Below are 72,089 nucleotides of genomic sequence, written 5' to 3'. Positions count from 1 at the left end.
AGCATGTTGTCTCCATGATAATGGAGTTACAAACCACTTTAGAATATTTAGCAATTTTTCAAGAGACATCAAAGGTGAAGCATTAGGAATCTGTATTTGCAGGTTGGAGCTGTCCCGGAAGCTTATTGCCTTCATATATATTGTGGTGAGAAATTGTTGTCTTCAGTTCTGAATATTTATTAATCTTGAGATCATACTCTTTTACTCTGTTTCTCAATCAAATGTTACATTTTTCTCTTTCTGCACTTTGGATGGCATTTAGAACACCAATTGTGCATAATGGGTAGACTAGCATACCAGATCCTCTACTTTCCTTTTTGTTTCCCATCCATGGTTTTTTCCATCACACCAGGTTTCTTTGCCTCACCCCACTTCTGACTCACTGTCTGATTGCAAACAAATCACTTAATCTTTTGGCAGATCAATTTCTCTGTTTATGAACAAAGATGATGTTCATACCTTCTGCTGAATTTGAATGAATGCTGTGAGAATTAATGGAATGAAGCAATGAAAAAACGTTAGAATCCTTAAGGGAGAGGAATCCTAGAAGTATAATCCATTTGTCCTCATTATTATGTTTTGGTTTGATTGTAAAATAAGCCAGAATTCATGCTTACACAACCAGATGGCCAAGCACAAAGGCGGGAACTTGATCATTTTGAAAGTGCATATGTTTGAAATGTAGTTTATCTTTTTCTGCAGACAAAAAAAATTATAGTTCCAAAAAATGTCTTTATGAGTATTTGCTTCTTTTATAGAGTTCCTAAATGTGTTCATGAACTGTGTTTTTGAAGCTATTTCTCTATACTTTGTTGAAATGATGGAGAGGCTATTTTACAATTATGTTAGATTTTCAGGTCGTAGTGTTAAGCAAATCAATACCAACCAACATCGATCTTTCTACTCTAAGATGAGAAAAAATGTCATGTACAACTAAAGTTTGGGGGAGCAGTTCTGAATCTAGGCTGTTGGTGTGGTTTTGGCATAATGTGTAAATCAAATAACATTTTTGACATTTCTGATTACTGCCTTCCTAAAGAAAGAATAGAAAACCGTTTTGGGTTTTCATAAGACACTTCATAGAGCTTCCCTGGTGGCTCAGATGGTAAAGAATCTGCCCACAATGCGGGAGACCTGCATTCAATCCCTAGGTTGGGAAGATCTCCTGGAGAATGGCACGGCAACCCACTCTAGCATTGTTGCCTGGAGAACGCCCATGGACAGATGAGCCTGGCAGGCTATAGTCCATGGGGTCGCAAAGAGTCAAACATGATGTCTCTTCATAAATCTCAGTAGAGAAATAGATCAAAAGAAAAATAAAAAGAGATTAGTAGAACCATGGATACAGAAGGGCAGATTTAGAATTTGTAAAAAGTTGTTTTAATTGTGAAAGTCTTAATAACAGATTCTCTCATTTAAAATTATTTACTAAATGCTTATTGTGTGTCACCATCTAAACCTTCTGTGCTTATTTAAATGAATTTTGTATAGGATCATTGCTATTCCAGCACCTAGCACCGATTTGCTTGGACTATTGAAAGACTGTATGAGTGTCAATCTAATTTAAATTGCTAATGAGCATAAACAGACTGTGCAATAGAAGACATCTAGCTCAATTTCCATGTTTTAGATCTGTTTTATTTGGAAACAGAAGAAAGGAAGCAAAGGCTGTTAAATGTTAAAATGAAATTAAATGACGGTAAGAAATATATATTGGTACATGCAAATCACAACAACTCTATCACTTTCTATAGGCGATACACTGGTATTGACAAGCCAGAATATGTTTGTCAAGAAATCACAGCTGGAAACACATTTCCATTAAGAGCACTTCTGAACTTTTGAATTTGCTGCCATTCTGCTGCTAACTTTGCATAATATTTTGCTCCCAGAATACTGCCTACAAAATATTTTTAGGCATATAAGATTTAAAACATTTTTTTAAAATTAAATTTATTGAACACACGAAAGAGCTTTCTGACAAACAAATGAGCAACACCACGAAGAGGTGGCATTTACACAACACCTTGGTTTGCCTTCATGGTTTCCATGACAATAGTATGGATACCCCACTCCAGTATTCTTGCCTGGAGAATTCCACGGACAGAGGAGCCTGGCAGGCCACAGTCCACGGGGTCATAAAGAGTTGGACACAACTGAAGCCACTAACACATACACACACACCCTTAAGTGTAATCATGGAGTTATCATGTTTGCCTTCAAATCATTTCTTTATTCTCAAGAGGGCAGCTCTGATTTAAAGCAAGTGTCCTCTTTACTTGTCATTAAGCACGCCAATAATTATTAGTCTGGTTTATACTTTTACAATTCCACATATCTTCATATAACGTTGTGAATGAAAGTTAAGAATGAGAGAAAGTTGAGTGATCATGATTCCTCTTTGGGAATGTCAATCTCTGCATGTGACTTAGAAAACATATTTTAAGATATTTCTCTAAAGCAGGGGTCCGCAAACTCCGAGATCTAATGCTTGATGATCTGAGATGGAGTAATGTAACAATAATAGAAATAAAGTGCAATAAATGTAATCTGAAAGACTAGAGATATCTTCAAGAAAATTAGAGATACCAGGGTAACATTTAATGCAAAGACGGGCACAATAAAGGACATAAATGGTATAGACCTAATAGAAGCAGAAAATATTAAGAGGTGGCAACAATATACAGAACTAGATAAAAAAGAACTTCATGACCCAGATAACCACGATGGTGTGATCACTCACCTAGAGCCAGATATTCTGGAATGTGAAGTCAAGTGGGCATTAGGAAGCATCACTACAAACAAAGCTAGTGGATGTGATGGAATTCCAGTTGAGCTATTTCGAGTTCTAAAAGGTGGTGCTGTGAAAGTGCTGCACTCATTATGCCAGCAAATGTGGAAAACTGAGCAGTGGCCACGGGACTGGAAAAGGTCAGTTTTCATTCCAATCCCAAAGAAAGGCAATGGCAAAGAATATTCAAACTACCACACAATTGCACTCATCTCACACGCTAGAAAAGTAATGCTCAAAACTCACCAAGTCAGGCTTCAACAGTATGTGAAATGAGAAATTCCAGATGTTCAAACTGGATTTAGAAAAGGCAGAGGAACCAGAGATGAAATTGCCAACATTCAATGGATCATCAAAAAAGAAAGAGAGCTTCAGATAAACATCTACTTCTGTTTTATTGACTACACCAAAACCTTTGACTGTGTGGATCACAACAAACTGGAAAATTCTTCAAGAGATGGAAATACCAGACCACCTTACCTGCCTCCTGAGAAATCTGTATGCTGGTCAAGAAGCAACAGTTAGAATGGGACATGTAACAACAGACTGGTTCCAAATAGGAAAAGGAGTACGTCAAGGTTGCATATTGTCACCCTGCTTATTTAACTTATATGCAGACTACCTTATGCGAAATGCTGGGCTGGATGAAGCACAAGCTGGAATCAAAATTGCCTGGAGAAATATCAATAACCTCAGATATCCGGATGACTCCACCCTTATGACAAAAGCGAAGAAGAACTAAAGAGCCTCTTGATGAAAATGAAAGTAGAGAGTGAAAAACCTGGCTTAAAACTCAGCATTCAGAAAACTAAGATCATTGCATCCAGTCCCATCACTTCATGGCAAATAGATGAGGAAACAATGGAAACATTGAGAGACTTTATCTTCTTGGGCTGCAAAATCACTGCAGATAGTGACTGAAGCCATGAAATTAAAAGACGCTTGCTCCTTGGAAGAAAAGCTATGATCAACATAGAGAGCATACTAAAAAGCAGAGACATTACTTTGCCAACAAATTTCTGTCTAGTCAAAACTATGGTTTTTTCAGTAGTCATGTATGGATGTGAGAGTTGGACTATAAAGAAAGCTGAGCACCGAAGAATTGGTGCTTTTAAACTGTGGTGTTGGAAAAGACTCTTAAATGTCCCTTGGGCAGCAAGGAGATTCAACCAGTCCATCTAAAAGGAAATCAGTCCTGAATATTCATTGGAAGGACTGATGCTGAAGCTGAAGCTCCAACACTTTCCCCACCTGATGGGAAGAACTGACTCATTTGAAAAGATCCTGATGCTGGGAAAGATTGAAGGCGGAGGAAAAGGGGACGACAGAGGATGAGATGCTTGGATGGTATCACCAACTCAATGGACATGAGTTTGAGTAAGCTCCAGAAGTTGGTGATGGACAGGGAAGCCTGGTGTCCTGCAGTCCATGGGGTCACAAAGAGTGGTACATGACTGAGCAACTGAAATGAAATGAAATGAAATGTTGTGTGCTTGAATCTTCTTAAAACCATCCCACCCCCACCCAGGTTCATGGAAAACATTGTCTTCCATGAAACCAGTCCCTGATGCTGAAAAGATTGGGGATCACTTCTCTAAAGAATCCCCTCCTTTGGGGGGATCTAATTTTTATTTCTTCTTACATAGGCATAGAGTTTAGCAGGAGATAATTGTGTCATTTTCCATTTTCCCAAATTCATCTTATCCAAATGCTTTATTTCCTGTAGCTATTTTGTAGTTTGAATTGCCTTCATCTATAATTAGCTTTCACATATCCTGTCTTTCTAATCAGGTTCTTTAGGGCCCTGAAACACAGCTGGTATCCCCTAAGGGCTGGTAGAGGCAATGAGATCATTAAAAAGTTGAAAAGGGAATAACTGGATAAATATAACTTTCTGACCATATTAAGTGCGATTGGATTTCAAAAACATGGATCATTATTTCCCTTATAATAATAAATATAGGAAAGCAGTAATTAAGACTTTTCTTGAAAGTTCTTATGTAAGAATTTCTTGTAGATTTTTAGTGGTGTTCTGATTACTCAACTCTTACAGTAACTTATTAAGCTGTGATCTAAAGATTCATTTGATATTTTGTCCCTCATTTAATACTTATTTTGGAATTTTCATAGGGGTGACTGCTTTCCTATTTGTATTGGGTTATTGACAGAAACATGGCATTAACTGACTGGCTCATATGTAATGCAGTTTAAAATAGAAAAATGGGACATCTGTTAAGGTTCATCAATATGTGAAACAGGTATTGGACATGACTGAGCAAAACACACATACACACACACACACACACACACACACACACACATAGATCAAACGAGAATCAATTTGAAGTCTGAAGTTCCTGTATGCCTTGACAGAATCATATACTATGAATTTGGTTTTTTCTGTTCATCTTTATATGAAGGAATCATAGAGGTATGTTACTTGGTGATACTTTCAGTAAAGTTTCTGATTATTGTCTATGCCATTAATGTCCCAGTGGTCAAAACAAATGTATAATGTGCTTATTTAAATGACACAGCAGGTGTTTTATTGGTCCTGACAGATGGAGTCTATCTGGTACACAAAATACCAATTTCTATACCCATATATTTCTAATAATTTGTTTAGTAATAAAAGTTGCCTACAAGGCAACTTTTTCCCCTTTGTAGCCAAAAGGACTGAGACATGATGACTTGGCAGCATTATGTCACAAGAGGGTAGAGACCACCCGATTCACTCCATTTGCTTCTGTAATTCCATTAAATGTTACATTTCTTATGCAAATTAGCTTCCAAAAATTTTTAAAATTAGCCTTAATAAATATTAAAGACAGTCATTTAAGAATAGTAATATCTTTGGAAGTGAGCATTGTCAATATTTCAGCTAAGTCTTAGGTATAATTTTGATCAATCATGTCTCTTCAAGTATGACAAATACCGGAGAGTATCAGAAGGCAAGTGGCCATTTCAGCAAAGTTTTGATTGATCAATTATGTATTAAAGACCTTAAAAAAGGTGTTAAGATTAATTAAGTCTTCAAAACAATCCTTTCAAATCCTATCTCTGAGACGAGCATGAGCGAAGAGATATAAGAATTAAGCTTTTATGAAGAAAAGTTCTTGAGACATGTATTTTAACAACCATTTACTTTTTCTAGTAATTCTGGAACTCACAACTTCCTCTTCAGAATTTCCAATTTCTGAAAATAGTAAAAGCAAATTAATAACCTGCATGCTATTGAACTTGCTCTTCAACTGAAGTTCTACCTAGAGAAAAGGACATAGGAGAGGTTAGAGAAAAAAAAGAAAAGAAAATGACATGGGGGAGGTTAGTACTAAATGCTCCACTCAGAAATACGAAGTCCTGCGGATGCCAAACCACCTGAATACAGAGGAATAAATGCAATGCTTCTATCTCTTCTTGCCTGAGTTTCTACAAAAGACAAGAGTTTCAACCTCCACTGGGACTAGCTCAAAGCATATGAACACTTTTGGAGGAGATTCTCTTAGTCTCAAGGAGGGAGAGACTGGAAGTCAGAGATTCTTAAGAAGCAAGTTTCTTCAGACCTCATGTCTGCCCAATTGTCTGCCTGAAGTGGCTTCCAGCGAGTAATGACCTCTCAGTCTCTTCTGCTTTCCAAAACTTATATTTCTGGCATTAATAAATTTTAAACAGAAACAAATGGAAAGGGACTTCTGGGAAATGTGGTTCCCAGCTCCTCCTTTGTATGGCATAGTAGACTTCATGAGGGTGGTAGATTCAGAATTAAAAATAAACAATACACCACACCTACTGAGACACAGGTAATAATGATTTTTTTTTCTTTCCGCATAAGAGACAGCTGTGATAATAGTCAGCAAGGTTCAAAATAAGAGGATAGGGATGTCTGGGAGCAGAGAGATCACCATCATGAAACAATGTGGCCACTCGAGGGGCATCATTCAGTTAAGTGAGGAATGGATCCTTGTGCTCCTTATTACCAAAAAAGATTCCTTTTGTCGTTGGTGACTTCCTAGTACTCTATCATGCCAAGGTGTATTTAACTTAGGATACAGAGGCAACTTTGAGTAACAGAAAAGACTTAAGGTCAAGAAAAAAAATGAAAGAAGGCAGTAAACCCAAAGTTTTAGAAGAAATCCTATATGCCTGGGTGAGGTTTCTACGTCCTTTTTATCTCAACCAACAAATTGTAAACAGAAGAGAAATGTAGTTGTTCTGTTAGGTTGAAAAAGATTTTCCCTGCTCAAGGGTTTGACTTTCTAAGATTAGAATTGAAAGCATTCATTCTATTTTTCTTCTCATTCATAAACTAAAAGCAACCCGTTGACTTGTTGAGAGGAGCAGGTTTTCATTAATTGGCTCCACTCTTTCTGGAGTAAGTCTCTTCCCTTTAAACACACAGAGAATAAAAGTAATGTTGTTGACAGGGAAATGGTTCGGAGAATGTGTATAACAGTTGTTGAGACTAAACGGAAATGTTTTGGTTTCTCTATACTCCAGCTGGCAATTCCAGGGTATCTCCCCAAATGTTGATGTTAGCACTATTTAGAAATTGTATTGCTACAATATAACATTTGGAAAAATTAACTAATTTGTTTTCTAACTTTCTAGAATGTTCTTTTACTTTGAGGTTCTCTCCATTTCAAATAAGAACTTGACATTCATTGACTTGGGACATAAAGGCTATGGAAGAAGTGCAGGGGGGAAAATCAATTTAAAATCTATTCTGGAACTAGTGGCAGAGAACTTTGTTAGAGAGGACTTTATTTTTGACTTCCAAAAGCCCAGACATTAAGTATCAGAAGTCAAAGCCATAAAAAATTGATTTGAAAGAATGCATAATGATACACAAGCAAATTCTCTTATACCAAAGGAAATAAAAGAGCCTCTGAACTAGAAGAGGATACAAAATATATGAAAGAGAAGCAAAATAATGAAACTCTATAGTACCTCTGAAAAATGATTCTGAAAATTCTTTTCCCCAAGAAAAAAACTGTGTCCTTGGGATAAGGAGAATAGAAATTGCAGATAGTTTCAGGGATCTGAGAGAAGAGAGTTTTGATGTTTTACACTACAGATGAAACCCAAGCAGGTCACAGACCTTCAAGAATTCTGTGATGTCACCATGCTTCAACAGCAGTACCTTAGAAATAGTGATATGGTGCGTTTAGGATTATTGTATTTGTATAGTTGCTAAGTCATATCCAACTATTTGTGACTTCATGGACTTCAGCACACCAGGCTCCTCTGCCTCTAGTATCTCTGGAGTTTGCTCAAATTCATGTCTTTCAAATTGGTGATGCTATGTAACCATCTCATTCTCTGTCACTCTCTTCTCCTTTTGCCTTCAATCTTTCCCAGCATTAGGGTCTTCTCCAATGAGTCAAATCTTCACATCAGGTGGCCAAAGTGTTGGCGCTTCAGCATCAGTCTTTCCAATGAATATTTAGGATTGATTTCCTTTAGGACTGACTGGTTTGATCTCCTTGCAGCCCAAAGAACTCTCAAGAGTCTTCTCCAACACCACAGTTCAAAAGCATTATTACTTCAGCCCTAAGCCTTCTTTTATGATCCAACTCTCACATCCATACATGACTACTGGAAAAACCATAGCTTTGATTATACAGACCTTTGTTGGCAAAGTGATGTCTCTGCTTGTTAATACACTGTCTGTCATAGCTTTTGTTTAGAACAGAAGGCCTGAAATTGTTCCAGTGATTTCCAGAAGCCCAAGAGAGGGATAGGAGACTATATACATATTTCTTATTCCCCATGAGTGGAGAGTGTGGTAGTAAAGGGATGAAAATCTAAAGCTGACATAATTAGGAGGATATAGTGTCAAGAATGGACAATTAACTGAATATTATATAGATGTCAACAGATGCTAGAAGGAATATTTGCCAAGAACCAAGAAACAGATACTCGTTTCCCAACGTGCCATGGCATTACATGAACTCTTGAAGCTTTCATTTAACACTGTGGAAAAATAAGGAGAAGACACAGCTTGACTGAATAAAGTTTGTATTCGCTGACTTTAATTTGAATCATGACATGAATTTGATCAAACTCTGGGAGATGGTGGACAGAGAAGCCTGGTATGTTGCAGTCCATAGGGTCGCAAAGAGTTGGACACAACTTAGCGACTAAACAACAATTTGAATCATCAGAGATGAAATGTTCAACCTAGGAGATAATGAGGCCTCAAGAAATAAATTATGTTTTAGGGAAAAAATCACCTTGCACATTTTAGTTTGTGTTTCATAAACTTTATACTGATAGTGTCATATTCTATTCTATGAACAGAAGGAATGTCTGACACACAAAATGTGAGAGAGCATCAAAATGATTTCATCTAAAACCATCAAGTATTATGGAATTAACAAAAATAGTATCAATGAGATCCAAGTAAACAGGAGAGAAATGAACTATATTTTCTATTTCAAAAGACAGAACTCATGTCACAATAATGAACATCTAATGGGCTCTTTTTTGCCCAATGTCTCAGAAATTAGGCTATAATATGATCTGAATAACCCTATTTCTCAGCATGGATTTTCTCTTTAAAACGTGGCAGAATGTGATTTAGAGTTTTTAAGACAATTTGCATGAATATTGACGATTTTAAATTAAAACTGAACCTTTTAGAATATTTCCCTGATACACCTATATGTGCTTATTATTTAATAAAATTTATATAGTTATATATCAGTTCATATATATATATGCTATATATATAGTCTTTGTCATTATAACTTGTACAACAACTTACATTTCCCACCATACTGGTCAATGGGCTTAAGAGCTCTTTTACAGGCACATCCAGAGACCAGGGAGTTACCCTGCTGAATCTAAGGAACAGGGGATATTAAGCTGTGAACTTTGGCCCAGGTTGGCCTAGGCACGTGGCTTCCCTGGTGGCTCAGGGGGTAAAGAATCTGTGTCTTGGAATGGAAATATTTTATTTCATCATATTTTCATACTATGTATAATTTTTAAGCTTTGAAAGTGATGATTTATGTGTGTGTCTGTGTGTCTATGCTGTGTGGTCTGCAGGATCCTAGTTTTCCAACCAGGGACTGAACTTGGGCCCCTGCAGTGAAAGTGCTGAGTCCCAACCACCGGACTGCTGGGGAATTCCCCAGTTAATTAATTTCTTACAAAACTTTGTGTATGTACACCAAGCCTTGGCTGTGCACATTGGTAAGAAGGGACATTTTATATTTTTGGTTGATATAGCAAGATATAAGCCTTTCTATCTGTAGATATCTCAAGAATTCTGAGATATTCATGCAATTCGCCAGGAGTCTCTTTTGCAAGAGTCCCCCATGTCCGCAGAAAGAAAATGCGATGGGCATTTTAGTAGTGTGTTTATCATGTCTCTGAACCTTCCAAATTAAGAATGTTGCACAAGAAAAAGTAGAAGGTTTCCAGAACCTTGAGCCACTCTATAGACATAGGTCTTCAAAATTCAGGGAATTACCTTCATTAAACACACACATACAACAAATAAAAACAACAGCAGTAGCAGCAACAAGAGAACTTCTGGGTACTACAATTTCAGGATTGGTTGAGAAAGGTCAGTGCTATTGCACAGTTTCTGGATTTGGCAGACAGTTTCAAACAGAGGGTACTGTAAACCTAAAATAGGAAGGTGAGCTACCAGGGTGCCAAAGAACTGTGGGCTCATAGAAACTACGTCCTCTATGGTTGACTGGAAAATTTCTTCTCCCTTGCACAGATAATGCCATGAATCTTGCTTTAGCAGTTTGGGTACGGTGGCCGACTCAGAAGCTGCTATATAACACAACTAAGGCTATAGCACCAGAAGGGAGAAATGGCCCCACTAGGATCCAGTTCATGTAGGATAACAGAAAACTATCTCCTTTCTGATCAATTTTCTGTTTTTAGAGGGAAGCAAAAGGTAGGAACCCAGAATAGAGAATTTTCCCAGTAAGAATATAAACAAACTTTAAAGAGGGTAGAATGCAGGACCAAAGAATTCTGTGACCATAATTCAAATCCTGACCTTTTTCAGTAACACACCCTTGGAAATCAGTCTGTATTTTTTAAAATAGTAAAAGTAATTAGTTTCATCATATGAAAAAGAATCTGTGCAAAGTGTATGCTTTGGACATGGTGAAAGTAGGATTGGAGACTGACAGCAATTTGTTCAGCAAGTTCTTTCATGTTCTCATAGTTTAAATCAATAAATAAAATGCAAATAAACCCATCACCAATGGAATATTTCATGCAAAGATGGGCTCGATAAAGGACAGAAATGATATGGACCTAACAGAAGCAGAAGATATTAAGAAGAGGTGGCAAGTATACACAGAAGAACTGTACAAGAAAGATCTTCACAACCAAGATAACCACGATGGTGTGATCACTCACCTGGAGCCAGACATCCTGGAATGTGAAGTCAAGTGGGCCTTAGGAAGAATCACTATGAACAAAGCTAGTGGAGGTGATGGAATTCCAGTTGAGCTATTTCAAATCCCGAAAGATGAAGCTGTGAAAGTGCTTCACTCAATATGCCAGTAAATTTGGAAAACTCAGCAGTGGCCACAGGACTGGAAAAGGTCCGTTTTCATTCCAATCCCAAAGAAAGGCAATGCCAAAGAATGCTCAAACTACTGCACACTTGCACTCATCTCACACGCTAGTAAAGTCATGCTCAAAATTCTCCAAGCCAGGCTTCAGCAATATGTGAACCGTGAACTCCCAGATGTTCAATCAGGTTTTAGAAAAGGCAGAGGAATCAGAGATCAAATTGCCAGCATCTGCTGGATCATGGAAAAAGCAAGAGCGTTCCAGAAAACCATCTATTTCTGCTTTATTGACTATGCCAAAGCCTTTGACTGTGTGGATCACAATAAACTGTGGAAAAGTCTGAAAGAGATGGAAATACCAGACCACCTGACCTGCCTCTTGAGAAACCTGTATGCAGGTCAGGAAGCAACAGTTAGAACTGGACATGGAATAACAGACTGGTTCCAAATAGGAAAAAGAGTACATCAAGGCTGTATATTGTCACCCTGCTTATTTAACTTATATGCAGAGTACATCATGAGGAACACTGGGCTGGAAGAAGCACAAGCTGGAATCAAGATTGCCGGGAGAAATATCAATAACCTCAGATATGCAGATGACACCACCCTTATGGCAGAAAGTGAAGAGGAACTAAAAAGCCTCTTGATGAAAGTGAAAGAGGAGAGTGAGAAAGTTGGCTTGAAGCTCAAGATTCAGAAAACTAAGATCATGGCATCTGGTCCCATCACTTCATGGGAAATAGTTGGAGAAACAGTGGAAACAGTGTCAGACTTTATGTTTTTGGGCTCCAAAATCACTGCAGATGCTGATTGCAGCCATGAAATTAAAAGACGCTTATTCCTTGGAAGGAAAGCTATGACCAACCTACATAGCATATTAAAGAGCAGAGACATTACTTTGCCAACCAAGGTCCGTCTAGTCAAGGCTATGGTTTTTCCAGTGGTCACGTATGGATGTGAGAGTTGGACTATGAAGAAAGCTGATCGCCGAAGAATCGTTGCTTTTGAACTGTGGTGTTGGAGAAGACTCTTGAGAGTCCCTTGGACTGCAAGGAGACCCAACCAGTCCATTCTAAAGGAGATCAGTCCTGGGTGTTCATTGGAAGGACTGATGCTAAAACTGAAACTCCAATACTTTGGCCACCTCATGTGATGAGTTGACTCACTGGAAAAGATTCTGATGCTGGGAGGGTTTGGGGGCGGGAGAAGAAGGGGACACAGAGAATGAGATGGCTGGATGGCATCACCGACTTGGTGGACATGAGTTTGAGTGAACTCCGGGAGTTGGTGATGGACAGGGAGGCCTGGCATGCTGTGATTCATGGGGTCGCATAGAGTCGGACACGACTGAGCGACTAAACTGAACTGATCATTTCCTCATTCAGTCAAGTACTGAGAAATTTTGGTGTATATGTATCATGCTATGTATCAGGAACACAAAAATAGATGCTTTTTCTGCTTCCTCTTTAAATCTAAATCTTTTTACTATTAAGTCTTACCCTTGTAGCCATTATCTTAAGTTTGATCTGTAGTTAAGACATAGGAAAAAAATATGCACACAAGAGTTTCGTAATTATTTGTATTTGCATTGTTAAGAGGTGGCAGACACCAAGGAAATCTTGCAACCAGAGACTTTTTCCGGTGCTTTAGAAAATTCTGTGTCAACATTAATGTACAATACCACAGAAAGTTTAGGGAATTTTTGTTAAAGATTCACACATGGCAAAAATGAACTTCAGCTTTTCAAGCTTACATATCCTCCCATCTTGATTACTGGTAATGAGTGAAATAGTTGTGCAAAGCAGATAACTGTATTTGTGTGTGTTTGAGGGCAGAGGTACCCTATTACTTGCCTGGCTACTAACAAATATTTATCTGGTAATGAGTAAAATTTTACTATTTGCAACGTATTCACCTCATGGGACAAAGTACAGTAGAAAAAATATTCTTCCAACATAAACACATAGTATGGAATAAGTTATTTAAAGAACATCGTTTTCAGACCTACTTTAAAACCCTATGTTAGGAGTAAAGGCTACAGAAGGAGACACAGAAGCCTGAAGAGAGGAGCTGAGCAGTGGACCACACAGAGACCTGAAGCCACTGTCTTCAGTTAGGAGACATTCCTGCCACTTGCATTGCATGTGAGATTGTTACCACTGACCCCACAGTAACATAATCCTGTGAAGGAACATTGAACAGTCATCAGCCCAGTCACCATTGCACCTAAACTTGGGAAAAATGGTTTTCTCTCCTGTTGGAAACATATTCAGCAGAGGCTTCAAGGACCCATGCATGTCAGGTGTGCAGGATGGAATTCACTTACCATTCCTCATTGTTTGTTATTGTTCAGTCATTAAGTCTTGTCAACTCTTTGTGGCCTCATGGACTGCAGCACACCAGGCTTCCCTGTCCATCACTATCTACCTGAGTTTGCTCAAACTCATATGCCTTGAGTCAGTGATGCCATCCAATCATTTCATCCTCTGTCGCCCTCTTCCCTTCTCGCCCTCAATCTTTCTACCATTCTTCCCTGTGTCTAATTCAGGCCACTCTGGCTGTACTTAAGTGTGTTCAATCCACATAGGGGTCTTCAGCAGGAATACCTAATCAAGGCCTTAAAAAAATAGTATTCATAAACAATTTTGAAGTTACTCTTTGGTATTCTTTTTTTTTTTTAGGTAAAATTTTCTCAATATATCCTTCCCCCTAAAATATATCTGTTGACTCTCAGGTCATTTCTACTTAGAGCAAGATTTCGTTAATTGTTTTTGTGCCAAGTTGGTGCAAGAGACAGAGTCCTGGAGGTTGGCTGTGACCCCAGCCTTCTATACAATCTTGAACAGAGCTGTTTTCTTCTCTGTCTTCATCAGTGTCCTCATTTATTACATGAAAGGGTTGTCTTAGATGATCTCCAGGATCTTCATAAGCCCCAGCATTTATATTCCACTCTATGAAATTTTTGACTGAACATATAACCTCTATCCAGAGCTCTGTGGGGTATCGTGAGGCCCACACATTTATAATATAAATGAATATTTATACCTTTTCTCTTTTGTTTCCTTGGTCCTTTTCCAAACCAAAAACTAGTATCTCATGGTGCTATGGAATCTGACCAAGTGGGAAGTGCAGAAAGCAGCAAGAAGCTATATGAGGACAGACACCCATTCTGCTGTGCTTGGAGATGGAGACCCATGGTCCACTACCTAATTCAGCATCAAGAAGGTACTCATAACAAGTTTTGTGAAAAAATAAATGAATGAGTAAGTGATATGACTCACTGAGAGAAAGGTCAGCCTGATTATAGAAAAGACTGAGCTGCCTGAAATGGACCTTGAAGGCCAGCCTGAAGACTCTCCTGGAGCCCACAGAACTCTAACAGCCTTGAACTGCCTTCTCTTCCTGGGGAGGTCTCCCAGCTTGACTGAAAGTTTCCTGAGGTGCAGGAAGTGGGGAAGAGAAGACTTGTTACTCCCTGAGACTGGCTATACACATCCACAGAATATTCTTCTAGAAAGACAGTTTTAATCTATTGCCAAATCAAGCCCTTTATTTTTCAATAAAAATCAGGGGTTGAACTAACACTACCAGAAATATGCAAATAAAGTTTTTCTGGTTCTGTTTTAGCAAGTAGATATTATTCACAGGCAGCACGTTGCATTAAAAAATAATAAAAGTTTGAACAATTAAAGAAAAAAAGCAAAAAGGCTAATTGGTAATGACATATCTCAAGTGATGGGCTAATTTTAGAGATAATTTCCAACCTGTACAACAAATCTGTGTTAATATTTTTAGGTATTTGTGTGAATGGAAATCAATAAACTGCTGATTGAATTGGAATGGTAATCTCCTCTCACCCTAATCCATTTTTAGAAAACTAACCTCAAGAATAACAAAAAGCACTCAGCCCTGTCCTTCTGATGTTTTAACTTCTAGAGAAATTGCAAGGGCATAAAACAAGAATGACAGAAAAATTTATAATAGATTTTCCTTATCGTTTTAACTTATACTTTTCTCAGTCTGCCAAATCTGTCCAAAAGGGGAATGCTCTGTAATCTGTCAGAGTTGATGAATCTCGATGAAGCTTGATGAATCTCTTATCCTACATGCAGTTGTATCTTGAGTAAAGACTCACCAGATAGATATCACGTCCCTCAAAAATTCCATGACCTTTGTGGAGAAAACGCTCACATAGTAACATAAGTGCAACATCTAGAAAGTAGTGAATCTAATGCAGAGTATTTTCATCTAATTTTTCAGTTCCTGTTTCATATACTGTTTCAGAATGTGTATAAACAACAAAGTAAGATGTGAATAAAAGGAAGCTCTAAGATAACTATCATATCTTTTAAAATCTTACCCTTTTGTTTCAATAGAGTCTTACAAGTGGCCAGATCAAAGATGGTGTGGCAGTGATTGAAATCAAACAAAGGCAGATTAGGGAAAGTTTGGAGATAGGCTGTTTGAAGTCCCCTTTGCTAGTCCTTCCCCCTCTTCCTGACCACTGAAGGTTGGAGTGTTATAGTGCTTAGTTCTGGCATCTCTATACTTTTTCTCTGGGAGCTCTCATTCAACCTTACAGCCACAAATCACTATATTCATCTCTGCCCTATCGTTACAATTTCCAGGTTTATATTCATTCTGCTTACTTGACATCTCTACTTGGATTTTTCGTGAAGATCACCTACATTTTCTGTTTCAGTCTTTCCCATGTTAGTAAATGCCAGTAAAATCTACTTGTTTTTCAAGTGAGAACTCTTAAGAGTCATGCTGGATATTTTCCTCTCCACTACTTCACATATATAACCCATTAGTAAGCACTATTAGTTATAATTTCTAAACATGTATCAAACATAGCCATTTTTCTTTATCTCTACTTCCACCAATATTATTTTGGCCACCATCATGTGTCTCAGAGGCCACTGCTAGAGTCTCCTAAATGGTCTTTGTTCTTCTCCTGACCCCTCTAATCATCACTGCATGTGAAAGCCAGAGAGGTCTATCAAAAAATGTAAATTGTATCATACTGCTTTGTTGATTAAACCCTTTCATGGTTTTTCTTCGCCCTTAGGATAAAATCCAAATTAAAACCCATGGCCAATAAGGCTTTAAATAGTCTCTACCTACCTTAACTCCTTATACAATGCAATGTGGGCCACTGTCCCCACCTTTCACTTCTCTGTTGCTATACAGTCCTCCTTTCAGGTCATTGAGAACAACAGGCTTTTCCCAACTTCAGAGCTTTCATACATGCTCATGTTCATCTTTCCTTCTAGAATATGCTTCCCTCTGTTGCTTGAGTGGGTCACTATCTCCTTCACCTTAAATGCTAACACCTCAGACCTATCTTCCTACATGTCATATCTAATGTAGGGTCCTCACTATACTCCACCACTTGTGTGGGTTGGCCAACTCAATAAATATTAATTTCCTTTATAGAACTTATCAGTTTTAATTATGCGATTACTTGATTTATTTTTTGTCTCTCTTACCAGAATATAAGCTCCATAAACTCAAGTGCCATGGGTGTTTTATTCATCAGTACATACTAATAACATAATAGACTCTCAATAGCTCAATAAATAAATAAATTAGAACCAGAATTTAATGCAGTATTCTTTGCAACTCATTATATACGTGTGTATGTGTGTGTGTGTATGTTTGTGTGCATGTGTGTGTGTAAATGCAATCTGGATCCACAACCTGGGCACTTCACACGATACTCTCCAAATGTAGATTTTATAATAGTTATAGAGCTTGGAGTTATTGTTATAGTCCAGAATACTCAAGGTTAATTTACTTGAAGTTTGGAGGTTCTCTATCTGGTCTACTTGTGATGAACCTCATTTCACTATGACTATAGAATATTAAAAAGCAGAGACATTACTTTGCCATCAAAGGTCTCTCTAGTCAAGGCTATGGTTTTTCCAGTGGTCATGTATAGATGTAAAAGTTGGACTGTGAAGAAAGCTGAGTGCCGAAGAATTGATGCTTTTGAACTGTGGTGCTGGAGAAGACTCTTGAGACTCCCTTGGACTGCAAGGAGATCCAACCAGTCCATTCTAAAGGAGATCAATCCTGGTTGTTCATTGGAAGGACTGATGCTAAAGCTGAAACTCCAATACTTTGGCCACCTGATGTGAAGAGGTGACTCACTGGAAAAGATTCTGATGCTGGGAGGGATTGGGGCAGGAGGAGAAGGGGATGACAGAGAATGAGATGGCTGGATGGCATCACCGACTCAATGGACATGAGTTTGAGTGAACTCCGGGAGTTGGTGATGGACAGGGAGACCTGGCATGCTGTGATTCATGGGGTCGCAAAAAGTCAGACACGACTGAGAGACTGAACTGACTGAAATGATGTCATATGTTTTAATGTTTCATTTGTCTTCCTCACTATAAATCTCTTGTTGGTAGGGAGCCATGGCTCTGTGCTCACATGCAAAATAAAATATGCTGCTGCTTCTGCTAAGTCGCTTCAGTCGTGTCCGACTCTGTGCGACCCCATAGACAGCAGCCGACCAGGCTCCACCGTCCCTGGGATTCTCCAGGCAAGAACACTGGAGTTTGTTGCCATTTCCTTCTCCAATGCGTGAAAGTGAAAAGTGAAAGTAAAGTCGCTCAGTTGTGTCTGACTAGTAGCAAGCCCATGGACTGCAGCCCACCAGGCTCCTCTGTCCATGCGATTTTCTAGGCAAGAGTACTGGAGTGGCTTGCCATTGCCTTCTCCAAAATAAAATATAGGTGTTCATTATTTTTATTCTGTGGAAGAGTGAAGTAAAGGCCCAATGAAACTTTCTTGATAACTAACATGACTGGTTACTGTCCCAACTGAGTTGCTTAATTGTCTTCTTTGAAGAGACAGATAGACGTTTTTATGGATATTAGAAGCAAGCATCAGTGCAGCACACTGACTCCAAGGAGCCTGAACATTTTTAAATGAGTATTTAATGGCTGACAGATAGAAGTGTTGAACTGGACAACTTATCACTGCTTACCAAACTCTTCTGTTAAGGAAGGGTAAGATGTCAAAATTATTATCATTCCTTCATTAGAAACAGATATGTTGGAGGACAAGGAGTTTAATGGATTTGGCAAAGGCCACAAGTAGAATGAAAATTAGAAACCAAGAAAGATATCACACAGTTTTCAGAAGACCTAAGCACAACTTCTAATTCGGTGGTATGTGTGGCCAGTTGTTGAATTAGACTGAAATACATTCAGAGGAGAATGAGAAAATTGTTGAGACAAAAATCTATAAAGATCTCAGAGCACCACAAGATAAAATCCACTTCATGTCAGTTTAAAAAACCTATCCAATATGACTGGGTTCAAAGAGTACCCAAGTGATCTGACGAAAACATGGGCTATACCATGACTTCTCACCTAAGTTCCACATCCAATTTCTCAAGACATTTTCAGTTAGTAGCTGCATAGGCAATTCACACCAAAAATATCTAATAACAAAGTCAATAGCTTTTATTACCTATTACTCCCAAATATGTTCCTCACCCTCTGTTTCCTGTACTGGAGTTTGGACAAATTTTTCAGTTTAAGTCTTGAAATGTCCTTTTTTTCCATACTGAAGATGTATCATAACCATTACATTCAATGAATCCTTGAGTTCTCCTCTCACTCTAAGATTCAGTCAATAAGTACCTCTGACTATACCTCCTTAATACCTATGTATTCCTTCCACTTATTTCCATCCCATTACCACTACAATAGCCACTTAACAATTCTGCTTATTGTCAATATCTTAACCATATGGAAGTCAAATAATCATTTTAAAATGAAAATATGATCCAGTCATTCTTCTGCTTAAAACCCATCAAAATTTCCTACTGCATTCATGGTAAAGTCTAAATTAGGAGGTTGGAATTAACATATGCACACTACTATAGATAAAATAGATAGATAACCAACAAGGACATATTGTAAAACACAGGGAACTATATTCAGTGCTCTATAAAGTAAGACAATCTGAAGAAGAATATACATATATATTTATATATATATATATTTACATATATAAGTGAATCACTTTCTGTACACTTGAAACTAACACAAGACTGCACATCAGCTATATTTCAATAGAAATTTGAAAAAACAATTTCTTGATATTTATTACAAGGGCCTATGTGATTTTTCTGTATCATCCATATTGAACTTCTCTCAGTTCTTTGAATTTACCATATGCTCTCTTCTCTCATGGCTGTTCTCTCTTTTTAAGAACACTGTTACTCCCATAAGATGCCTTCACACTCTGCCTGGCTCACTCTTACTCATTTTCCATATCTAATTTCAGAATAATACCTTCAATGAAACCCTCCTTGATTCCTCTGAGTGCTGGCAAGTTACCTCACTGATCACACTATATGATAACTGCCTCCACTACTTCAAAATATTTTCAAATCCGTACTTTCAGCTCATAGCAAAAGGCTTGACAAATAGTAAAATTAAAAACAATAGTAATAATAAATAACATCGATAATTTGAGTTGTAAATATGTTATATTCATGGTTTAACTCACAAAAATCACATGCAAGGGGTACTTCAACTATTTCAGTTTTCCAAATAAGGAAACAAAGACATAGAGTTGTTAAATTAAAAGTACCGCATGGTCAGTCTGCAAGAAGTGGAACAAATATCTGAAACAGGCAGTCTGGCTTTACAGCCTGGGCACTTGACTACCACACTACACTCTTTAAACCATAAAATAGATTTTTATAACAGTCCTTACCTGGGTGAGAGATCCTGAACTCCTCTCAAGTTTTAGACTCAATTTCCAGAACAAGGAAACCCCTATTGGTATGTATAGATAATTTCTATTAAATAACTAATGATCAAATGTATTAAATGATTAAATGTTAGATTTCCTTAGTTCCCAACAAATTGAAAAAGTGGGATGATTGGGTTTAGCCCACAGCCTGGAGCCAAAAAATTTCACAAGAGAAAGGAGGTATTGGTTTTACATTCCAGGATTACAACAGACAGTTGACCACTTCAATATGGGAAACATTCTCATGAGAATAAGTACCTCATTTTCTCATCACAGTGGTGTGACAGTATGTCAAGTTCTGGATTATAGTCAAAATCTGAGCTGAAGACGTAGCAGGTGAAGGAAAGGTGAAACATATAGAAAAGAAAGGAAAAACGCACAAGATATTATTGACTTTAGTTCACTTTGGTTTTTTTGAAGCTGTCAATTCAAAGAGCTGTCCAGCGTGTAGCCAGAATTTAGCATAATTTGTAGTAAGATTACATTTGAAAGTCTCAGGGTACTGTATTATGGGAAAACAATATAATAGACTTTCAGCTGATTGAAACCTCCTCTTTATATTACACCATTAGTTTCTCAATGATGTGCAACTACTTGCCCCGAAGAATAATAAACCAGGAGAATTGGTCCTAGTTAAGAACTCTGAATATTAGATCTTTCATTTTCCTTATTTCTGAGCTTGAGCAGAGTTTGGTACCTTTATAAACAGAAACTACAGGGCATGTTTGAAGAGAGAGAGAAACTATCTTTGAAGACTGGAGCTATTGTATGTAGGAAATCACTTTAGTTGAGAAGTTGTGAAATTCTTTATCCTTAAAATTCGAGAACTTGTATTATTTACCTGCAAGTATCAAACACTGTGATAGAGCTGGCACCCCATGGGGCTTAGCACAGAGCCCTTCAAAAAGAAAACACCTTAAAAAAATCAGTTCTAATGAGGTGGATAAAACTGGAGCCTATTATACAGAGTGAAGTAAGCCAGAAAGATAAACACCAATACAGTATACTAACGCATATATATGGAACTTAGAAAGATGATAACGATAACCCTGTATACGAGACAGCAAAAGAGACAGAGATGCATAGAACAGTCTTTTGGACTCTGTGGGAGAGGGCAAGGGTGGGATGATTTGGGAGAATGGCATTGAAACATGTATATTATCATATGTGAAATGAATTGCCAGTCCAGGTTCAATGCATGATATAGGATACTCAGGGCTGGTGGTACTGGGATGACCCAGAGGGATGGGATGGGGAGGGAGGTGGGAGGAGGGTTCAAGATGGGGAACACATGTACACCCGGGGGGTATTCATGTTAATGTATGGCAAAACCAATACAATAATGTAATTAGCCTCCAATTAAAATAAATAAATAAAATAAAAAATAAAATAAAATAGCAAGCATAAAAAAAAAAAAAAAACCCTCAACGTTCAAAAAGAAAATACCTAATAAATGTCAGCCAGGCTCAGCTTGCACCACTGTCTTCTTTCCATCTGAACTTTTGACAAAATCATGGCCCGTTCTTAGAAAAGTGTGAAGAGTTTTCAGTGCATTTATCTCACTTTCACACCCAAATTATGCAGCCCTATAGCTGCCTAATTGTAACCCTGAATTCCCTAACACAGTGCCTCATGCTCTACTCACTGTTTCATTTCTCTATACAACTTTACTTCACTGGTTATCTAAGCCTCTGGGACCTGCTATCAACTAATTAGACCACTGGGAAGTAATTTGACAAATTAATACTTTAAAAAAAGCAATGTTTTCTTAAACTCAGAACTTCTGGAGATACAAAGAAATAATTTTTTCTGATAGTGGCATTTCAGATATAATGGGAGAAACTGAGGTGGAATGATATTAGCAAGATAGCAAAATATTTTTCTATATTGAGTCCCCACAGAAAATCAATTTTAACAATCGCCCGTAGATGAGAGTGTCTTAGTGGGAGTCCCAGAACCCAATGCTGAGGTCTTAGCACACTGTTAAACAAAAAACCTGAGACTGGATACACTGAAGAGGGTAAGAGGAACAGTTTCATTTTGTTTGTGTCACCCTTAATCCAATATAGAAGATAAAGCACATACAATGGAATATTATTCATTCATAGAAAGAAGGATATCCTGCTGTTTAGGACAACATGAATGAAACTGAAAGACATTATACTAAGGGAAATAAGCCCGACAGAGAAAGATAAATACTGTATGAGCTCATTTACATGTGGAATCTTAAAAAAAAATAAATAATTGAACTCACAGAAACAGAGTAGAATGGTGGTTGCCAGGAGCTGAGGGAGTGGGAGAAATGGACACATGTTTGTGAAAGGGTACAAACTTTCATTTATAATAGGGATAAGTTCTGAGTATCCATGGTCACTATAGTTAATAATAGTGTAATACTTAGTTGAAATTGGCTAAAAGATGAGATCTTAAATGGTCTGACCATACACAAAAAAGGTAAGAATGTGAGGTGATAGATATGTTAATTAAGTTGACTGTGGTAATCATTTTATGAACATCTTTCAGATCATCATGTCATACAATTTAAATATATACAATTTTATTTTTCAATTGTACTGCAACAATGCTTGGGGGAAATAGGAAAGACTAATGAATGAGATATTGCAAGAAAACTTTTACTACAACTGGCCTGACACATAACATATTGCACTGAACACTATTTTTGAGTGTAAATGACTTTTCAACGTGTATTAACAGTAAAGCATTTAATTTATTTCCACTTGTGTAATAAGGTATGTATCTTTTCTGACTACTCCTGCCTATTCTGTGCTTTTAGAAGTCTAGAAGACCAGGTTTATGTCAGAACATATGTCTTATATTATCAAGAGAAAGGGCCATATAATTTCCTGTCATATTAGCAAGTTTATAACAGCATTATTCTATATTAAAATAATAAGACAAGTTTGGTATAGAGGAAGAAACACTGAGCTGGGACACAAACCACTCCCTTAATAGTTCCTCCTCTATAATGTGAAGGATTTGCATTGGGGAATCTTTAAAGCTTCTTCTGCATGCAATATGCCAGCAAATTTGGAAAACTCACCAGTGGCCACAGGACTGGAAAAGGTCAGTTTTCATTCCAATCCCAAAGAAAGGCAATGCCAAAGAATGTTCAAACTACAGCACAGCTGCACTCATCTCACTTGCTAGCAAAGTAATGATCAAAATTCACCAAGCCAGACTTCAACAGTATGTGAACCAAGAACTTCCAGAAGTTCAAGCTGGATTTAGAAAAGGCAGAGGAACCAGAGATCAAATTGTCAACATCCATTGGATCATAGAAAAAGCAAGAGAATTCCAGAAAAACATCTATTTCTGCTATATTGAATATGCTAAAGCCTTTGACTGTGTGGATCTCAGCAAACTATGGAAAATTGTTCAAGAGATGGGAATACCACACCATCTTACCATACTTCTGAGAAATATGTATGCAGGCAAGAAGCAACAGTTAGAACTGGACAGCGAACAATGGACTAGTTCAATTAGGAAAGGAGTATGTCAAGGCTGCATATTGTCACTCGGCTTATTTAACTTATATGCAGAGTACATCATGCAAAATGCCGGGCTGGATGAAGCACAAGCTGGAATCAAGATTGCTGGGAGAAATATCAATAACCTTAGATATGCAGATGACACCACCCTTATGGCAGAAAGCAAAGAGGAACTAAAGAGCCTCTTCATGAAAGTGAAAGAGTAGAGTAAAAATCTGGCTTAAAACTCAACATTCAAAAAACTAAGATCATGGTATTTGGTCCCTTCACTTCATGACAAATAGAGGGGGAAACAATGGGAAGAGTAAGAGACTTTACTTTCTTGGACTCCAAAATCACTGCACATGGTGACTGCAGCCATGAAATTAAAAGACGTTTGCTCTTTGGAAAAAACCCTATGACCAATCTCGACAGCATATTTAAAAGCAAAGACATTACTTTGCCAACAAAGGTTCGTCTAGTCAAAGCTATGGTTTTTCCAGTAGTCACGTATGGATGGACCATAAAGAAAGTTGAGCATCGAAGAATTGATGCCTTTCAACTGCGGTGTTGGAGAAGACTCTTGAGAGTCCCTTGGACAGCAAGGAAATCCAACCAGTCCATCCTAAAGGAAATCAGTACTGAATATTCATTGGAAGAAGTGATGCTGAAGCTGAAACTCCAGTACTTTGGCCAACTGATGTGAAGACCAGTCTCATTGGAAAAGACCTTGATGCTAGGAAAGATTGAAGACAGGAGGAGAAGGGGATAACAGAGGATAAGATGGCTGGATGGCATCATCAACTCAATCCACATAAGTTTGAGCAAGCTCTGGGAGTTGGTGATGGACAGGGAAGCCTGGCATACTACAGTCCATGAGGACACAGAGAGTTGGACATGACTGAGTGACTGAACTGACTGAAAGCTTCTTCTTGCTCCAATATTTTATTGAATGGCTAAGGCTTACACCAATATTTCATTGAACACATGTGCTCACATATATGGTTACATGAAGGTTTGAAAACAAGTTATAAAAGAGAGATGTTGGAGTTTAAGTTCCTCTAACCAGATGTTCAGTTCAGTTCAGTTCAGTCGCTCATTCGTGTCCGACTCTCCGCGACCCCATGAATCAGTAGCATCAGTCCTTCCAATGAACACCCAAGATCGACCTCCCTTAGAATGGACTGGTTGGATCTCCTTGCAGTCCAAGGGACTCTAAAGAGTCTTCTCCAACACCACAGTTCAAAAGCATCAATTCTTCGGCGATCAGCTTTCTTCACAGTCCAACTCTCACATCCAATCATGACCACAGGAAAAACTATAGCCTTGACTAGACGGACCTTTGTTGGCAAAGTAATGTCTCTGCTTTTTAATATATTATCAAGGTTGGTCATAACTTTCCTTCCAAGAAGTAAGTGTCTTTTAATTTCATGGCTGCAATAAGCATCTGCAGTGATTTTGGAGCCCGAAAAACCAGATGTATTTGTATTTAAATAAGAGAAACTAAAAGCCACTGTGTGGTCAAATTTGAGGGACTCTGTTTCTCCAGCATGTACACACACACATTTGTTACAATGTCTGTTCTAGAGACTCATTGGATACATTATAAATTAATAAGCAGAAGTGATGGCAGATCATAGTTCTTTCTATGAGGAAAAAATATGAGGTTTGAGCAAGAAAGAGAATACATGAACACAAGAAAGGGACATTTCTATAAGAGGTGTTTTTTAAAAAAAATCAATAGCAAATATTTTATTTTCATGTGCCTTTTCAAAGCATTGTTTGCAAAGTGGGATGAAAATGAAAAACTCTATAGCTACCTGAAATAAAACTATCCAAGAATATTATTATTGAAACTTTTACATGAATATGTAAACTGATAGAGAGAAGGACTGTTGAAATCTCTTTCCTTGGTCTCACCACCAAAACCTTAAAATAGAATTGGTACATTTAAGAAAAGATAATGCAGACATGAATTTCCTAGTAATCACTGTTGTCTATAGTATACTCTTCTTTTGTCATCAAGTACACGAGTAAATAGGAAGTCTTTTAATGAGTGAAGGAGGTGAAGAATCTCTTTGGTTAGTTAATTCATATTGTGGAAAGCCCAGAAAATGTCCCCTATTTCACTAAAAGGAACACTTTCTGTGGGCTTATGAAGAGAAAAATCACATCTGCTAAATATAGCCTCTCATGCCCCTGGATAAGACTGAATAGACACTAATTCAATCCACTCTGGAATTTCTTTTCCTAAGCTCCGCAAACAGCTCCACCCACAAAGTTTTACAACACTATCTAGCTTGATGGACATTTACATGTTACTCCTCTTAGTGAAACAGAGGGATAGTGTCTAAGATCAAGTTCTGGGAGAAACTAGTCAAAATAACATTTACAGTTCATCTGTTAGAGGACTTCTGCATATGACCAGTCTGATCTATTTCACATTGATCTCAATCACTGAAAGGTTTGAAAGATCATGTTTATCTGACCTTCTCTCATAATTTCGGAGATACACCCTAATTACAGTCTGTAGCCCTTATCGATAATAATTAACCAGCCAGTCAACACTTAAGCAGGTATAAAGAGCTATGTATTTAATGATGAGGACTGATTTTCACTCAGAATCTGTTGTAGCCTTGGGCTTCCCAAATTCCTCTGAACAGTTAGCTTTGTTATAGTGGAATAGCGGCCCTATAAGAGAGTGCAGTGAGCCTTCTGTTATGGAATTCATGTATACATGCTAAATTGCTTCAGTCATGCCCACCTCCTTGCAACCCCATGGACTACAGCCTGCCAGTATCCTCTGTCTATGAGAGTCTTCAGGCAAGAATACTGGAGTAGGTTGCCGGGCCCTCCTACAGGGGATCTTCCCTCTGTTTTGGCAGGTTACTAAAACTCATTAATCATCAGAAAACTTAATCAGATGACAACTAAATTGTTGACTTAGATTTCACAAATAATTAAACCCTAAATTTATAATGCCTGAATATTGAATGAACATCTGAACAACTGGCAGGGCAATGATATTCATCCCATCCATCTGCTCTTCCACATATTGACTTAAGGTAGAAGTAGAATCAGAATGGAAATGGCACCCCACTCCAGTGCTCTTGCCTGGAGAATCCCAGGAATAGAGGAGCCTGGTGGGCTGCCATTTATGGGGTTGCACAGAGTTGGACACGACTGAAGCGACTTAGCAGCAGCAGAAACAGAATAGATTATTCATTTATTAGGAAATCAGTATCAATTAAGTCCTGTAACCACTGTTGAGAGAGGTTAGACATATAAACTCTTTAGAAGCATCCAACCTAACACCATTATTGAAAGCTAATTAGATTCATTTATTCATTAAGCACAGATTCTAAAATATAGCATCTGCTATGTACCAGGATAGCAACATCAGGTATTACAGTTATGGAATGAACAAGGGAAAGAAAAGGTACCTATGTTGTAGTTGAACAAACAGCAAATATTAGAACAATTACAAATGACAGGAAATAATTAAAGGTAAGTTAGAGTATCTTTAAAGGTAAGTTAGAATTGATGCTTTTGAACTGTAGTGTTGGAGAAGACTCAAGAGTCCCTTGGACTGCAAGATCAAACCAGTCCATCCTAAAGGAAATCAGTCCTTAATATTCATTGGAAGGACTGATGCTGAAGCTGAACCTCCAATACTTTGGCCGCCTGATGTGAAGAACTGACTCACTTGAAAAGATCCTGATGCTAGGAAAGATTGAAGCCAGGAGGAGAAGGGGATGACAGGGGATAAGATGGCTGGATGGCTTCACCGACTCAATGGACATGAGTATGACCAACCTCTGGGAATTGGTGATAGACAGGGAAGCCTGCAGTGTTGCAATCCATGGAGTTGCAAAAAATTGGACACTACTGAGTAACTAAACTAAGTTAGAGTACATAAAGTGTGATGTGTGACCATGGAGGATAGTCATTCAAACCAGTTTTACAGGATATGATATGATTTAGAGGGAATAAGGGTCTGTAGCCTCACATAGATGTAGTCACAGAAATTATTTAGATCTTTTGGAGCAGATATTCTTAGAGAAACAAGAATTCTAGAAACAAAAAACAAGAACCACTAAGAATTCTTAGCGGCTGAATGAAAGAGAATGGATTATGAGACAAAAGACTTGGGTTAAAATATTAGATACTTTAAATAGATTATATTCTCTGCAGTTCAAAACTAGTTACCAGCAGGCATGCATGTATATATATATATATATATATATATATACACACACATACACACACCATACACATATGCATGCATATATATATAACTGCTTTACTATGAGTTGGGTAAGGTGCAAATCACTGACCCTCTTTTCTATAAACTGGGAATAATATTAATATTGTTAGTAATCACTTTGTAAAATTTAAATTGCTGCTTAAGTTTTAGGTGTTATTATTTACTTGTGAGGGGCTTCCCTGGTAGCTCAGATGGTAAAGAAGCTGCCTGCAATGCAGGAGATCTGGGTTTGATCCCTGGGTCATGAAGATCTCCTGGAACAGGGAATGGCTACCAACTCCAATATTCCTGCCTAGAGAATTCCATAGATGGAAGACCCTGGCGGGCTACAGTCCGTGGAGGTCACAGAGTCAGACATGACTTAATGACAAAAAGAACCAAATAATAATTGTTTTTGTTTACCTTGAGGTTGTCTCTTTTTTAAAACCTGTATATTAGAATTATCTCTAGAGGGAAACAAAAATCTCCACTTCTAGGAGACCAAAAACAAATTTAAGGATGGATTAAAGTGACTGAGGCTTAGTTCAAGGCTAGGGAATGAATATAAATTACCTTTCAAAATCCTTTCCAGCAAAATGATATTGTATTATCCTTTCAATTATCCCGTGAAATTTCCAACATAATTTATCACGATCATCAAGGAACTCCTAAACAGTTATTTGCTGATACAGTAATATTGACACCTGTCAGGCAAGGAGAGTGACAAAATAGCTGAAATCTGCTTAAATGAAACAATGCTAAATGCCAAAACACTAAACTAAAACAAATGGCACCTTTTTAAATTCTAATTCTAATATGTCCTTTGAAAATTTATCTTATATCGAGATTTATTTTCATTTATTTTAATTGGAGGTTAATTACTTTACATTATTGTATTGGTTCTACCATACATTGACATGAATCTGCCCCAGGGATACATATGTTCCCCCATCTTGAACCCCCCTCCCTCCTCCCTCCCCATCCCATCCCTCTAGTTCATCCCAGTACACCAGCCGCGAGCATCCTGTATCATGCACTGAACTTGGGCTGTCAATTCGTTTCAAATATGACAATCTACATGTTTTTAATGCCATTCTTTCAAATCATCCCACCCTCACCCTCTCCCACAGAGTCCAAAGGACTGTTCTATAAATCTGTGTCTCTTTTGCTATCTCACATACAGGGTTATCATTATCCACTTTCTAAATTCCATATATATGCGTTAGTATACTGTATTGGTGGTTTTCTTACTGGGTGACTTCATACTGTATAATAGGCTCCAGTTTCATCCACCTCATTAGAACTGATTCAAATATATCCATTTTAATTGCTGAGTAATACTCCATAGTGTAAATGTACCACAGCTTTCTTATCCATTCGTCTGCAGATGGACATCTAGGTTGCTTCCATGACCTGGCTATTATAAACAGTGCTGCGATGAACATTGGAGTACATGTGTCTCTTTCAATTCTGGTTTCCTCGGTGTGTATGCCCAGCAGTGGGATTGCTGGGTCATATGGCAGTTCTATTTCCAGATTTTTAAGGAATCTCCACACTGTTCTCCATAGTGTTGGAATAGGTTGTATTCCAACCAACAGTGCAAGAGGGTTCCCTTTTCTCCACACCCTCTCCAGCATTTGTTGCTTGTAGACGTTTGGATAACAGCCATTCTGACTGGCGTGAAATGGTACCTCATTGTGGTTTTGATTTGCATTTCTCTGATTATGAGTGATGTTGAGCATCTTTTCATGTGTTTGTGAGCCATCTGTATGTCTTCTTTGGAGAAATGTCTGTTTAGTTCTTTGGCCCATTTTTTGATTGGGTCGTTTATTTTTCTGGAATTAAGCTGCAGGTGTTACTTGTATCTTTTTGACATTAATCCTTTGTCAGTTGCTTCATTTGCTATTATTTTCTCCAATTCTGCAGACTGTCTTTTCACCTTGCTTATAGTTTCCTTTGCTGTGCACAAGATTTTAATTTTAATTAGGTCCAATTTGTTTATTTTCACTATTATTTCCAATATTCTGGGAGGTGGGTCATGGAAGATCCTGCTATGATTTATATTGGAGAGTGTTTTGCCTATGTTCTCCTCTAGGAGTTTTATAGTTTCTGGTCTTCCATTTAGATCTTTAAGCCATTTTGAGTTTATTTTTGTGTATGGTGTTCTAGTTTCATTCTTTTACAAGTGGTTGACCAGTTTTCCCCACACCACTTGTTAAAGAGACTGTCTTTCCTCCATTGAATATTCTTGCCTCCCTTGTCAAAGATAAGGTGTCCATAGGTGCATGGATTTATCTCTGGACTTTCTATTTTGTTCCATTTATCTATATTTCTGTATTTATGCCAGTACCATACTGTCTTGATGACTGTGGCTTTGTAGTAGAGCCTGAAGTCTGGCAGGTTGATTCCCCCAGTTCCATTCTTCTTTCTCAAGATTTCTTTGGCTATTCAAGGTTTTTTGTATTTCCATACAAATTGTGAAATTATTTCTTCTACCTCTACGAAAAACACCATTGGTAGCTTGATAGGGATTGCATTGAACTTATAAATTACTTTGGGTAATATATTCATTTTCACAATATTTCTTCTTCCAATCCTAGAACATGGTATATTTCTCCATCTATTAGTGTCTTCTCTGATTTCTTTCACCAGTGTTTTATAGTTTTCTATATATAGGTTTGTTTTTTGTTTCTTTAGGTATATTCCGAAGTATTTTATTCTTTTCATTGCAACAGTGAACGGAATTTTTTCCTTCTTTTCTCTTTCTATTTTCTCATTATTAGTGTATAGGAATGCAAGGGATTTCTGTGTGTTGATTTTATATCCTGCACCTTTACTATATTCATGAGACGCCGGCCCCGGCGGCGCAGACGCGACGTAAGAGAGGCCGGCCCCAGCGGCGCAGACGCGACGTGAGAGGCGCCGGCCCCGGAGCAACGAACCACTCAAAGAGATGCGGCCGTGAGGAGCTACCCCACGCCTGAGGCCAGGGCCGGCGGCTGAGACGAGCTTCCCCACGTCCAACAGGGATTGGCTGCGCGGGCACAGGAGGGCCGAGAGGAGCTACTCCGCATTCAAGGTCAGGAGGGGCGGCCTTGAGGAGATACCCCTCGTCCAAGGTAAGGTACAGCGGCTGCACTTTGCTGGAGCGGCTGTGAAGAGATTTTCCACGACCAAGGTAAGAGAAACCCAAATAAGACGGTAGGTATTGCTAGGGGGCATCAGAGGGCAGACACACTGAAATCATAATCACAGGACTGATCACATGGACCACAGCCGAATGTGGTCCACTGGAGAAGGGAATGGCAAACCACTTCAGTATACTTGCCTTGAGAACCCCATGAACAGTAAAAAAGGGCAAAATGATAGGATACTGAATGAGGAATTCCCCAGGTCGGTAGGTGCCCAGTATGCTACTGGAGCTCAGTGGAGAAATAACTATAGAAGGAATAAAGGGATGGAGCAAAAGCAAAACCAATACCCAGCTGTGGATGTGACCGGTGATAGAAACAAGGTCCGGTGCTGTAAAGAGCAATATTGCATAGGAACCAGGAATGTTAGGTCCATGAATCAAGGCAAATTGGAAGTGGTCAAACAGGAGATGGCAAGAGTGAACGTCGACATTCTAGGAATCAGTGAATTAAAATGGACTGGAATGGGTGAATTTAACTTGGATGACCATTATATCTACTACTGCGGACAGGAAACCCTTAGAAGAAATGGAGTAGCCATCATGGTCAACAAAAGAGTCCGAAATGGAGTACTTGGATGCAAACTTAAAAATGACAGAATCATTTCTGTTCATTTCCAAGGCAAACCATTCAATATTACGGCAATCCAGGCCTATGCCCCAAACAGTAATGCTGAAGAAGCTGAAGTTAATCGGTTTTATGAAGACCTACAAGACCTTTTAGAACTAACACCCAAAAAAGATGTCCTTTTCATTCTAGGGGACTGGAATGCAAAAGTAGGAAGTCAAGAAACACCTGGAGTAACTGGCAAATTTGGCCTTGGAGCACGGAATGAAGCAGGGCAAAGGCTAATAGAGTTTTGTCAAGAGAATGCACTGGTCATAGCAAACACCCTCTTCCAACAACACAAGAGAAGACTCTACACATGGACATCACCAGATGGTCAACACCGAAATCAGATTGATTATATTCTTTGCAGCCAAAGATGGAGAAGCTCTATACAGTTAGCAAAAACAAGACCAGGAGCTGACTGTGGCTCAGATCATGAACTCCTTATTGCGAAATTCAGACTTAAATTGAAGAAAGTAGGGAAAACCACTAGACCATTCAGATATGACCTCAATCAAATCCCTTATGATTATACAGTGGAAGTGAGAAATAGATTTAAGGGACTAAATCTGATTGATGGAGTGCCTGATGAACTCTGGAGGTTCGTGACATTGTACAGGAGACAGGGACCAAGACCATCCCCATGGAAAAGAAATGCAGAAGAGCGAAATGGCTGTCTGAGGAGGCCTTACAAATAGCTGTGAAAAGAAGAGAGGCGAAAAGCAAAGGAGGAAAGGAAAGATATAAGCATCTGAATGCAGATTTCCAAAGAATAGCAAGGAGAGATAAGAAAGCCTTCCTCAGTGATCAATGCAAAGAAATAGAGGAAAACAGCAAAATAGGAAAAACAAGAGACCTCTTCAAGAAAATTAGAGATTCCAAGGAAATATTTCATGCAAAGATGGGCTCGATAAAGGACAGAAATGGTATGGACCTAACAGAAGCAGAAGATATTAAGAAGAGGTCCAGGAATACACAGAAGAACTGTACAAAAAAGATCTTCACGACCAAGATAGTCACGATAACGTGTTCACTGACCTAGAGCCAGACATCTTGGAATGTGAAGTCAAGTGGGCCTTAGAAAGCATCACTACTAACAAAGCTAGTGGAGGTGATGGAATTCCAGTTGAGCTATTTCAAATCTTGAAAGATGATGCTGTGAAAGTGCTGCACTCAATATGCCAGCAGATTTGGAAAACTCAGCAGTGGCCACAGGACTGGAAGAGGCCAGTCTTCATTCCAATCCCAAAGAAAGGCAATGCAAAACAATGCTCAAACTACCGCACAATTGCACTCATCTCACACGCTAGTAAAGTCATGCTCAAAATTCTCCAAGCCAGGCTTCAGCAGTATGTAAACCGTGAACTCCCAGATGTTCAAGCAGGTTTTAGAAAAGGCAGAGGCACCAGAGATCAAATTGCCAGCATCCTCTGGATCATGGAGAAAGCAAGAGAGTTTCAGAAAAACATCTATTTCTGCTTCATTGACTATGGCAAAGACTTTGACTGTATGGATCACAATAAACTGTGGAACATTCTGAAAGAGATGGGAATCCCAGACTACCTGACCTGCCTCTTGAGAAACATGTATGCAGGTCAGGAAGCAACAGTCAGAACTGGACATGGAACAACAGACTGGTTCCAAATAGGAAAAGGAGTACGTCAAGGTTGTATATTGTCACCCTGCTTATTTAACTTATTTGCAGAGTACATCATGAGGAACGCTGGGCTGGAAGAAGCACAAGCTGGAATCAAGATTGCTGGGAGAAATATCAATAACCTCAGATATGCAGATGACACTACCCTTATGGCAGAAAGGGAAGAGGAACTCAAAAGCCTCTTGATGAAAGTGAAAGAGGAGAGTGAAAAGGTTGGCTTGAAGCTCAACATTCAGAAAACCAAGATCATGGCATCTGGTCCCATCACTTCATGGGAAATAGATGGAAAAACAGTGGAAACAGTGTCAGACTTTATTTTTTTTGGCTCCAACATCACTGCAGATGTTGATTGCAGCCATGAAATTAAAAGACGCTTGCTCCTTGGAAGGAAAGTTATGACCAAACTTGATAGTATATTAAAAAGCAGAGACATTACTTTGCCAACCAAGGTCCGTCTAGTCAAGGCAATGGTTTTTCCCGTGGTCATATATGGATGTGAGAGTTGGACTGTGAAGAAAGCTGATCGCCGAAGAATCGACGCTTTTGAACTGTGGTGTTGGAGAAGACTCTTGAGAGTCCCTTATACTGCAAGGAGATCCAACCAGTCCATTCTAAAGGAGATCAATCCTGGATGTTCATTGGAGGGACTGATGCTAAAGCTGAAACTGCAATACTTTGGCCACCTCATGCGACGAGTTGACTCACTGGAAAAGACTCTGATGCTGGGAAATGTTGGGGGCGGGAGGAGAAGGGGACGACGGAGAATGAGATGGCTGGATGGCATCACCGACTCTGTGGACATGAGTTTGAGTGTACTCCGGGAGTTGGTGATGGACAGGGAGGCCTGGCGTGCTGTGATTCATGGGTCGCGAAGATTCGGACATGACTGAGCGACTGAACTGAACTGAACTGAACTGAACTGAATTTTCTGGTACAGTCTTTAGGGTTTTCTGTGTAGAGGATCATATCATCTGCAAACAGTGAGAGTTTTACTTCTTCTTTTCCAATTGTATTCCTTTTATGTCTTTTTCTGCTCTGATTGCTGTAGCCAAAACTTTCAAAACTATGTTGAATAGTAGTGGTGAGAGTGGGCACCCTTATCTTGTTCCTGACTTGAGGGGGAACACTTTCAATGTTTCACCATTGAGGATAATGTTTGCTGTGGGTTTGTCATATATAGCTTTTATTATGTTGAGGGATGGTCCTTCTATTCCTGCCTCTGGAGGGTTTTGATCATAAATGGATGTTGAATTTTGTCAAAGGCTTTCTCTGCATGTATTGGGATAATCATATGGTTTTTATTTTTCATTTTGTTAATGTGGTGTATTACATTGATTGATTTGTGGATATTGAAGAATCCTTGCATCCCTGGGATAAAGCCCACTTGGTCATGATGTATGACCTTTTTAATATCTTGTTGGATTCTGATTGCTAGTATTTTGCTAAGGATTTTTGCATCTATGTTCATCAGTGATATTGGCCTGTAGTTCTCTTTTTTTGTGGCATCTTTGTCAGGTTTTGGTATTAGGGTGATGGTGGCCTCATAGAATTAGTTTAAAAGTTTACCTTCCTCTGCAATTTTCTGAAAGAGTTTGAGTAGGATAGGTGTTAACTCTTCTCTAAATTTTTGGTAGAATTCAGCTGTGAAGCCGTCTGTTCCTGGGCTTTTGTTTGCTCTAAGATTTCTGATTACAGTTTCAATTTCCATGCTTGTGATAGGTCTGTTCAAATTTTCTATTTCTTCCTGGTTCAGTTTTGGAAAGTTTTACTTTTCTAAGAATTTGTCCGTTTCTTCAGGATTATACACCACCTGGTAGACTAGTGCCCCAAATGATGACTGAGTGGTTATCTATCAACATATATGCAAATGACCTGATGCTAGAAAGTATCCAGTGGGAATAAATTGGCAATTTAAATGTGACAATCATAAGTTTGTTCTCTGGTTGATAGCACCTACCAGCCAATATGTTTGAATTATATGTTCTGATTTTTTAAATTACTTTCAGAGTTTTCATGGTGGAGAATGAGTCTGAAAACTGACAGTTAATTTCTTTGCTCTTGCAATTGAATAATCATTTGCTTTTTCATAATTATGAAAATGATCAATACTTATAAGCATAAACACATTTGAGAAGTTAGATTAAATCTACATTCATCTCGGAAGTATAATCATCTTTTAATTTTATATTATAATACAGTAATAATTAACTCTCCACATGTAAAATATAATTTATTGCGATTTACTTTGCCTCCTGACAAATGCAAATCTTAGTGCAATCATATAGAATTGTTTGTTTTAAAGGTGAAATCAGTGGTAAATAGACTGTGAGAAGATTAAATTTCTATTGAATTTTGGATGGCTGCTGCTTCTGCTAAGTCGCTTCAGTCGTGTCTGACTCTGTGTGACCCCATAGACGGCAGCCCACCAGGATACCCAATCCCTGGGATTCTCCAGGCAAGAACACTTGAGTGGGTTGCCATTTCCTTCTCCAATGCATGAAAGTGAAAAGTGAATGTGAAGTCACTCAGTTTTGTCCGACTCTCAGCGAACCCATGGACTGCAGCCTACCAGGCTCCTCCATCCATGGGATTTTCCAGGCAAGAGTACTGAAGTGGGTTGCCATGCCTTCCTCCAGGGGTTCTTACCAACCCAGGGATCGAACCCAAGTCTCCCGTATTGTAGGCAGAGGGGAGGGGACCAAATGTAGCTGAAACAGCCACAAGCTAAGCATGAGGAAGACCAACATCTGGTTCAGATGACTGGTAAAACATGCTTGACCTGGATTTACTCATCAGTTAGATTAGAAATTTAGATTAGATTTCTAATATAATTTCAGCAATTATCTTCTATATTTCTATTGCTATTAATAGAAACTTTTTTGTGATTTTCCATGTTTCCAATAATGAGATCTAGAAAATCATACACACAGTATTTTAAGACTCTATGAACTGATAGAGCTACCTCAAGGGGTAAACTTGAGGTAGCTTGTCTTGGATGGTAAAATGACCAATATATGGAGATAGTAACAGAAACTAAAATGTATAAAATAGGAAGAACTACATATCTCAAAAAAAGAGGAGCACACATGATTTTGTACTCAAAATATACTCTGAGGAAGGGCGAGGAAAGAGAGAGAGGGAGGTATTGAAAGTAGTTGTGGCTTTTTTTTTTTCACACGATGGAAATCACTTCAAATTTGGAAATAAGAATTTAGATCTTACTCCTAGTTACATTACACATCAGGCAAGTAAATAGTTCTTCCTTTTTCTTTCTATAGTATAAAAGGGGAACCTCAAACTCTACAAGGTGTATAAATATTGCACATGTAAGATATCAGACTCAAAGACTTATCCTACATTATACTTTAACCTCCGTTTCAATGCTCTTTGCATGAGTACATAATAAAGGTCTAATTTTATTGGTTTTATTGATGAATTAAAAAAACTTTTTATTTTATATTAGACATACAGCCAATTACAGTGTTGTGATAGTTTCAGATTCACAGCAAAGTGACCCAGACACTCAGTTATAAAAAGACAATCTAATTACAAATAGAAGTATTTTAACAGATACTTCATCAAATAAGATGTACAAATGGCAAAAAAAAAAAAAAACTCATGAAAAGGTATTTAATGTAATTAGCCATTTAAAAAATACAAAGTAAAACCATAAGGAGGAAATATTATTCTGAAATTTGAATGGCTTATATTTAAAAGCTTCACTATGAATCTGTAAGAATGTAGAACAACTAGAACACTATTACAATATTGGGAGGAGTACAAAATGCTACAAACACTGGAAAATAATTTGGTAGTTTCTTAAAAATTTGAATATACACCTACCATAACTCATCAATTGTCTGGGTCACTTTGCTGTGAATCTGAAACTATCACAACACCGTAATTGGCTGTACTTCTAATATAAAATTAAAAGTTTTTTTAAAAAATTCAGCAATAAAACCAAAAAGGTCCAATTAGATAATTTGCAAAAGATGCAAAAAGACTTCAAACTGAAGAATATGTATGGATGGCAAATAAGGATATGAAAAAGCATTCAACATCACCTATTAGAATAGCTAAGGTGGCTCAGATGATAAAGAAGCCTCCTGCAATTTGGGAGACCCGGGTCTGATCCCTGGGTTGAATCACAGGGCATGGCAACCCACTCCAATATTCTTGCCTGGAGAATCCCCATGGACAGAGGAGCCTGGAAGCAAAATTAAAAATAAAAAAAGATAACAGCAAATTCTGGCGAGGATGTAAAGAAACTACCATGCATGTCTTGCTGGTGGGAAAGTAAAATGGTAGAGCCAAGCTGAAAAATAGTTTGGTGGTTTCTTATAAAACTAAATATACAGTCATCACACAAATTAGTAATTGCAATCTTGGACATTTATTCCTGGGAAATGAAAGTTAAACTCACATTCACACAGAAATCTATATATGTAATTTCACATGTCTATTTATGACACAAAAACTGGAACCAACCCAGATTTCCATAAACAGTTTGAATCATATAGGGGAGGTACATGGTTTTTTGGCTAGGCCCGAAAACTAAATTGACATAAAAAAGATTAACAGGAGAAAAGTATACAAATTAATGGAAATTTTATGTGACAAAGAAGCCTTCAAATAGAATGAAGACGCAAAGAAATGGCAAAACTTACGTACTTTTATAGTGAGTTGAACAAAGAGATGCAATCTGGGAAAAGTAACTAAACTATGTGGAGAGCCTAAAGGTAGATAATAAATATTTTAGTAAGGTCTAGTTTTACAGAATTTCTGTGGCTTTATCACCCATCAAAGGGTGCTTCATTTAACTTGGTATAGGGAAGGGCATCTTTCACAGGGGAATTTTTATCTCTTGTTTTCAAGAAGAAAAATATAGATTAGAGTGCTCTTCTTACATCTGTTGTTTTTCAAGTAGTTTTAGCTCAAAATAATCCTTATGCCAAAGTGACATATTTCAGTATAGCATATTCTGATACCCTTCAATAGTTAAACAAACCGTCATATCTATATTATGGAATAATATTCATCAATAAAATAAAATGAACTGTTGACACATACAGCAACTTAAAAGCATCTCAAGGGCATTTATGCTTAGTGAGAAACCCAATCTCAAATGGTCATAATTTATATATTTTAAATGGCAAAACTATAAAGATTGAGAACAGATTAGTGGTTCTCCTTTCCCTTCTCCAGGGCATCTTCCCAACTCAGGGATGGAACCCAGGTCTCCTGCATTGCAGGTAGATTCTGTACCAGCTGAGCCACAAAGGAAGCCCAAGGATACTGGAGTGGATAGGCCTATCCCTTTTCCAGTGGATCTTCCCAATGGAGGAATCAAACCAGGGTCTCCTGCATTACAGGCAGATTCTTTACCAACTGAACTATGAAGGAAGCCCCCAGATAGGTGGTTGCTAAAGCATAATGCTGGGGTGGGTAGAAGTGTTCTATTAAAGTGTAACACAGAGGAGTTCCCCTGTGGTTATGGAACACTTTTGTATCTTGTCATTACACATGGGATATGACTGCATAGAATTTTATTTACACATGTGCACACACATGCACATTCAAGTGAGTGCCTTTAAAACTAGGGAAAGATAAGAAGGAACAAGATGGCGGAGAAATAGGATGGCAAGACCACTCTCTCGCCCACAAATTCATCAAAAGAACATTTGAACGCGGAGTAAAGTCCACAAAACAACTTCTGAATGCTGGCAGAGTACATCAGGCACCCAGAAAAGCAGCCCATTGTCTTCGAAAGGAGGTAGGAAAAAACATAAAAGATAAAAAGAGAGGCAAAAGAGGGAGGGATGGAGCTCCATCACGGGAAGGGAAGCTTTAAAAAGAGAGAAGTTTCCAAACACCAGGAAACACTCTCACTGACGAGTCTGTGGCGAGCCGTGGAACCTCAGAGGGCCACATAACCGGGAGGAAAAAGAAATAATTAAAACCCACAGATTACCCACCAAATGGTGACTCCCAGCAGAGAAGCAGCGCAGATGCCTGCATCTGCCATTAGAAGTGGGGGCTGGGCAGGAAGGAGCCAGCTTAACTGATTAGAGAGAGGACTGGGCATGAATGCCGTGAGAACAATCTGAGAGAACTAACTGGGGATAGCAAAGCAGACTGGGATAGCTTCCCCACGAAAAGGTGGAAAGCTCTAACCTAAGACTCCACCAGCCCCGCTCACAGAACAAAGGGCTGAGCAGAGCGAGCCGGCTGTGGTTGGCCCATCCCCCATCCCCCGCCGAGACAGGCAGAGAGGAAAGCCAGAGCCGGAGGGGGTAACCACAGCCCCAGATAGGCATCAGATACAAACTGCAAGCAGGCTTGTTGCTAATCAAGACTTCTTGGGCTCAGGCCGGTCGATATCTGTCTGAGAAGGTGCACCGGTTGTATACCCAGAAAACCGAGTGGCAGGGACTGGGGAGGCGATAAGTCGCAGCAACCGTGCTTGCCAAACACCTGGTCACCTGAGCTGCTCAGACCAGGGAAGGCACAAAACGCAGGCCCAAACAAGTCTGCGCCTTTGTGGAGTACCTGAGAAACTGAACTTCAGACGCTCAGACCTGGGAAGTGCATAAAAACCAGTGCTGGCCTCGGACAGTCCCCGGCAGAGCAACCTAGAGCCTGCGCAGTGTAGACTGAGACAACACACACGCTGTGAGTGGGGGCAAACCCAGTGTGGCTGAGAAGCTGCGAGCACTGCCCACAGACGCTAGAGATATTTGTCTGCAGCGTTCCTCCCTTCCCAGAACAGGACTGAACAACTGAGCCTTAAAAAGTGTCCACCCGCCCCCTAGTATCAGGGAAGAAATTAGACACTGAAGAGACCAGCAAACAGAAGCTAAAACAGAGGCAACCACCTTGGAAATGACAGAGAGAGAAGTCTAGAGACTACTCCAAGAATAAGACCAAAAACCAGAGGCAAGAGGCTTAAGCCCGAATCCTGAGAACACCAGAGAACTCCTAATTCCAGGGAACATTAATCGATAGGAGTTCATCAAATGTCTCCATACCTACACTAAAACCAAGCACCACCCAAGGGTCAACAAGTTCCAGAGAAAGACATACCATGCAACTTCTCCAGCTTCACAGGAAAATAGCCTTGAGCTTCAATATACAGGCGGCCCAAAGTTACTTCAAACCCACTGACATCTCATAACTCATTACTGGACACTTCATTGCACTCCAGAGAGAAGAAATCCAGCTCCACCCACCAGAACATCGACACAAGCTTCCCTAACCAGGGAACTACATAATAAAGAGAACTCCACAACCTGCCAGAAGAGGGAAAGGCCACCCCAAGCAAACTAATATAAGCAAGATGAAGAGGCAGAGAAATACCCAGCAAGTAAAGGAACAGGATAAATGCCCACCAACACAAACAAAAGAGGAAGATACAGGGCATCTACCTGATAAAGAATTTCGAATTTTGGTCATGAAAATGATTCAAAATCTTGAAAGCAAAATGGAGTTACAGATAAATAACGTGGAGAAAAGGATTGAGAAGATGCAAGAAAGGTTTAATAAGGACTTAGAGGAAATAAAAAAGAGTCAGTAAACAATGAATAATGCAATAGATGAGATCAGAAACACTCTGGAGGGAACAAACACTAGAATAACAGAGGCAGAAGACAGGATAAGCCAGCTAGAAGATAGAATTGTAGAAATAAATGAAATAGGAAAAAAGAAAAACTAATTAAAAGAAATGAGGACAATATTGGAGAGCTCTGGGACAATGTTAAATGCTCCAACATTTGAATCATAGGAGTCCCAGAAGAAGAAGACAAAAAGAAAGACCATGAAAGAATACTTGAGGAGATAATAGTTGAAAATTTCCCTAAAATGGGGAAGGAAATAATCACCCAAGTCCAAGAAACCCAGAGAATCCCCAACAGGATAAACCCAAGGCGAAATACTCCAAGACACATATTAATCAAATTAACAAAGATCAAACACAAACAAAAAGTATTAAAAGCAGCAAGGGAAAAGCAGCAAATAACACACAAGGGGATTCCCATAAGGATAACAGCTGATCTTTCAACAGAAACTCTTCAGGCCAGGAGGGAATGGCAAGACATACTTAAAGTGATGAAAGATAATAACCTAGAGCCCAGATTACTGTACCCAGCAATGATCTCATTCAAATATGAAGAAGTCAAAAGCTGAGAGAATTCAGCATCACCAAACCAGCTCTCCAAGAAATGTTAAATGATCTTCTCTAGACAGGAAACACAGAAAGGTGAATAAACTCTAACCCAAAGCAATAGAGAAAATGGCAATGGGATCATACTTATCAATAATCACCTTAAACGTAAATGGGTTGAATGCCCCAACCAAAAGAAAAAGGCTGGCTGAATGGATACAAAAATAAGACACCCATATATGTTGTCTACAAGAGACCCACTTCAAAACGAGGGAAACATACAGACTGAAAGTGAAGGGCTGGAAAAAGATATTCCATCTAAATAGAGACCAAAAGAAAGCAGGAGTAGCAATATTCATATCAGATAAAATAGACTTTAAAACAAAGGCTGTGAAAAGAGACAAAGAAGGAAACTACAAAATGATCAAAGGATCAATCCAAGAAGAAGATATAAAAATTATAAATATTTATGCATCCAATATAGGAGCACCGCAATATGTAAGACAATTACTAACAAGTATGAAAGGGGATATTAACAACAATGCAATAATAGTGGGAGACTTTAATACCACACTTACATCTATGGATAGATCAACTAAACAGAAAATTAACAAGGAAACACAAACTTTAAATGATACAATAGACCAGTTAAACCTAATATATCTCTATAGGACATTTCATCCCAAAACAATGAATTTCACCTTTTTCTCAAGTGCACACGGAACCTTTTCCAGGATACATCACATCCTGGGCCGTAAATCTATCCTTGGTAAATTCAAAAATACTGAAATCATTCCAAGCATCTTAAAAATGTCAACATATGGAGGCTGAACAACACGCTGCTGAATAATGAACAAATCATAGGAGAAATCAAAAGAGAAATCAAAATATGCAGAGAAATGAATGAAAATGAAAACACAACAACCCAAAACCTCTGAGACACTGTAAAAGCAGTGGTAAGGGGGAAGTTCATAGCAATACAGGCACACCTCAAGAAACAAGAAAAAAGTCAACTAAATAACCTAACTCTACATCTAAAGAAACTAGAAAAGGAAGAAATGAAGAACCCAGGTTTAGTAGAAGGAAAGAAATCGTAAAAATTAGGGCAGAGATAAATGCAAAAGAAACAAAAGAGACCATGGCAAAAATCAACAAAGCCAAAAGCTGGTTCTTTGAGAAGGTAAATAAAATTGACAAACCACTAGCCAAACTCATCAAGAAACAAAGGGAGAAGAACCAAATCAATAAATTAGAAATGAAAATGGAGAGATCACAACCGACAACACAGAAATAAAAAGGATTATTAGAGAATACTATCAGCAATTATATGGCAATAAAATGAATAACCTGGAAAAATGGACAAATTCCTAGAAAAGTACACCTTTCCAAAACTGAACCAGGAAGAAATAGAAAATCTGAACAGATCCATCACAAGCACAGAACTAGAGGCTGTAATCAGAAATTTGCCAGCAAACAAAAACCCAGGTCCAGATGGCTTCACAGCTGAATTCTACCAAAAATTTAGAGAGGAGTTAACTGGAAAAGACTCTGATGCTGGGAAAGGTTGGGGGCGGGAGGAGAAGGGGACGACGGAGAATGAGATGGCTGGATGGCATCACCGATTCTGTGGACATGAGTTTGAGTGAACTCCGGGAGTTGGTGATGGACAGGGAGGCCTGGCATGCTGTGATTCATGGGGTCGCGGAGAGTGGGACACGACTGAGCGACTGAACTGAACTGAACTGAACACCTATCCTACTCAAACTCTTCCAAAAAATTGCTGAGGAAGTGAAACTTCCAAACTCATTCTATGAGTCCACCATCACCCTAATCACAAAACCTGGTAAAGATCCCACAAAAAAAGAAAACTACAGGCCAATATCACTGATGAACATAGATGCAACAATCCTTAACAAAATTCTAGCAATCAGAATCCAACAACACATTAAGAAGATCATTCAATATTACAGTAATCCAAGTCTATGCCCCAACCAGTAACGCTAAAGAAGCCGAAGTTGAACAGATCTATGAAGACTTACAAGAACTTCTAGAACTAAAACCCAAAAAAGATGTCCTTTTCATTATAGGGGACTGGAATGCAGAAGTAGGAAGTCAAGAAACACCTGGAGTAACAGGCAAATTTGGCCTTGGAGCACGAAATGAAGCAAGGCAAAGGCTAATAGAATTTTGCCAAGAGAACGCACTGGTCATAGCAAACACCCTCTTCCAACAACACAAAAGAAGACTCTACACATGGACATCACCAGATGGTCAATAACTAAATCAGATTGATTCTATTCTTTGCAGCCAAAAATGGAAAAGCTCTATACAGTTAGCAAAAACAAGACCAGGAGCTGACTGTGGCTCAGATCATGAACTCCTTATTGCCAAATTCAGACTGAAATTGAAGAAAGTAGGGAAACCCAATAGACTATTCAGATATGACCTAAATCAAATCCCTTATGATTATACAGTGGAAGTAAGAAATATATTTAAGGGTCTAGATCTGATAGATAGAGTGCCTGATGAACTCTGGACTGAGGTTCGTGACATTGTACAGGAGACAGGGACCAAGACCATCCCCATGGAAAAGAAATGCAAAAAAGCAAAATGGCTGTCTGAGGAGACCTTACAAATAGCTGTGAAAAGAAGAGAAGCGAAAAGCAAAGGAGGAAAGGAAAGATATAAGCATCTGAATGCAGAGTTCCAAAGAATAGCAAGGAGAGATAAGAAAGCTTTCCTCAGTGATCAATGCAAAGAAATAGAGGAAAACAACAGAATAGGAAAAACAAGAGATCTCTTCAAGAAAATTAGAGATATCAAGGGAACATTTCATACAAAGATGGGCTCGATAAAGGACAGAAATGGTATGGAACTAACAGAAGCAGAAAATATTAAGAAGAGGTGGCAAGAATACACAGAAAAACTGTACAAAATAGATCTTCACGACGAAGATAATCACGATGGCGTGATCACTCACCTGGAACCAGACATCTTGGAATGTGAAGTAAAGTGGGCCTTAGAGAGCATCACTACAAGCAAAGCTAGTGGAGGTGATGGAATTCCAATTGAGCTATTTCAAATCCTAAAAGTTGATGCTGCGAAAGTGCTTCACTCAATATGCCAGCAAATATGGAAAATTCAGCAATGGCCACAGGACTGGAAAAAATCAGTCTTCATCCCAATCCCAAAGAAAGGCAATGCCAAAGAATGCTCAAACTACTGCACAATTGCACTCATCTCACACGCTAGTAAAGTCATGCTCAAAATTCTCCAAGCTAGGCTTCAGCAATATGTGAATCGTGAACTTCCAGATGTTCAAGCTGGTTTTAGAAAAGGCAGAGGCACCAGAGATCAAATTGCCAACATCCGCTGGATTATAGAGAAAGCAAGAGCGTTCCAGGAAAACATCTATTTCTGCTTCACTGACTATGGCAAAGCCTTTGACTGTGTGGATCACAATAAACTGTGGAACATTCTGAAAGAGATGGGAATCCCAGACCACCTGACCTGCCTCTTGAGAAACCTGTATGCAGGTCAGGAAGCAACAGTTAGAACTGGACATGGAACAACAGACTGGTTCCAAATAGGAAAAGGAGTACGTCAAGGTTGTATATTGTCACCTTGCTTATTTAACTTATATGCAGAGTACATCATGAGGAACGCTGGGCTGGAAGAAGCACAAGCTGGAATCAAGATTGCTGGGAGAAATATCAATAACCTCAGATATGCAGATGACACTACCCTTATGGCAGAAATTGAAGAGGAACTCAAAAGCCTCTTGATGAAAGTGAAAGAGGAGAGTGAATAGGTTGGCTTGAAGCTTAACATTCAGAAAACGAAGATCATGGCATCTGGTCCCATCACTTCATGGGAAATAGATGGAAAAACAGTGGAAACAGTGTCAGACTTTATTTTTTTGGGCTCCAAAATCATTGCGGATGCTGATTGCAGCCATGAAATTAAAAGACGCTTGCTCCTTGGAAGGAAAGTTATGACCAGCCTAGATAGCATATTAAAAAGAAAAGACATTACTTTGTCAACCAAGGTCCGTCTAATCCAGGCTATGTTTTTTCCCGTGGTCATGTATGGATGTGAGAGTTGGACTGTGAAGAAAGCTGATCGCCAAAGAATTGATGCTTTTGAACTGTGGTGCTGGAGAAGACTCTTGAGAGTCCCTTGGACTGCAAGGATATCCAACCAGTCCATTCTAAAGGAGATCAATCCTGGGTGTTCATTGGAAGGACTTATGCTAAAGCTGAAACTCCAATACTTTGGCCACCTAATGGGACGAGTTGACTCACTGAAAAAGACTGATGCTGGGAGCGATTGGGGGTAGGAGGAGAAGAGGACGACAGAGAATGAGGTGGCTGGATGGCATCACCGACTCAATGGACATGAGTTTGAGTGAATTCCGGGAGTTGGTGATGGACAGGGAGGCCTGGAGTGCTGTGGTTCATGGGGTCGCTAAGAGTCGGACACGACTGAGCAACTGAACTGAATGAACTGAACTGATCTGCAAGGATTCTTCAATATCGCAAATCAATCAACGTAATACACCACAGTAATGAACTGAAAAATAAAAATCATATGATTATCTCAATAGATTCAGAGAAAGCCTTCGACAAAATTCAACATCCATTTATGATAAAAACCCTCCTGAAAGTGGAAATAGAAGGAACATACCTCAACATAATAAAAGCTATATATGACAAACCCACAGCAAACATTATCCTCAATGGTGATAAAATGAAAGTATTTCCCCTAAAGTCAGGAACAAGACAAGGGTGCCCACTCTCATCACTACTATTCAACATAGATCTGGAAGTTTTGGCTACAGCAATCAGAGCAGAAAAAGACATAAAAAGAATATAAATAGGAAAAGAAGAAATAAATCTTTTACTGTTCACTGATGACATGATCCTCTACACAGATAACCCTAAAGACTCTACCAGAAATCTACTAGAGCTAATCAATGAATACAGTAAAGTGGCAGGATATAAAATCAACACACAAAAATCTCTTGCATTCCTATATACTAATAATGAGAGAATAGAAAGAGAAATTAAGGAATCTATTCCATTCACCATTGCAACGAGAATAATGAAATACTTAGGAATATATCTACCTAAGGAAACAAAAGACTTGTACATAGAAAACTATCAAACACTAGTGAAAGTAATCAGAGAGGACACTAATAGATGGAGAAATATACCGTGTTCATAGATTGTAAGAATAAATATTATGAAAGTGAATATAATACCCAAAGTAATTTATACATCCAATGCAATCCCTATCAAGCTACCAATGATATTTTTCACAGAACTAGAACAAATAATGTCACAATTTGTATGGAAATACAAAATACCTTGAATAGCCAAAGCAATCTTGAGGAAGAAATATGGAACTGGGGGAATTAACCTGCCAGACTTCAGGGTCTACTACAAAGCCACAGTCATCAAGACAGTATGGTACTGGCATAAAGACAGAAATATAGATCAATGGAACAAAATAGAAAGCCCAGAGATAAATCCACACACCTATGGATGCCTTATCTTCGACAAAGGAGGCAAGAATATAAAATGGAGAAAAGACAGTCTCTTTAACAAGTGGTGCTGGGAAAACTGGTCAGTCATTTGTAAAAGAATGAAACTAGAACACTTCCTAACACCATACCCCAAAGTAAACTCAAAGTGGATTAGAGAGCTAAATGTAAGACCAGAAACTATAAAACTCCTAGAGGAGAACGTAGTCAAAACACTCTCCGACATAAATCACAGCAGGATCCTCCAAGACCCACCTCCCAGAATATTGGAAATAAAAGCAAAAATAAACAAATGGGACCTAATTAAAATCAAAAGCTTCTTCACAGCAAAGGAAACTCTAAGCAAGGTGAAAAGACAGCCTTCAGAATGGGAGAAAATAATAGCAAATGAAGCAACTGATAAAGGATTAATCTCCAAAATATACAAGCAGCTCCTGCAGCTCAATTCCAGAAAAATAAATGACCCAATCAAAAAATGGGCCAAAGAACTAAACAGACATTTCTCCAAAGAAGACATACAGATGGCTAACAAACACATGAAAAAATGCTCAACATCCCTCATAATCAGCGAAATGCAAATCAATACCACAATGAGATACCATTTCACACCAGTCAGAATGGCTGCTATCCAAAAGTCTGCATGCAATAAACGCTGGAGAGGGTGTGGAGAGAAGGGAACCCTCTTACACTGTTGGTGGGAATGCAAAGTAGTACAGCCACTATGGAGAACAGTGTGGAGATTCCTCAAAAAACTGGAAATAGAACTGCCTTATGATCCATCAATCGCACTCCTGGGCATACACACCGAGGAAACCAGAATTGAAAGAGACACATGTACTCCAATGTTCATTGCAGTACTGTTTATAATAGCCAGGACATGGAAGCAACTTAGATGTCCATCAGCAGACGAATGGATAAGAAAACTTTGGTACATATATACACAATGGAGTATTATTCAGCCATTAAAAAGAATGCATCTGAACCAGTTCTAATGAGGTGGATTAAACTAGAGCCTGTTATACATAGTGAAATAAGCCAGAAAGAAAAACACCAATACAATATACTAACGCATATATATGGAATTTAGAAAGATGCAAATGATAACCCTGTATATGAGACAGCAAAAGAGCCACAGATGTATAGAACAGTCTTTGGGACTCTGTGGGAGAGGGTGAGGGTGGGATGGTTTGGGAGAATGGCATTGAAACATGTATATTATCATATGTGAAACGAATCGCCAGTTCAGGGTCGATGCATGTTACAGGATGCTCTGGGCTGGTATGCAGGGATGACCCTGAGGGAGGATTACGGGAGGAGGGAGTTGGGAGGGGTGTTCAGGTGGGGGAACTCATGTACACCCGGGGTGGATTCATGTCAATATATGGCAAAACCAACCAATATATTATTGTAAAATAATTAGCCTCCAATAAAAATAAAAAAAAAACAATAAAGTAATAGGAAAATAAAAAAATAAAATAAAGTATACCAAAATAAATAAATAAAACTAGGGAAATTGAATAATATCCATAGTCTACTTAACAGTACTGCAAAAATGTTAATTTATAATTTTGATATTACACTGCATTATGTAAGATATTACCATTTGGGGAAGCTGGTGAAAGGTTCGTAGCATTGTAATTATTCTTTTTGCAACTTATTGTGAGTTTATAATTATTTTGAAATCAAAGATTAAAGATAAAAAGACTGAGAAAAACAATAATATAAAACTATCGATAAGATGTAGAATTCATCAGTAAGGAACTCTTAACTCTTGCTAGTGATATTAAAAACACCAAAACATTTTGGGATAAAATATTGGCAGTTTCTAAGAAATTTAAATCATTAACCTCCTTTGCCTCAATAATTCTATTTCATTTTTCTTGGAATGAAACTCCTACAAATGAAAAAGGATTTGTACAATGACATACAGAGTAGCCTTGTTCTTATTAGCCAAAAAATAGAAATAATCCAAGTTTATATCCACAGAGAAATGGTAAGCAAATTGTGAAGTATTCACACATTGGAATACTATTCAGCAACAAAAAGAAATTAACTACCAGTAAACACAACAGGCTCCTCAGATGGCTCAGTGGTAAAAAATCTCCCTGCAACACATGAGAAGAAGATGCAGGTTCCATTCTTGTGTCGGGAAGATCCCCTGGAGAAGGAAATGGCAACTCACTCCAATATTCTTGTCTGGGAAATCCCATGGACAGAAGAGTGTGGTAGGCTACAGTCCATGGAGTCACACACAGGTTAGTGACTAAACAACAACAGCAAACAACAACAACATGGATTACTCTTCAAAACACGTTAAGCATAAAAAATCAGACCAAATGGAATGCAAATTGTATGATTCCATTTTTATGAACAAAACCAATATATAGTGAGAAATTCCAAACTATGGTTACTCGTCAGTAGGGAATTTTAAAGGGGCACAATGGAACTTTCAAGGAAATGGAAATGTTCTTTATCTTGTTTTGGTTGGTGCTTACATGAATGAGTATTATCAAAACTCAATGAACTGTGTAATTAGGATCTATGCATCTTAATGTATCAAGCATAAACCATAGTAAAGGAAAATGTGTTGGTTCAAAGAAATGGCAGTAACATTGAAAATGTTTTTTATTTCTAAATTCAGTGGAAAAAAAAACAGGAAAAACTTTTTCTGTAGTATGTGTATAAATATATTAGAAACAAGCGAAGAAAACATACCTAAAATAACTGAAAGGACTTATATCAAAATATAAAAGGGGGTTGGGTTGTGGCTATCTCTCCTTTCTCTTTCTGTAAATCAAAAAACTTTTGATGACTATGCATTATTATGAATATCAAAATGCATTTAAAAATAAATATACTTCAAAAAATACAAAAATCAAAATTTATATTTTAGTGTAAGACTTTTCATAAAAAATAGTTCACAAATTAAAACACAAACACATAATACTTAGATTCCATTTTGTCAGACCATGTGTTCTGACTTTTTTCTTGACTAGTTTATTGAATGACCAAGACTCAATCAATAGGTTGTAAGAAGAAACTAACTTTATTATATTTTCTATTGTCCTTTAAAACTTAGTCTGGGATTGTTACTCTTTTTCCAATCCTTGTTGGATACTCACATATGTTCCAGAGGCTTTTTGTTCCTCTTGGCTCATAAGCAAATTTTAACATCAAGAGTTTTGAGTTTTAACATCAAGGGTCTAATCCAACATCATATTTACATTATTTTAGTTCGGTCCAGTGTCATAGTTAAAACTCTATGTTCTAATTTAAATTTTCTCCCTTCTCCAAGGTAGGGCCTGACCCAAACTAGAAACCTGGAATTGGGGAAAATAGACATAATACAAGACTACTCTATTTTCTAATTTATCTCTTCCTTGCTTTTTTTCTGAGACTTCTGTTTCCTACAAAGTTTTAGTAAGGAATAAATATAAAGTGCAAAAAAAAATGTTAAACTGGCACTGGGGTCCTCTGAACACAGAGATGTAATATTATTGGTTTTTCACTTGTGGGGTTCTTTTTGGAAATTCCATAAAAGGTAACTCTCAATGTAGATCTTTTAATGAGAAAATACCTCTCTTTTAAATTGATTTCTTAAGATCTTCCGCTTTATCTGATGAGCTTTGAGTTTCTTTGCAATATTGGAGTCAGATCAGTCCACCAGTGTCACTTCTAAGAAATGCCAGTCTGATTTTCTTTTAAAAAAAGATGCACAGTTACTTCTTAAAAACATGTACTTTACCTCACTTTCAGAGAAATTTCAACCTGCTATGAATGGAGCCTTTCTGTTTATTTTATGGCCTCGGGCAAGTGGTACTACTTAGTCTCTTACCTTTAGCTTTCTCAGGCAAGTAAGAGTCTTATGTCTCACAAACTTCATAAACACTTTTCAAATTCTCTCATCAGTACACTGAAGCCTCTTTCTCACTTGCTTAAGATTTAGGAGTACTCCTTTGCCTCATGCTAGAGCAGGCACAAGACAGTGCAATTCTCTCTAAAGAGAGCTTAATTTCCCTAACCATTTCCATATTAAGTCAAATATTCTCCAAGTACAGGAAAATGTAATGTCGATGGAGCCTGTTTTATAATTCCATAGAATTTGTTGAACATCAGGTCTAGCTCTACAGCCACCACATCTAGTTAAGAAAGCTGTCCTGCACAAAAAAGACACCTAGTGGAGGGGTTATTCGGCTCACTGAGGCTTGTGCTAACCCCTAGGATGGGTTCCTCTGTGCCCAAATAGCACGGTTTGCATCCCTCTTAACCTGACACTACAGTAGGATCATTTTGGGTTTTACGTCTTTCTCTTCCCAATAGACAGTAGTCTGTCTTTCCTCTGTGTATTTATAGTTCCTTGAAATGCTTGACACATTATCAGATGACCAATAAATGTTTCCCCAATAAATGAATAAACCTATTTTTTGCTATATAACCTAATGAGAAAGTAGACTACAGTGCCCTGTTTCAATATTCCACTGTTTTTCTATTCAGTTCAGTTCAGTTCAGTTCAGTTCAGTCACTCAGTCGTGACCGACTCTTCGCGACCCCATGAATCACAGCACGCCAGGCCTCCCTGTCTATTATCAACTCCCGGAGTTCACTCAAACTCATGTCCATCGAGTCGGTGATGCAGTCCAGCCATCTCATTCTCTGCCGTCCCCATCTCCTCCGGCCCCCAATCCTTCCCAGCATCAGAGTCATTTCCAGTGAGTCAACTCATCGCATGAGGTGGCCAAAGTATTGCAGTTTCAGCTTTAGCATCAGTCCTTCCAATGAACACCCAGGATTGATCTCCTTTAGAATGGACTGGTAGGATCTCCTTGCAGTCCAAGGGACTCTCAAGAGTCTTCTCCAGCACCACATTTCAAAAGCATCAATTCTTCAGCGATCAGCTTTCTTCACAGTCCAACTCTCACATCCATACATGACCACGGGAAAAACCATAGCCTTGACTAGACGGACCTTGGTTGGCAAAGTAATGTCTCTGCTCTTTAATATACTATCTAGGTTGGTCATAACTTTCCTTCCAAGGAGTAAGCGTCTTTTAATTTACTATTGGACTTTTATTGTGCACTGACAATATAGCAAGTGCTTTCAAGATGAGAAGCTAAAACATGGCCTCAGAGAAGGCATACAAATTAATTTTGTTGTAAAAAGCAGAACAAATAAACATTTCAACTTGGTCACAATCATTTTGTTAAGGGAATCTTTCAAATGATTTCTACAGAGTTAATTAAACATGGCTCTTGTTATCTAGGTTCTTAATTGGTTTATACTGTTTTCTCAGTTAGTGAGAAACTTCAGGAGAGACCAAGCAGAGAAATACTGAATAAATTATCATATGTTAAGCAAAACTATGTAAATATTCTAAAGTGAACAAGCTGATGGTAAAGGCAGTTATAAAGAACATGGACTTTGCAGTGAAATCTTTTAAGAAGAGCTCAGAGACCCTCTTGTTTTTATGATTTGCTGAGCACAGATGGCAGAATAAAAGGCCCAGCACTAACAGAAAACAGATTATTTCCTTTTCAATATGTAAGTTCCACATAATTAAAATTTAACAGATTTGTCATGAAACATGATGGCAATTACCAAATGGGCTTGCTATATAAATTTTGTGTTTTAATTATCCTATAAAAAGAGCATAATAATAAACATAATGTTTAGGAATATTATCTTCGACCTGGAAATGACAGAGACCATAATTAGAACTTTAAAAATCTTTCCATTTTGATAAGTACATTGCAATGAGAGTTTGATCACATTGGAGTAGTGTTAACAATTCTGCCTTTATGTAGGGCAGTAAAATATTCCCACATCACCATATCACAGTGATAAAATGCTATATATCATTTTAACAAAATGAAAAATATAAAGATAAATATATTTTCATAGGCACACTATTGTCTTTTCACATATTATCAAAAAACAGTAGTTGAGGAATTTTCGGTTTCCCATAGAATAAATTCAGATACCAAAATCTGAATCTTTATATTACCATCAGAAAAACATACAGATAAACAAGAAGAATAAACTAAATTCTCCATATCCCCTGTCTACAATTTAGTAAAGATTTAGAGACTAGAACAATTTTTGGTATCACTGACTCATGGACATGAATTTGAGCAAACTCCAGGAGACAGTGAAGGACAGGAAACTCTGGTATACTGCAGTGCATGGGGTCACAAAGAGTCGAACACGACTTAACGACTGAACAATAATAATTTTGAAAATACTTGTGACTACGAACTAAGCACTCTAAACCAGTCAACCGTATTCAGGGCCCAAGGCAGGGTAGAATAGAATATCAGACAGACTATATGGAGAATAGGAGAAAGGAGCTGGGAATGAAGAGAGCAGAAGTAAAACCAGAAAAATATCAGCTCTGGAAAAACAAAGTTCCTTCACGAGAGAGGAAACAATTAGACAGAACTGAAAACCAATATTTCAGGGAATTGGATGGTGGTGAATTTCAAGAAATGGTCACAGAAACGTATGGAACCAAATGAGGCAGTCTTGAGAAAACATCACTTCTGCAAGAAAAAAAGATGCAACTTGGAAGAGGGATGCATCCTTTGGATGCTTCGTAGGAGAGAAAGTGAAACAGGGAGAAGAAGGGGAAAAAAAATGAAAAGTTGAGAGTAATATAAGGATCCTAGAGAAACAAAAGTAAATGACAAAATCAAGCCCTTTCACCTGCATACAAATATGTCGTTGATTTTTCTAAAAAGTGCTTCATTTAAAATTAGAAACCTAACACGTAAACTGCCTTAAACACATCAAATATTGCTGGTCCTGAAGAATTAAGACATTTCAGAGAGAAAAACAAATGTATCAGTATGAAACTATTTTAAAAAGAAGAAAGTGATAATCTGATTATTCCAGCTAGTAAAAACTATCTGGAAACATAAACAAAAATAAGATAAAACATGAGACACTAAAAACTATCCCATGGACTGTAGCCTGCCAAGCTCCTCTGACCATGGGATTTCCCAGGCAAGAATACTGGAGTGGGTAGCCATTTCTTTCTCCAAGTGATCTTCCCAATCCAGAGATTGAACCCGGGTCTCCTGTATTGCAGGTGGATTCTTAACCATCTGAGCCACCAGGAAAACCCCAATGAGTATTCTAATATGAATTTAACATTCAAAAAAAGTAAATGTCATTCATGAAATAAAACTTATAATCAGAAATTCAAAACCTCAGTTGCAAACAAACATACTAACAAAAAGAAATGAGAGGTGATCCAACTCAGGAATGAAATTGAAGAAAAATGGATAAGAAAATTTATTATACAAGATGTCCAAGATAAAATGGATTCAAATAAATATTTAGTAAAAAAAGAAAGAAACAAAAATGATGAAGTACATGATAATGATTGGGTAACAACTTCTCCAATAAAATCTATAAACTCTGGACCCAAATAAAAGTCACAGGGAAGTGAAATAAGCAGAAAGATTTTGCTAAAGGGTCCCTGAACTGATAAAGGCAGATGTACAGATTGAATTCCCCGTTTAGTTGGTGCCCTATAGAGAAAACACAAGGCTTTCTGACCTTTCTGGGAACAAGAAAATTGAGTCTGAAGTAACCATAACATTGAAAACAGAGATCAGTGAACCTAGAAAGCAAATATCCAGAGTATATCTTTTTATCTCCTAATAACTCTGGCTGATGCTGCAACCACACATGTGCAGAGTATACTCAAACTAAGAATAATAATAAGAACTATTATATGAACTCATTTGCTATATAAGAAACAGTTTTCAGTTTGAACCCTGTGATCTTACAAAGAATTAGGACTGAGGACAATTATAGCTGCTTCAAAATATTTGTTTATTAATTTCATCATTGATCTTGGGGATTATCTTCTTTTAAAAAGGAATCACATTTTCCTAAGTCTCCTTACCTCATATGAATTTGATTTCTATTCAAGATATTATGAATACTAAGCCCTGAACACTCTGTACTCTTATTTTCTCTAATGAGTGTTTTGTTTTACTAGGCTAAGTGATCTTTGTAAGATCACTGGGTTCCTCAATAGTGCAAAGCTGCATAATAAATAGCAATAAATAAATAAATAAATCGCAAATAACAAAAAATATAGTAAACTTTATCAAATAAATAGAAATGTTTTTATTTTTTATTTTATCTTTTTTTTGAATTCTACATGATATCATTTATGGGAAGTTTAAGAATGTTCAATATTATATGGTGATAGAAGTAACAATTGCTTCTGGGGAGGGAGAATGAATCACAGGGAAGGGAAGGAGGCATAAGAAATTTCTAGATTGATGAACATATTCTCATTTAGATTTAGAGTGTTGGTTTTACAAGTGCAACCTGTTAAAGGTCATCAAATTGTACGTTTTAGATGTAAATTTCACAGTAGAAAATTGACTTTAATAAAAATTTTTATAATTGAAAAAATTAAATGGAGAAAGAGAGGCCACTATGGCAAAAAATTATATTTATCTTTCATTTTGACCAGTTCTACTGGTAAATAGTTTTTATTTTAATTTTAATTTATTTATTTTAATTGGGGGCTAATTACTTTACATTATTGTATTGGTTTTGCCATACATTGGCATGAATCTGCCCCGGGTATACATATGTTCCCCATCTTGAAGCCCCTTCCCTCCTCCCTCCCCATCCCATCCCTCTGGTTCATCCCAGTACACCAGCCCCGAGCATCCTGTGTCATGCATCAAACTTGGACTAGTGATTTGTTTCACATATGATAATCTACATGTTTTAATGCCATTCTCCCAAATCATCCCACCCTCGCCCTCTCCCACAGAGTCCCAAAGACTGTTCTATACATCTGTGTCTCTTTTGCTGTCTCATATACAGGGTTATCATTATCCTCTTTCTAAATTCCATATATATGCGTTAGTATACTGTATTGGTGATTTTCTTTCTGGCTGACTTCACTCTGTATAATAGGCTCCAGTTTCATCCACCTCATTAGAACTGATTCAAATGTATTCTTTTTAATGGCTGAATAATACTCTATTGTGTAAATGTACCACAGCTTTCTTATCCATTTGTCTGCAGATGGACATCCAGGTTGCTTCCATGTCCTGGCTATTGTAAACAGTGCTGCAATGAACATCGGAGTACATGTGTCTCTTTCAATTCTGGTTTCCTCAGTTTGTATGCCCAGCAGTGGGATTGCTGGGTCATATGGTAGTTCTATTTCCAGTTTTTTGAGGAGTCTCCACACTGTTCTCCATAGTGGTTGTACTAGTTTGCATTCCCACCAACAGTGTAAGAGGGTTCCCTTTTCTAAAATGGAAATTGTGGAATCAAAAAATAATATTAGAGATTTAAAATCATATTCCCTGAATCGACTTAAAACAGAATGGTAGTGACAAAAGAATCTATAAACTTGAAGACACATTAATAGAAAGTATATAATCTGCAGAACAGCTGCAAATGACTTTTTACTTTTTTTTTTTTTTTTTTGCCACATAGCTTGTGGGATCTTAGTTCTCTGATCAAGGATTGAAAGTGGGCCCTCAGCAGTGAGAATGCAGAGTTCTAACCACTGTACCACCAAGGAATTCCCAGAAAGCACTTTTAAAAAAATGAACACAAGAGAATGGAAACATAAGTCACACTGAGAAGACACACAAATGGCTATTATAAAAAATACAAAGTCTTACAATTCAACAATAAAAATAAATAAGGCTCCAAAGAAGACATATAGATGGCCAATAGACATATGAAAACATGCCTAACAGCACTAATTATTAGAGAAATGTAATCAAAACAACAATGAGGTATGGTCTCACACCAGTCAGAATGACCCTCATCAAAACATTCGAAAATAATAAATACTGGAGTGGGTGTGGAGAAAGGGGAACCTTGCAACACTATTGGTGTGAGTGTAAACTGGTAGAGTCCCTATGGAAAAAATGCCACCTTCCCTCTTAAGGAGCCTTACAGAGGAGAGGGCTTCCCAGGTGGCGTTAGTGGTAAAGCACCCACCTGCCAGTGCAGGAGATGTAAGAGACATGGGTTTGATCCCTGGGTCAGGAACATGCCCTGTAGAAGGACATGGCAACTCACTCCAGTATGCTTGCATGCATATTACTAAGCCCTCTTGGTTCATGTTAGCCACAGACAGAGGTTCAAGCTATCTCTGATATGTTGCCTACACAGGCAGTCACAACTGTTTCCCCCCTTCAGCTCAGATGCAGCCTAGGGTGCAAGTCCCCTTTGTCCTTAATAGCTGATCACTGCCTCCAGCTTCCATTGCTGGAGCCTTGCTGTAGAGCTGTACCTCAGAGCAGGTGGGTCTTGCGTGAACTCTCAACATGTATTAGGAAGCCAGTTGTAGTGGATCAGCTGCCATCAGAGATACGGGCTGCTTCTAATGCGTTGCTTGAGTAAGTGCCCACAATGGCTGCTGCTGCACCACCCTCACTCCACTGTGGGGCCAGGTCACCTCTGCATCCCAGATCCAGTGGGTTTTCTCCTTAGTTGTGGCTGTTCAAGAGCCAGTACACTCATGCTGTGGGATGGAATTCTCTCCCCAGGGAGAAAGGTTTTTAAGATTTCAAAATATCATAATATACAAAAAATAAAAATATACCAGCTAACAACATCCCCAAGCGGAATGTTAAATTTGTTACAATCAGTGACTACAATGACACATTATTATCACCAAAAATTCATGGTAAAACACTGGGGACACTGATCAAGATGGAACACATCAAAAATACACCTGCATATGGAGCACTTCTTACTGAAAACTGACTGGAAATTGGCAGAAGGACTCTTGTACAACCAAGGCTGTCAGAAAGATGTACATGTGACCAGGTACGAAGGGAAGAAAAGTTATTGAGTCAGGACCTGTGTCCCGGGAGGGAACTTAAAGGAAAGGGAGAATACACAGTTAAACACTCACCAGGTTTGAAGTCCTAAAAATCCCTACCTAATAAAACATAACAGTCAACTTTTAGGTTGTGAATAATTTTTAAGTCGACATTCTGTGCTTTCCAGTCAATTTTGCTGTGGACCTAACACTACTCTAAAAAAGAAAGTTCTTTTTAAATGAACAGATTTTCAGAGACCTGGTGGTTAATAACAATTTGACTAAAGCATATATGATGGAGATCCCTGAAGGAGAAGAGGAAAAAAATGAAGAAAATAAATTTGAACAAAAATGTCTATAGTATTTCTAAATTTGATGAAACATGTATATCTACAGAATTTGGATGCTCAAGAAACTCCAATCTGAATAAACATTTAAGTAGTCCCTGTCTGGGCATTTTATAATCTAACAATTGAAACTTGAAATAAAGAAAATCTGGTAAGTAGCAAAAGGGAAATGGCATATTATGTACAAAAGAACCATGATTCATTTAATAGTTAGCTACTCATCAGGAAGTATGGAGGCTAGAAGAGAACAAAATAAAATACTTAAATTACTACATGAAAAAATAAACCTTTCAACCATATTTTCTTTTTCCAGTGAAAATATCCTTCAATAATGAAGGGAAAATAAGCACATTTTCAAATAGAAGAAGAACCAAGGAATATGTTATCATCAGGTCTCCATTACAGGAAGCAGTAAAGGAAGTTATTCAGACAGAAGGATATTGATACCAAGTGGAAACTTGGATCCTCAGAAAGGAATGAAAATCCGTGGGAATGGTAAATACAAAAAGATAAGTTTATCTTTAAATTCCTCCAAGTCACATATGACAGTTTAAACCAAACTTTATAACATCTCTCAGGGTATATAATCTACGTTAATGTAATATATTTATTAATAATAACTAGAGTATAAAAGATGGGAAGATTAATTGACCTTTGTGGTTGTAAGGTTTCTACATTTGTAGAAAGTCATGAAACATTAACTCTAAGTGACTGTGAAATGTTAAGAATATAGCTATAATCATGCAATGTACTTTTTAAATGCTAAATATCTTAGCCCAGTTTTGAGTTCCTGGTTAGAGGCAGGTCATCTCCTCTTCTTAAGCAATCAATTAAGTTCAAACTTTCAGCTACCTCCCTTACCGGTCTCACACTTCAGATCACTTTGCACCTTCACTAATTACCCCAGGTCTAGACACCAGATAACCAGGGACAACCTCTATGTCTCAGAACCAAGGGAAATGATTTCAACTTGCCAGTATTTTTTTTTAATGTAATGTTTTGCTTTTTTTTTTTTTTTTTGCAGTTTTTAAAAAATTTTAATGGGAAGATAATTACTTTTAAAAAAATCAATATGAAGTGTTCTAGTTTCATTCTTTTACAAGTGGCTGACCAGTTTTCCCAGCACCACTTGTTAAAGAGACTGTCTTTTCTCCATTTTATATTCTTGCCTCCTTTGTCAAAGATGAGGTGTCCATAGGTGCGTGGATTTATCTCTGGGCTTTCTATTTTGTTCCATTCATCTATATTTCTGTCTTTATGCCAGTACCATACTGTCTTGATGACTGTGGCTTTGTAGTAGAGCCTGAAGTCCGGCAGGTTAATTCCCCCAGTTCCATTTTTCTTCCTCAAGATTGCTTTGGCTATTCGAGGTTTTTTGTATTTCCATACAAATTGTGAGATTATTTGTTCTAGTTCTGTGAAAAATATCGTTGGTAGCTTGATAGGGATTGCATTGAATGTATAAATTACTTTGGGTAGTATACTCATTTTTACAATATTTATTCTTCCAATCCATGAGCATGGTATATTTCTCCATCTATTAGTGTCCTCTTTGATTGCTTTCAGTAGTGTTTTATAGTTTTCTATGTACAAGTCTTTTGTTTCCTTAGGTAGATATATTCCTAAGTATTTAATTCTTTTTGTTGCAACAGTGAATGAAATAGTTTCCTTAATTTCTCTTTCTATTTTCTCATTATTAGTGTATAGGAATGCAAGGGATTTCTGTGTGTTGATTTTATATCCTGCAACGTTACTGTAATCATTGATTAGCTCTAGTAGTTTTCTGGTAGAGTCTCTAGGGTTTTCTGTGTAGAGGATCATGTCATCAGCGAACAGTGAAAGTTTTACTTCTTCTTTTCCAATTTGTGTTCCTTTTATGTCTTTTTCTGCTCTGATTGCTGTAGCCAAAACTTCCAGAACTATGTTGAATAGTAGTGGTGAGAGTGGGCACCTTTGTCTTGTTCCTGACTTTAGGGGAAATGCTTTCAGTTTTTCACCATTGAGGATAATGTTTGCTGTGGGTTTGTCATATATAGCTTTTATTATGTTGAGGTATTTTCCTTCTATTCCCACTTTCTGGAGGGTTTTGATCATAAATGGATGTTGAATTTTGTCAAAGGCTTTCTCTGCATCTATTGAGATAATCATATAACACCATACACCAAAATAAACTCAAAATGGATTAGAGAGCTAAATGTAAGACCAGAAACTATAAAACTCCTAGAGGAGCACGTAGGCAAAACACTCTCCGACATAAATCACAGCAGGATCCTCCATGACCCACCTCCCAGAATATTGGAAATAAAAGCAAAAATAAACAAATATGACCTAATTAAAATCAAAAGCTTCTGCACAGCAAAGGACACTATAAGCAAGGTGGAAAGACAGCCTGCAGAATGGGAGAAAATAATAGCAAATGAAGCAACTGATAAAGGATTAATCTCCAAAATATACAAGCAGCTCCTGCAGCTTAATTCCAGAAAAATAAATGACCCAATCAAAAAATGGGCCAAAGAACTAAACAGACATTTCTCCAAAGAAGACATACAGATGGCTAACAAACACATGAAAAAATGCTCAACATCCCTCATAATCAGAGAGATGCAAATCAAAACCACAATGAGATACCATTTCACACCTGTCAGAATGGCTGCTATCCAAAAGTCTACATGCAATAAATGCTGGAGAGGATATGGAGAGAAAGGAACCCTCTTACACTGTTGGTGGGATTGCAAAGTAGTACAGCCACTTTGGAGAACAGTGTGGAGATTCCTCAAAAAACTGGAAATAGAACTGCCATATGATCCAGCAATCGCACTCCTGGGCATACACACCGAGGAAACCAGAATTGAAAGAGACACATGTACTCCAATGTTCACTGCAGCACTGTTTATAATAGCCAGGACATGGAAGCAACCTAGATGTCCATCTGCAGACGAATGGATAAGAAAGCTTTGGTACATATACACAATGGAGTATTATTCAGCCATTAAAAAGAATACATTTGAATCAGTTCTAATGAGGTGGATGAAACTGGAGCCTATTATACAGAGTAAAGTAAGCCAGAAAGAAAAACACCAATACAGCATACTAACGCATGTATATGGAATTTAGAAAGATGCAAATGATAACCCTGTATACGAGACAGCAAAAGAGACACAGATGTATAGATCAGTCTTTGGGACTCTGTGGGAGAGGGTGAGGGTGGGATGATTTGGGAGAATGGCATTGAAACACGTATGTTGTCATATGTGAAATGAATCACTAGTTCAGGGTCAGTGCATATTATAGGATGCTCGGGGCTGGCATGCGGGGATGACCCAGAGGTAGGATAAAGGGAAGAGGGAGGGGGAGGGGGGTTCAGGAGGGGGAACTTATGTAAACCCGGGGCGAATTCATGTCAATGTGTGGCAAAACCAACCAATATAATATTGTAAAATAATTTGCCTCCAATAAAAAATTAATTACAAAAAATAAAAAAGAAATAAAAAGAAAAAAAATAAATAAAATAAAAAAATCAATATGAATTGGCTATAGGTACACATGAGTCCCTTCCATCCTGAAAACCCCCTTCCCCCTCCCTCCACACCCAACCCCTCCAGGTTGTCACAGAGCACTGACTTTAGGTGCCCTGCTTCATATATCATAAAACTTGCACTGCTTATCTATTTTATATATGGTAATATATATGTTTGGAGAAGGAAATGGCAACCCACTTCAGTGTTCTTGCCTGGAGAATCCCAGGGACGGCTGCCGTTTATGGGGTCGCACAGAGTCGGACACAACTGAAGCGACTTAGCAGCAGCAGCAGCAGCAATATATATGTTTCAGTGTCATCCAATCTTAAACAAGATTGTCCTGCCTCACCCTTTCCTTCCCACAAAAATAATAAAAGTGTTTTCCCAGTTTCCCTCTCTCTCTACTTCAAGTACTTCCTGAGTGGTCATGAGTAGTGGGATATGTTCTTCTCAGGGACCTGTAAGCACAGCAAACTGTAAAACTCTTGCTGGTTTCACTCTAGTGGTGAACATCTAGCCTCACCATATACCCAAAGTAATAAGATTAAAATAAATCACTAAAGGAATCACTGAAAAAAGAAAGTTAAAAAAGAGAGAGAGAGAGCAAGCCAATGAAAAAATTTAAATGGAATACCAGGATTTTGAAAAATAATATTTAAAAAAATAGGGAAAAAGGAAAAGAGTTAAAAAGCAAAAAGGATAAATTAAACACAAATGTTACAATGATAAGGATGAATCAGTATTAATAACTAAACTTTAATGAACCAAACACTAAAATTAAAAAGACAGATCTAAGAATGCATGAAAAAGCAAGACTCAACTGCATGCTATATACAAAAGACACATCTCATATATAAAAACATAGATCGGATGAAAGTAAATGGGTTTAAAATACATATCATGGGAGCAGTAAGCATAAAAACACCGGACAACTATTTAATACAAAATAAATGTATGAAAATAAGTATTAGCAAAACTAAAATGGGATATTTCATAAGGATTAAGGGGATGATTCATCCCTATAACTTAACTTATGAATATACATCTGCCTAATAACAGAGCTACAGAGTTTACAAAGCAAACATTGATAGAACTAGAGAGAGAGAAAGAAACAATGCCACAATCATGGTAGGAGATATTGTCAAGAGTAAAAAGACCCAGCTGACAATCCCAAGTAAGGATTTCCCCCCATATGGAAGACATCAAAAATTATAATAATGCCAGCACCCAGAAGTAGGAGTCCAGATACCCCAGCCTAATGCATCTTCTATGGTTTCAGATTCACCAAGGAAGACTCAATACCAAGGCACTGGTTGGAAAAACACTTTACTCACAAAAGGGAGAAGAGTTACAGCTAGATCAGTGCCTGTAGTGTGTGCTGATCTTCCATGGGCAGTTGGTTCCTCCCAACACAGGGCACACACAGCAAAGATCCCCATTCTCTTCTAATGGGAGTGGGCTGGCCAGGTACCATGAAATACACACACTTAAGCAATGTAAGGCCGGAGAAGGCAATGGCAAGCCACTCCAGTACTCTTGCCTAGAAAATCCCATGGATGGAGGAACCTGGTAGGTTGCAGTCCACGGGGTCGCTAAGGGTCGGACACGACTGAGCGACTTCACTTTCACTTTTCACTTTCACACATTGGAGAAGGAAATGGCAACCCACTCCAGTGTTCTTGCCTGGAGAATCCCAGGGACGGGAGAGCCTGGTGGGCTTCCGTCTATGGGGTCACACAGAGTCGGACACGACTGAAGTGACTTAGCAGCAGCAGCAGCAGCAAGCAATGTAAGGAAGTTCATTTTATACCCAGTAGAGAGGAAATGTTGTTCCTGACAAGGAGGAAGAATCTGGGGCCTAGCAACAATTGGTCACTCATCTTCCATATAGGGGAATGTTTCAGGCCCAAGGCACAACCAGAGAGGGTTGGCAGGTCATGAAATGGCTGCTTCCCCAACACAATGTATCTATTCCAATAAGAACAAAAAGCTGCCCCTTCTATAATGGAAGCAATCCACTGCAATCTACCTGCCACAAGGTTGCTGGCTTATCACTCAGAAGAATGGTGCCATATTGAAGACTCAGTATTGTTCTCTGGAGCTGGCAGATTGGGCACTCAGGTGGTGGTAGTCATGACAGGTCACAAGATGGCTGCTTTTCCAGCACATACTAACACTACTCTCTCAGAAATCAGTAGAACAACTAGATAAAATCAGCAAAGAAAGAAGATATGAAAAACACTATGAACTGATTTGAACTATAGCCAACAACTACAAAATACATATTCTTTTTTATATGCATACGATGTCAATATCAATCTAATGGCATAAAACCAATATAAACAAATTTAAAGTAACTGACATAGTAAAAAATATGCTTTTTGACCACAGTGGAATTAAAGTAGAAATCCATAGCAATAAGATATATATTATGAAAACTCCAAATTTTTAGAAATTAAAAAACACACTTCTAAATAACCCTGGGTGAAAGAAGAAACCAAAACGAAAATTAGGAAATACATTAAACTAAAGGTAATAAATATATGACATGGAACTTTATGAGATGCTTCTAAGGAGGTACTTAGGGGAATAGAGTTATTACTTTAAATGCAAATATTAGAAGCAAAAAAGATCCAAAACCAATGATCTAAAGATTTATATAAACAAACTAGACAAAGAAGAACAAAATTATGTCAAAATAATTAGAAGGAAGGAAATAATAATGATAAGGGCAGATGTCAATTGGACAGAAAATAAATAAAATTTAGAGAAAATAAATGAAACAAAAAGCAGGTTCTCAGAAAAGATCAATAAACTTGATCAAGACAAAAAGAGAATATACTAATTACTAGTATCAGAAATAAAAGTGTGAAAATAACTATAGACAACTACAAACATTAAAATAATATAGGGATATTAAAGAAAGCTTTCCTGCCAAGAAATCTGACAATTTACATAAACTGTCAACTCCTTGAAAAACACAAATTACCAAAATTCACACAAGAAAGAAATAAAATAATGCATTGCTATATACAAATTAAAAAAATTTAATTCATAGTCAAAACGCTTCCTTCAAAGAAACCTCAGGCCCAGGCAGCTTCATTACTGAATGTCATCAAACATTTTAAGAGAAACATTAGCAATCCTACACAACATTTTCAAGATACAGAAGGAAATAAATATGTACCAATTCACTTGAGAAGCTAATTTATCTCATTAATACTAAATCTACACATGCTGCTGCTGCTAAGTCACTTCAGTCGTGTCTGACTCTGTGTGACCCCATAGACGGAAGCCCACCAGGCTCTCCCGTCCCTGGGATTCTCCAGGCAAGAACACTGGAGTGGGTTGCCATTTCCTTCTCCAATGTGTGAAAGTGAAAAGTGAAAGTGAAGTCGCTCAGTCGTGTCATAGACATCACTAAAAAAGAAAACTAAAAATCAGTATGCCAATGAACATGGATACAAAAATTTTTTTGGAAAATACCGTGAAACCACATCCGGTAACTCCAATGGGTTTGAACCTAGGGCTTCAAACTTTATTATCTAAAAGAATCAGTCAATGCAAATCACCATATTGATAAAATAAAAGACAAGCAAGCATATAATAATTTCAGTAGATGTAGGAAAAGCACTGTACATCCAACAGCCACTAAAGGTAAAATCTCTCAATAAGCTGCAAAGAAACATCCTCACACTGACAAAAATTATATAAAAATTACCAGAAGCTTTTGTACTCGATGATGAAAAACTGATTGCTCTTGCTTTAAGATGGGGAATAAGGCAGAGATGTTCACTCAGGCACTGCTATTCAGCATCACATTAAGGGTCCCTTTAAATGGAATAAAGTAAGAAAAAGAAAAGACATTAGCAAGAAAGAATAAAATTATTTCTCTTCACAAAAGCCACAATTGTTTACCTAGAAATCCCTGAGCAATATACATGATATATTCATATGAATAAAATCTTAAGGAAGTTCCAAGAGAGCTAATAGAACTAATAATTTAATTTAGCAAGGTCACAGAACACAAGTTCAGTATGTCTTTTTAGAAAATAAACATTTTTGTTCTTTAAAAGATACAATGGAAGAATATGAAAATGCAAGCAACAGATTGGGAGAAAATATTTGCAAATATATCAGTTGTATCTCTGAAAAAGCATTAAATGGAATATATAAAGAAAATATTAAGGAGATAAATCAATTAAAATCAGCAAAAGATGTTAATGGACACTTCACCCAAGAAGATATATAAATGGACAAGAGAAAATACAGATGCCATGACTAGGGATCAAGGAAATAGAAATTGAAAGCACTACAACATTAAAATACTATACACCCACTATAATGGCTAAAATTTAAAAAACTGACAAAACTCAGCGTTGTCAAAGATATAAAGGAACTGTTGGTGGAATCGCAAAATGGTAAAAATCTCACTGGAAAACAGTTTGGCACTTCTTTATGAAATTAAATGCATATTTACTGTATAACTCAGCAATCTCACTCCTAGGTATTTACTCAAGTGAAATAAATAAATATATTCACAAAACACTTATATATGAATTAAGACTTCATTATTCTCAGCTGCACTATTCATAATATTCAAATATTTGAAACAACCTCCATGTCCACCAAGTGATAGATTATTTTTTTCAATAGAGTAAGTCTGTGCTATTGATTTCTCCTCAACAATAGGAAGGAATGAACCACTGATACATTTAACAACACGAGGTAAATCTCAGAAACATTCTTGAGTGTGAAAAACATATCTATTTACATGCAATTCTATAGAAGGCAAAAATATATATAGAAAACATATTAGCAACTAAGGTTGTGGTTTCAGGGATGAAATTTAATACAAAGCAGGAATAATGCAACCTCATGGTATGATGGTAATATTTTACATTTTGATTATGGTCATTAGTCATTATATGATTGTATAAAACTGAATACCACATAATGGACCAGTTTGTTTTAAATGTATTTTGTGTAAATTTTACCTCAATAAAGATGGACAAAAAGCAGCCTAGAAAATGAAAACAAAACTAAGAGATTAAAAATAGTATGCAAATAAATAAAACATAGCATATTTATATTCTGGGGTCTTAAAGAAGTAAACAAAACAATGAAATACAATATATTCAAAACTATAATCAAATAAAACTTTTCCTCTGATAGCAGATATGAATCTAAATGCTTAAAGGACTTACTGTGATTCCTGAGTTGTCTACAACAGAATGTACTAATAAAACTATTAAACCATATATATGAAGAGTACATTCTTAGGTCTTCTGGGGATGGGGAGAAACTAGTCATTTACAAAGAAAAGAAATCAAGTTGACATCAGTCTTCACAACATCTAGATGCAAACCAATAGTGGAGCACTATTTAAAACAAACAAAAAAAAATTAAAAGAAATGAAATCCCAAAGAAATATATTATAGCCAAAAATTTTCTATCTTACCATACTATCATTCAATATTAAAAGGTAGAGAAAATGCTTCAATCTAAATTCAAATGCAGTATTTAGATAATACTACACTTATGTTTCTTTTCAGATGAATTCTAGTAGAAGACTAGCTTTATCCAATCAAGATATGACTGGCATGCTGCTGCTGCTGCTGCTGCTAAGTCACTTCAGTCGTGTCCGACTCTGTGTGACCCCATAGATGGAAGCCCACCAGGCTCCCCTGTCCCTGGGATTCTCCAGGCAAGAACACTGGAGTGGGTTGCCATTTCCTTCTCCAATGTGGGAAAGTGAAAAGTGAAAGTGAAGTCGCTCAGTCGTGTCCGACCCTTAGCGACCCCACGGACTGCAGCCTACCAGGCTCCTCCATCCATGGGATTTTCTAGGCAAGAGTACTGGAGTGGCTTGCCATTGCCTTCTCCAATGACTGGCATAGATATAGGCAAAAAAACTAATGGTGAATATTGAATATTTTCAATGATAGAACTGAGACTAAAATATGGAAACAAGCAAGGACAATTAGTATATAAGGGATGCATGTTCAAAGCAGAAATAGCACATCTGAAAATGGGAAGAGAAGGGAGAGATAAATGAAAACAGATAAATCTCATTGATTGTTGCATAAGCAATAAGTGGGAATCAAATTATCATGTTGAAAGATGATTTAAAAATGTAAGAAGCCAAATTTTAAAAGCAGGTATCAGTTCAGTTCAGTTCAGTTGCTCAATTGTGTCCGACCCATGAATCACAGCACGCCAGGCCTCCCTGTCTATCACCAACTCCTGGAGTTCACCCAAACTCATGTCCATCGAGTTGGTGATGCCATCCAGCCATCTCATTCTCTGTCGTCTCCTTCTCCTCCTGCCCTCAATCCCTCCCAGCATCAGAGTCTTTTCCAATGAGTCAACTCTTCTCATGAGGTGGCCAAAGTATTGGAGTTTCCGCTTTAGCATCAGTCCTTCCAATGAACACCCAGGACTGATCTCCTTTAGAATGAACTGGTTGGATCTCCTTAGATGCTAGACTAAAGATACACCTTCCTAAATAGTGAAAGAAAGAAATGTGTTGGGGGGAGAAAAGCTACATGGTAAAGTAGAGTACTACTAGTAACAGAGATCTTTAACATGTAACCCAAAGAGAGATCAAGTACAGACAAATAGCTAAGACTATAAAAGACTTGAAAAACATAATAATAAATATGTATAATAATAGGGAGTAAATATTTTTCTCAAATGCCAGAAGAACACCTTCAAAATTGGCCATATATAGGTAACAAAGAAAATCTTAGTAAGTTTTCACAAAAGAAGAAAAACTAACATCAGCACCATATGCCCATAATATAACAAAATGTAAAGTTACAATCTCTGCAACCTGGCCTTTGATTTTCCTCCTCAGTTTGGGTCATATTTTCCTGCTTCTTTGTATGCCTTATACCTTTCCATTGGATGCCAGATATTATACATTTTACCTTATTGGATGCGGTATATTTTGAATTCCAATGGATATCCATGAACCTTATTCTTAGAGGTAGTTAAGTTACTTGGAATCATTTTGATCCTTTTGAGTGTTATTCATAAGGTTTGAAAAACAGAGAGTAGCAATTAGGCTACGGATAATTTGTCCCACTGCAGAGTCAAAACCCAACTGAGCAGTCTACCCGCCTTGTGTGATTTCCCCAGGAAGTGTTGCTGCTACTACTTTATGGTATTTCTTCCACAGCCTTAGGTCATTTCCTCATACATCTATGATCATCAATATTCAACCTGAAAGGGGGTTTCCCAGGTGGTCCTAATGGTAAATAATCTACCTGCCAATACAGGAGATGCAAAAGATGTGGGTTTGATGCCTTAGGGAAGATTCCCTGGAAAAGGAAATGGCAACCCAATCCAGTATACTTGTATGGAGAATCCCATGGACAGAGGAATCTTGTGGATTGCAGTCCATGGTGTCACAAACAGTCTGACATGACCAAGCCACTGAGTACACAATCTGAAAGGGATTTTATGCAGATCTCTGGAATTCTCTTTATAGTTCTCTCTTCTCCAGGAATCTGTCTTGAGAATCTAACTGCCTTGTACTCTCAGTTCCATCTCATCATTATAAAAGGTATGTATTAAACAAAATAGCCAAGTATACATCCTATTACTTTCAGCCTTCTTTAATTTTGTTTATACTGACTTTTTGTATTCTTTATATTAAATTTTTAGACTCTTATAAATTCAATATTTTCAAAGATTCCATTTGATTCAATTATTTATAATTATTATTTTCATTTTTGTGGCTCAAAGGATCACAAACCAGACAGTTCAAGGCATTTTAATCTGAATCTGTTGCCCCTTCAGCACTACCCTAGACACTTAAATCACTTGCTTTCCGGAATAAAAAGAAATTCAAGACTATATTTGTTTTTCCATTACTCAAAACATAGAATCAGTAACTTTCTTCATTCCTTTTAGTGGAAAACTGTATTTGGTCAGTGACTTACCAATGAGATGGTTTCAGACATGGGTAGTGGGTCGGGTGATAACACTGCAGACTATTGTAGTGGTAGAGATGGAAAATATTTTATTTTTAATGTTATGTGCCCATTTATTTTTCATTTTAAATTGAATGTTATCTTGAGCCTTCAAATTTTCTTCCTATATAAAAAATAATTCCTTCTATAACTTGCTTATTTAGATTTCTAGCCATTTAGCTCAGCTATAATAATATGCCTTTTTTTATCAAGAGTCCTTGGTACAGTGTGAATGTTTGTGACCCTCCAAAATTCATATGTTGAGATCTAATCCCCAATGTGATGGGGTCTGAAGTGGGGGAGTCTTTGGGAGTTGATTAGGTCATGAGAGTGGAGCCCTCGTGAGGGATTAGTGCCCTTATAAAACAGGCCCCCAAAAACTCTTTACAACATTCCTCCTTGAAAGGACATAGTAAGTAGATCGCTATCTATGAACCAGGAAGCAGGCTCTCACCAGACACCAAATATGCAAGTGCCCTTAATCTTGGACTTCCCAGCCTCCAGAACTATGACAAATACATTTCTATTGTTTATAAGCCACCTAGTATGTGATATTTTATTATAGCAGCCTGAAAGGACTAAGTTAGTCCTTTGGCTCATTGATCACAATTTTGTAATTATTTATTGACTTATTTCAGGTATATTATATTCCTATAATATATTGACTTTCTAATAGATCTTCATTTCCCAATTTACTAGTACAGTTTTATGACAATAACAACAAAAGTCCTGTATTGCTAATTATATAAAGCAGAGTTTTAACAGAGAATAGCCATAGTCAAACCAGAAAGTAAGGAAAATTTAACAAAGAAATTATTTTCAGATGTGGCAAGGGTAAAGGTAACCAACTAGATATGGTGCAACAGAAGAAAACTCTCACAGCTTCCAGACCAGAAAGGAAAATGGGGGAACCACAATTAGCAAAATCCAGAGCTTACAATTGAGGTCACTGTAGGGAGAGGCAGGAATGGACTTTAACAAAGGACTAAAGCCAGGCCATGACCTTATCAGTTCAGTTCAGTTCAGTCGCTCAGTCGTGTCCGACTCTCCGCGACCCCATGAATCACAGCACGCCAGGCCTCCCTGTCCATCACCAACTCCCGGAGTTCACTCAAACTCATGTCCACAGAGTCCGTGATGCCATCCAGCCATCTCATTCTCCGTCGTCCCCTTCTCCTCCCGCCCCCAACCTTTCCCAGCATCAGAGTCTTTTCCAGTGAGTCAACTCGTCGCATGAGGTGGCCAAAATATTTCAGTTTCAGCTTTAGCATCAGTCCCTCCAATGAACATCCAGGATTGATCTCCTCCAGAATGGACTGGTTGGATCTCCTTGCAGTATAAGGGACTCTCAAGAGTCTTCTCCAACACCACAGTTCAAAAGCATCGATTCTTCGGCGGTCAGCCTTCTTCACAGTCCAACTCTCACATCCATACATGACCACGGGAAAAACCATTGCCTTGACTAGACGGACCTTGGTTGGCAAAGTAATGTCTCTGCTTTTTAATATACTATCAAGGTTGGTCATAACTTTCCTTCCAAGGAGCAAGCGTCTTTTAATTTCATGGCTGCAATCAGCATCTGTAGTGATTTTGGAGCCCAAAAAAACAAAGTCTGACACTGTTTCCACTGTTTTTCCATCTATTTCCCATGAAGTGATGGGACCAGATGCCATGATCTTTGTTTTCTGAATGTTGAGCTTCAAGCCAACCTTTTCACTCTCCTCTTTCACTTTCATCAAGAGGCTTTTGAGTTCCTCTTCACTTTCTGCCATAAGGGTGGTGTCATCTGCATATCTGAGGTTATTGATATTTCTCCCGGCAATCTTGATTCCAGCTTGTGCTTCTTCCAGCCCAGCGTTCCTCATGATGTACTCTGCATATAAGTTAAATAAGCAAGGTGACAATATACAACCTTGACGTACACCTTTTCCTATTTGGAACCAGTCTGTTGTTCCATGTCCAGTTCTAACAGTTGCTTCCTGACCTACCCCCAAACACTTCTCCATCTACCCTCTTATTACCTGCGGCTGCTGCTGCTGCTAAGTCGTGTCAGTCGTATCCGACTCTGTGCGACCCCATAGACGGCAGCCCACCAGGCTCCCCTGTCCCTGGGATTCTCCAGGCAAGAACAATGGAGTGGGTTGCCATTTCCTTCTCCAATGCATGAAAGTGAAAAGTGAAAGTGAAGTCGCTTAGTTGTGTCCGACTCTTAGCGACCCCATAGATTGCAGCCTACCAGGCTCCTCCGTCCATGCGATTTTCCAGTCAAGAGTACTGGAGTGGATCGCCAGTGCCTTCTTCTATCACCTGCTAACTCCTCTCAATGTCTAATTCCAGGGATGAGATGGAGCTAAGAGAATCATTCCATAAACTTGGCCTCCTGGAAAAAAAGCTGGGCAATGAAA

Source organism: Moschus berezovskii, chromosome X (genome assembly GCF_049115385.1).
Source record: "Moschus berezovskii isolate FMDL1 chromosome X, NW_MosBer_1.0, whole genome shotgun sequence".
NCBI classification, from domain to species: domain Eukaryota; kingdom Metazoa; phylum Chordata; class Mammalia; order Artiodactyla; family Moschidae; genus Moschus; species Moschus berezovskii.
Note: the sequence above shows the minus strand (reverse complement) of the source record.